General features: G+C 38.3%; 4 protein-coding genes across 4 annotated transcripts; 2 read left to right on the plus strand and 2 right to left on the minus strand.

Moving 5' to 3' along the window:
• The first annotated feature begins 37,748 nt into the window (after positions 1-37,748).
• LOC111887753 (DNA (cytosine-5)-methyltransferase CMT3) lies at positions 37,749-43,199 on the plus strand. Its single transcript, XM_023883912.3, has 20 exons — positions 37,749-38,132; positions 38,673-38,710; positions 38,810-38,912; positions 39,063-39,170; positions 39,266-39,385; positions 39,646-39,745; positions 39,850-40,046; positions 40,138-40,449; positions 40,557-40,615; positions 40,701-40,767; positions 40,931-41,260; positions 41,351-41,419; positions 41,520-41,606; positions 41,692-41,779; positions 41,885-42,003; positions 42,105-42,209; positions 42,286-42,329; positions 42,404-42,473; positions 42,575-42,678; positions 42,773-43,199. Exons 1-20 carry the CDS (start codon positions 37,833-37,835, stop codon positions 42,942-42,944), a joined length of 2,592 nt encoding a protein of 863 aa, XP_023739680.1. The 5' UTR covers positions 37,749-37,832; the 3' UTR covers positions 42,945-43,199.
• LOC111887754 (late embryogenesis abundant protein At1g64065) lies at positions 42,871-43,920 on the minus strand. The gene has a single exon (XM_052770406.1). The coding sequence runs from the start codon at positions 43,879-43,881 to the stop codon at positions 43,303-43,305; it is 579 nt and encodes a 192-aa protein (XP_052626366.1). The 5' UTR covers positions 43,882-43,920; the 3' UTR covers positions 42,871-43,302.
• Positions 43,921-53,564: 9,644 nt separating this feature from the next.
• LOC128133497 (DNA replication licensing factor MCM6-like) lies at positions 53,565-57,258 on the plus strand. The gene is made up of 7 exons (XM_052770964.1): positions 53,565-53,653; positions 54,645-54,706; positions 54,771-54,859; positions 55,006-55,234; positions 55,332-55,440; positions 56,882-56,973; positions 57,251-57,258. The coding sequence occupies exons 1-7, from the start codon at positions 53,565-53,567 to the stop codon at positions 57,256-57,258; spliced, it is 678 nt and encodes a 225-aa protein (XP_052626924.1).
• Positions 57,259-68,524: 11,266 nt separating this feature from the next.
• LOC111887765 (uncharacterized) lies at positions 68,525-69,851 on the minus strand. Its single transcript, XM_023883920.3, has one exon. The coding sequence runs from the start codon at positions 69,510-69,512 to the stop codon at positions 68,646-68,648; it is 867 nt and encodes a 288-aa protein (XP_023739688.1). The 5' UTR covers positions 69,513-69,851; the 3' UTR covers positions 68,525-68,645.
• Between the last annotated feature and the right edge of the window lie 2,238 nt (positions 69,852-72,089).

Raw genomic sequence — 72,089 nt, forward strand, 5'->3', positions numbered from 1 at the left:
GTTTCACTTATTACATAACGAAAAATATCCTGCATACTACCTTAAAGAATTGGTGACATAATGGTTGCTACATAGACTTTCCCTAAGTCTTGCTTCTTCCATGCTACACGCGCTAAATCTTCATCAAGCACTCTCTTGTTATTTTATGATCCTGGGAGATCATTTTTTAAAACTATGGTGCCCTGGCGGATTACCTGATTGGTCAGGGTAAAGGCCAGTCTCTTGGCACTATCGTAAGTAGTTGTCCTGGAACTCGTAACCAATCCTTGGATAGGCTGAACTAAACCCCATATGTAGCTCTATACTTTCTTGTATTATGGGGTAACAAAACTGGGATAGAAGATGGCAAGATCATTAAAACGACCGGTATAAGTTGCAATGTCCTGTATTTTTCATGGTAAGATTCTAAAGCTCCTGTTATGTTTTTTTTCATATCTTTTATGGGACAATACTCATTCAATCAGCAACTGCTTTAACTCGTCCCAAGAGATGGCATTAGATGTATTAAATCTATGGGCTTTACATGGTTGTTCCACTATGACAATGATGTGTCCTTGAAGGTGCATGCAAAAAACCTAACTTTGCAATCTTCAACACATAATCTGATCTCGAATTCTGACTCCATTTTCTCGATCCAGTTAGTCAGTCATACTACTTCTTCATTTCCTAAGAAGTGTTTGGGCTTGTAGTCCATGAAATACTTATAAGTACATGCTCTTAGGTGGCTTCCATTACCATCATGTGTATTGTCTCCTCCGGTTCCTCTACATTGTCTGAATTCGACATTCTTATTAGCTAGGGCTTTAACAACTCGTTGAGTGATCAACGCCTCGATGACTGATGCATCAAGGTTTGGTTGTGCCCTAGGGTTTCTTCTGGTGACTCTTCTCTGAGGCATGCTTGGATCCCCTATCATAGTTAATGAAATAGATAATGTTAGTCTATTACGCCTTTTACTGATGTAGGTAGTAACAACTAAGCATACGAGTTAGTGTAAAACAATATCACAAAAAATTATATGTTAGGAGGGGAAGGCTTCGATGTACTAAATGGCTATCTCTAGGAGGATAGTGACGATACGTCTATCTTGGATTACCGAACTTCTTATAATATGTAGACTTGGGGCATAACTTGGAAGCCTACCATACTAGGTTATGGAAGTATTTGCTAAGTGGATCGAGTTCTTATCTCTATCTCACATGCATTTGCCTTTGCAACAATGATGTTTGCTTTGTAGCTTGTGCATGGAGCTTCATTCCTTTTATCCAAAAATTTCTCCTCATCTAACCTTTGGGTCATATTAGACCGACTTGTGGCACTTCTTTTGATGATTCCCAACTCATCGTTGACTTGTGATACGTGTGGCTAGGTATGGCGAAACTAAATGACGTTTCGAAGGAAAGGGATAGGTAGTGAATCCTATGTTGATTTTTGGCCTCTTGATTCTCATAATGTGAGAAATAAATTTCTTACTTATGGGGATTTGTCTCATCCTCAACGATATTGTCCACCTCAAAGGACTTTGAAGGGTCCTCGGAGGGCTCTTATGACGATTCGGTCGACTCTCTAATTATTTATGAGGAATTGTCCTTCTTGTGGGGTTCCTCGTCAAGGTTAGGGAAAAGTATGCATATCCTTGGTATTAATAGGAGATTATATAACTTTATATTTCTTCATAAATGGTCTCGTTACCTTGTTTCTAAGATCTATCATTCTTACATGCCGACAATGCTATCTTCCCCATATAGTATTGGTTTATATCATTGGGTTTCTAAGCTCTATGGAATTATCGATAGTGTAGTCTATCAACTGTCATATTCAAGATTAGTTATATGTTGGTCTAACCAAAATTAAGCATAAGTGTACAGCTATGCCTAGTTGTGGTTCAGCCCACATTTCGTGCTAATCTCAGGTATCATATTTGACCTAAACTCTTGAGTTTAAGTTCATATATATTAGGTTGTATATATTTAAGTGTTTTCTCATCGAGGGGCCGAGTTTCTAAAACTCTTTATTTGAAGTTTTGTTTGTATTTTATTAATTCTTGTTTTGTACTTCAATACGAACAAATAAGGATCGACTAGGTAAGAAAAGTCGGAGGGCAGGAGTGTAACGCCCGCAGATTCGGGCTAGTCAATTTATAGATAATAAATGTAAAAATGACTTTTGATAGAAGTTTATTTAGGATAAATAACCTTAACCAAAGTTATATGTACGTGACAATGATTATGTACATATAAAGAACGTTGACATCCGACTTCGTATAAAGAAGTTATGCTTCTTCAGAGTTTCGCGATTAAACCGACACAACTTTGTGTATCGTAAAAAGTGAATTTTTGATAAATTGGTTTTTATCCTAATAAGTCTAAACGAAAGTCGTATTAATCACTAAATCGAGAGTGTGCATGTAAATAACGCCAAAATCTAACTTCGTAAGAGGAAGTTGTGATTTTTCTAAGTTTCAGCGCAGTAGTATACGACTCAGAAACCGAAGTAGATATTGGTTGATTGTTAGGAAAAATAATCTAAACGAGAGTTGAAGATCTTGTCCATATGGTTCCATCGATATAAAGACAGTCCAGAACTAATACCATATGAGAAAGTTACAAAATTTTAACGGACTTTAACAATCTAAGTCTGTTAAAAATATAGATTTACAAATAAAGTCAAAATTAGTCGACGAAGCCTAAATGAAAATTGTAGATCTTGTCGTTAGCTACACATGGATATAAAGAACATAAAAAACGAAGCTCATATGAAGAAGATATGGATTTTTGAAAAATCTGAAATTCACACGCATGCACGCGAGGGGCACGACGTTGAGTAGGCTGCCGAAAAAGGGACGCAGATAAATCCTGACACGTGTCGAAAAACGAGAGGATCGACATGGCTAGAGTGCATGACGCACATATGGGCTATAAATAAATGTGCTTAGCTTCATTCTCCTTCACACCACCCACCCACCCCCTACACACACAATCTCTCTCTCTCTCTCTCTCTCTCTCGATGTCCCTCAATTTTAGCCCCATTTTCCTTTAGTTTTAGGCTTCAGCGAAGCCTTGCGATCTCTGAAGTAGTAGTAGCTATCAAGTTGAAGCTCTGTAGTGTCAGGTAGCCGGTGAATAGAAGCTCCCAGATCAGAATTATGCCCGTATAATTCTCAACTTTTCGCTGAATCATTTGTAAGCTAAGCTACACTCTATCGTTTTCGGTGTAACTTATATTTATGGTCCTAAGTCATTATTATGAACCTGTAAATCGGATTTATGAGTAATTCCATGTCATTATACAAATTGATCTACTTACGGGAGTCTTGTCTAGACTAAATTTAGTAAGGTGTTTAAAGTAGGATTTTCCAAACAGTATACTCTGTATACCAAACGGACTCTACCTAGTTATTCATTATCTAGATCTTTAAGTTGACTTTAGGACTGTTGAGAAATCCAAACCCTTATCATAATAGTTCCATGATGTATAAAATTAGACTAAGACTCAACGCTATGTGATTTAAAATAAGTAAAAGTTAAGTTATCCTTTTTTATATATTTACTTGATGGGTGCAGTCAAATATTGTTGTTCATGACGAAAGAACGGGATGTTAAAGTTGAACTGGGGAACGGGGTGTTAAATTTGAATTAAAGAAAGAACTCTACCTGGGTGACATCATTTATGATCTTCCTCTTGTAAGTATATCTAATATTATTCCATGTTATTTTTAATGTTGTAAATTAACACATTAAACTTGATCTTGTTAGGTACCAAATGACGAGGCAAGATACGAATGCCATGCGGGGAAGAACCCAAAACGAAACTCCAAAATTTTATAAGTCTCAAAAAGACCGGTGAGTCAAACTTACTTTTATGTTTTCAATCTAAATGTTTATGTCTTAATATTTGTATACGACTTTTAGTTTAATTTATTGATTTTTGATTTATTTTTATTTCAAATTGTAATATAAATATGAATGGATTTGTGGCATCTGGTGAAGAAGCTCCAAATCACTAAAACTAAATGTTGATGATTATCGATGTGTTTGTCAAATCCCTAAGAAAAAGGTGTCATATATTTTACTAATCTCATTTTCTTATGTGACATGACAATTTCATTGTGATTTATTTTGTTATGTTTACCGGGTACGAAATTGTGGGATTTGAAATGTAACATCCTGTTTATTTAATAAATAAATAAATAAATAAATATATAGTGGCCCTAAAATCAATAATTATATAGCAAAGTGTAAGTTTATGGACTTATTTTGTAAAGATTTTTAAAAGGCAGGGGTGTTTGGTATCATTTATACCTAATTTGAAAAGGATTTGTAAAGGGAGGGGTTGTTTGGTAAATTTCGGACTTGATTTGCAAAGGGTTCAAGAGGCAGGGTTTAAAGGGTAAATTTTGGGCTAGGATTAAAAGAAAAGGGAAGAGGGGGACTAGACTTGCCATTATGGGGCGAAGTTTCAAAAGTTACGAGATATATAACCCGTCCATACCCTAACCCTAATGCAAACACCAGCCGCCACCCTTATGCCTCCCTCTTTGTCTTCGGCGTCGCCGCCACCATTCTCCATCCATTCCGATCAGCTAGCGGCTGCCACGTGAAGCTCTTTTCCGCCACCCGCTATTATGTCGCTAAAGCATCATCACTAGCCGAGCATCGTCGGGACAGCGGAGTTGTCGCTGTTCCATTGCCGGTGGTGACGAAGACCACCAACGGGTATCCGTCCCACTGTCGCTATTGCTGTCATTCATGGTTTTTCTCCGGTTGCGGCCAACGAACAACTACCGCGACCATCCTATCTGTCGACGAAGACGAGAACGCCGTCACCTGCCTCTAGTTCTTCTACTTTCTGTCGTCGTCGCCCTGTGCTAACAAGTGGGTGGCTGGTTTCGTTTTGCAAATAGAAAACACATGTGTGTGTGTCTATTGCAGTGAAGTGGTGTTGCGTGTTGTTGGCCGGAATTCTCGAAGAATAACCACCACCACCACGTTCCACCGCCAGCCACCACTAGGGTGGTTGTGTGTGTATCATAGTATGTGTGTTTATTTTAGGGTGTTGTATTGTAAAGGTGTAATTGGTGATGAATTAATGAAAAGAAAACCCATAACCACCACTGTAAGGTGGTAGCTGCCGCCTCCTGCCGCAACCAGCTGCCGTGTTGGGTGGCAGTGTGCTTGTTGTGTTTTGATTCATTTGGATGCTTGGACAAATGGACTAAAACCCTAATAGACCTAATGAACCCTAATTTATCAAAAGACCTGGCTGTTGGGCCTATTGGGTTGGGATTGGGTTGGAAACCCTAATTAGGGTTTAGAAAACCCTAATTTTGGATATAAGGGCCTTGGACATATTGGACCCACATTTGGGCCATTGGAATGGAATTATGAGTTATTACACCCAACCACACCATATGATTTATCTAGTAGATTGGTGGACTTAGTGGATTAAGTCTTTAATGGGCTAAGTGAGAAACACTTATCCCTAATCGTCATTTCATGTGAAAACCCTAATTTCACTTGGGCCTTGAGTTGGGACTTTCTATTGGACCTTGATGATTGGGTTATAGGTGGGCCATCCAAGAATAATAATATGAACTATAATATGTTGATGGGCTTTAAGGTAAGGCCCATATGAGGGTTTGGACCCAATTTTGAAAATTGGGCCATAGATGGACCATAGTTTGGGCCTTCATGATTATGAGATATTAGGCCATTAGAAATGCCAAATGTTTGGACTGGACTAAATGGTTGGGCCTTTGAATAAGACCATGTAAGGTTTGGGTCTAGTTTGGAAAATCCGGCCATATGTTGGGCTTTGATTCATAGTTTGACTTGTGGGCCTTTGGATTGGGCCTTAGGCTTTAATCAAGCCAATATGGGGTAATGTAGCATGTTACTCCAATAACTTATGGTTATGTGTTGGGACCCAATTATTAATTAGGAGATGTTTTGATATTGACAGTTTGGGAACCTTTCATCCAGCAGTTGGGGTTGTGTATGCGGGACTTCAACAGTGTGAGGTAAGTTACCTTCCAATAGAAGTGGGTCTAAGGCCCTAATGTCAACCCATTAGTAGGAGTTGTTTGTTAGATGACTGTCTCTGTGATAATTATCTGGTATGCCATTATCTATTATGTTTGTGTGCTAGGATGCTCTGTGATACATGTTATTAGTAGTAGGGGTGAAATAGTCCCCGAACACCAGTTGAAAGATACCGAAGGGGTCGTCAGTACCCATGCATGCCTAGCAGTGCGTTATGTTACGTTATTATGTGGTAGTGGTAGGGGTGAAATAGTCCCGGGTTACCGGTTGAAAGATATCGAAGGTGAGGTCAGATTCCAGATACCAGTTGAAAGATACTGAAGGGGTAGGTCGGGCACCCATATATGTCTGACAATATATTTATGTATGTTATGCTATGTTATTATGTGGTAGTGGTAGAGGTGAAATTGTAACAACCCGTTATTTCCGGGCATTATAAATCGAGTCTTGTAACCTCTTTGGAATGTAATAGGAATATCATCGATAAATGAATTATTCAAAAGCTCTGATTGGAGTACACTATGTAGTAGATATCGTCTTAAGGTTTCCAAATATATAAAGAACACTAAAATCCGAGTTATGACGAAGAAGTTATGACCATTCTAAGATTTCCGACAAAACCGACAACACCGATTAAACGGAAAACGCAAAGTTTCAATATGATAACATTTAGCCTTAGGTATCTAAATGAAAGTTATAGATAACATTAAACCGTGAGCGTACACAAAAAGAACGTCAAAATCTGACTTCGTATGAGGAAGTTATGATTTTTCCAAGATCCGAATATAGCAGTAGACAGCTAAAAACTCGAATCGGAGATCGAGCGACTTTTGGCCGGAATGACCTAAACGAGAATCGAAGGTCTCGACAATGGTATTTCAGCGGTAAAAAGTCTGGCAAAAACCGACATCAGATAAAGAAGTTATGAATTTTCAAAGAAATTCCTTAAACACGATGAGTTATAAAATAAATAATAAAAATAATTTCGGAATTTGCCAACGGAGTCTAAACGAAAGTTGTAGAGCATAGTCTCACCTACGCGTGGATATAAAGACCGTCGAAAACGGAGTTCGTATGAAGAAGATATGAATTTTTGAAGTTTATTAAATAAATTATATATTTATTTAAATCAAAATTTCAGACCTTATCCGAAGAGGAGTCAGCGTCCTCATCCGGGTACGCAGCCTGTACGCCCCGCGTACCCGAGAGACTTGGCCTCTGATCGTCCACGTCGCCCTATCCGAGCCATCCGACCCGTCCGAAGTACCCGACCCGTCCGACCCGCTGTCCCGTCCGACCCGCCGTCCCATCCGACCCGCGTACCCAGCAACCCGTCCCATCCGACCCGCGTACCCAGCAACCCGTCCCATCCGAAGCCGAGGCAGTCGAGGCTTCGGTCATGCATGACGTACGCGTACGCGCTGCGTACGGGCGTACGCCCCGCGTTCGGAGGCGGTTCAGCCTTCCTATAAATAGGATGCGAGGGCTTCCGAGAAAAATGCTCATTTCTCTCCTCTCTCTCACAATCTTGCCTCGTTTTCCGTGCCCGTTCAAACCCGAAGCTCTGGTCTTTTTGCTCAAGTCCCGAGGGTCGATTTTACTCCCGAGATTCCCGAGAATCCCGAGGAAAATCCGTTTCCCGAGACGAAACTCTGTCCGGTTTTCCATCTCGCTATCTTCAAACTATCAGGTGAGTTCATACCCCTGCAAGCACACTTTAAATGCGTTTTTTAATGCTTTTTATACTCTTTTAGGGGGGGAATACAAGTAAACACACGACTAAAATCGTGTGAAACATCGATCTTTTTATATACTTTTCATACTGTTGCTTTAACTGTCTTATGAAGTCATTATCATGCAAAACGCCTCACAACACAACTTTACCCTCTTGGGATACAATATGTTTATAAATAAAAATATGTTTTATTTATACGTTTGCATACAAATACATCATATCAAGGGTAACATTCTTTACTAAATCATTTTATGCATTCAAAGAACTTATGATTTATGCTTTGTCAAACATTGTGAAAAAGGATAAACTTTGCATACAAACTACTACTTTAATACAGACTTAGTTGAGAATCCATGAGACGTGTACATCTTCAAACACTGCCTTTTTGATAAAAGGTATCGCTACAAGTCCTGTCTATAACCAGAGTCTCCCGTTCGGAGAACGTGTCAAATGTGTATAGATCTATACGGGAAGTCATGATCCCGCGCCCTGACTGTTAGCTACAGTCCGTCTTTTGGGGTGACAGTTGTCATAACGCTACGACGCCTGAAGAACGTCGCTACAGGCATATTATGTTTAGTATGGTTATAAAACTCATCGGATATACAATTATTATGGTATTATGCTTTTATGAACGAGTAGCTATTAAAACTATTCTTCATCTATCAAGTGCGAATCTTCGTATAGCTTTACTATGTAAAACTATGACACAACTTACAAGCACGTCGTTTGCTTGCGAATTTCGGTCTTAGAGACTGCCAGTTATGTCAGGAAAATAAGGGTTTTTCCTGTATACAAACCAAACAACTAATAGGAAAATAAGGGATTTTCTCGGTACAATTAGTTGCAACTTATATCACGAACATTCATATGCATTTCATACTTTTATAAGAAAATAAAGGTTTTTCTTGGAAAACACAACAAATCTTATCTCAACTATTAGGGAAAATATGAGATTTTCTGGATCTAATACATTCATTTTCAACACACGAATCATAACTCATTACAATTGAAATACTACATTTTCTGGAAAACATACAAACACTTTCGAATGGCATACATTTTCTCAAAACACCACTTATGAACTCACCAACTTAAATGTTGACACTTTTTCTTTGAAATAACTTGTATTCTCAGGAAACCGCTAGACCAGGTAGCAACTACTTCTGAAGACTAACGCGCTGGCGTTAGTAACATATTTTGGATCACCATTTTGTATTTGATTTCTTTTGCAAACATGTAACATATACAATCATGTAAACTTTTCAAATATATTTATATTATGGTGGTGTGTACTTTCCTTTCTATGAACTGTTATGATACTGAATATGACGTCCTCCGCCCCCGAACGTTTCCGCCGTTCTGGTTTGGGGGTGTGACAGATTGGTATCAGAGCATCGTTTATAGTGAATTAAGTATATCAAAACCATTTTTGGTATACAACTATAAACTCAACTGGACAAAAACACTCTGAGAAGAGTCATACTTTTGAAATTAAATTTATTTAGTTTTTGTAAAGTAAGCATGCATTCATTTCGTACTAATAACAGTTTCACATCGGACTATCTTATAAGTATTATAAATAAGTTGTGCAGTGCAGGTACGCCTTGGGACACGTAATCGGAACTGGGAAGGATATAGCCTGATCAACTATATTTGTCCAAGAGCCGACTAACGTGTGCCGAGGGGTGTCTGCAGTGGACAACAAATTTTAAAACTTACCAAACCGTTACTAGAATCAAACACAAGAATTTAAATACTATAGGAGTATTTGCTATCTAAACTAATTTAACTTACATGTTTTGCATGTTTCGACTTTATTCAATTCTTATGACCCTATTTCTCGTACAGTCAAATGGCTGGATTTCACCACCCCAATGACCCCTACTTTCCCAACCAAGGCAATGGAGGATGGATCGAAGATGAACCCGAAGAGGATGAGGAACCCATAGAAGTGGGTGATGACTCCGGTACTGACTCAGAGCCGGAAGTGATCGATCCACCACCCATTCAACCTCCTTTCCATGTGAGGAACTTCCAAGGACCCACTCCCGTCTGGGGGAGTCACCTCCATCATTGGATCCAACAACAAGGCATACGCCCTCCCTACGGCATGTGTTGGGATTTCTATGATGTCCGCGGTGGAAGCTCGGCTGATCGAGCACTCCCAGTAATGGTGGGTAAGTTAGCCAATCAGTCCTATCAATCCGGAGTTCAAGCAAGCCGACTCCGGGATGTCAACGTGGAAGTGCAGGTTCACACTTCTGACATCCGTAGGCTGGACAAGATACAAGATTATGCTCAACTCCAGTCTGAGGCATTTCAGGCACAGATGATTGCAGCCCTAGCCGAATTAAGGGAGCAACAAGCCGCTTTTGATCGGCGCCTAATGGAATCGAAGCAATCAGATGCGGAGTCAAGCTCCAAGCGCAACCTACGTCGCAAATAGTGCCTGCCAGGATTTCAAATTTTGTTATAAATTAGGACTTCGGATAAGAGTATTCTTTTCTTTAAAACTTTCTATAATCGGAGACCTTTAGAAAGGTCAAAAAGTTTTGTCTAAACTCGGATGTAACACAACTATATGTTTAATATATATATAGGGCATATCTCTTTCTTGTTTTAATCATGTGTAGTCCGTTCAATTCATAAGTGCATCCATTCAAACGTTATTAATGAATCAAGCTCAAAACCCAGTGTTGGTCAAACCAAATTCTTAATCTATTTTAGGTAGTTAACTCAATAACATTCAACTCGCAACCACCGAAACTTATAATATCTCATTTTTTTTTCTTTTGGCAGTGCAATGCCTCCTCGTAGATCAGCACGTACCAACGCAACCCCACCACCACCTCCACCACTAACTTATGATCTGGCAATGGTCCAGGCCGCTATCACAGCAGCAGTAGCAGCAGCTCTCTCTCAAATAAACTCCAATGCAAATGGAGGTACAGGAAGCAGCACGAATCATCCCAATCGTGGCCCCGGCCAGGGTCATGTAAGGGAGTGTACTTACAAGGAGTTCTCCAACTCGAAGCCAAAGACTTTTAATGGCAGTGGCGGAGTCATTGCACTAATGCAATGGTTCGAAAAGACCGAAACGGTCTTCGAGATCTGCTCGTGCCAAGAAACAAGCAAGGTTAAGTTCGCTGCTTGCACCTTCATAGATCGAGCCCTCACTTGGTGGAAAAGCCATGTGAACTCAGTGACGCTCACTGTCGCTAACGCCATGAGCTGGGAAGAACTGAAGGTACTACTACTGGAAGAATACTGCCCGAGGGGTGAAGTGCAAAAGCTTGAGCAGGAGCTCTGGAATTTGAAAATGACTGGGTCTGATCTAGTCGCCTACACAGCTAGGTTCAACGATCTCGCTGCTTTGTGCCCTACCATGGTCAACCCAGAATCAAAGAAGGTCGAAAGGTACATTTGGGGGTTGTCACCCCAGATTCAAGGGCATGTCCTAGCTTCCAACCCTATCACCTACAACAGCGCTAAACGCCTGGCACAACAACTCATCGACCACGGAGCGAAACAGAGTACCATCACAGCAGCCGCAATTCCACCTAGGGAGGCTCAGGGCCAGAGTAAGCCTTGGAACAAGAGGAGGGACAAACCCTCCAGGAGAACCCCAAGAAACAACAAGTGATAGCGACCCACGCTATTACTGTACCTACCAATTCTGCCCCCACAAGCTCATACAATGGAAAGCTACCGAAATGTAACCAGTGCAACTTCCACCACCACAGTCCCTGCCGTGACCTTCAATGCACCAGGTGCAATAAGAAGGGTCATACAGCCCGCTATTGCAAGGAGCAAACCCAACAATTCGCCCCCACTGCTAATACCGGAGTAAGTCGCGCTTGCTTTGAGTGCGGGAGCACAGGGCACTACCGCAAGGACTGCCCGAAGGCAAACAACAGGAATACCGGCGGAAGAGGCTGAGTTTTCGCAATGGGACAAGATGAAGCCATTGCGGACCCTACTGTTGTTACGGGTACGTTTCTTCTCGATAACTCGTATGCATGCATTTTGGTTGATAGTGGAGCAGAAAGGAGTTTTGTGAGTCACGACTTTAAAAGCATGCTAAAACCAATACCACAATCATTAAGTGAACCGTTCATAGTAGAAATGGCCAACGGGAAAACCGAAGGCACTAAGGAGATATATTTAAACTGCACCCTAACTCTAAACGATAACCTCTTTCAAATCAACCTCATGCCAGTCTCGATTAGGAGTTTCGATGTCATCATTGGCATGGATTGGCTGAGTTCACATCGTGCCGACATCCTATGTTACGATAAGGCCGTTCTCCTTAATCTGCCAATCGGCGAAACCTTCCTTGTTTTGGGCGACAAACCTAGTACCTCTCTTAGTATCATCTCAAGTATCCAAGCTCAGAAGTACCTACGTAAGGAGTGTCACGCATTTTTAGCGCATGTTGTAGACGTGAAACGCGAAGTCCGGGACATCAAGGATGTGCCCGACGTATGCGATTTTCCCGACGTGTTTCCCGAGGACCTTCCAGGGATACCACCCGTAAGGCAAGTCGAATTCAGAATCGATCTGATTCCCGGAGCTACCCCAGTAGCCAAAGCGCCCTATCGATTAGCCCCGGCAGAGATGCAGGAGCTGTCCAGCCAACTGAATGAACTACTTGGAAAAGGATTCATCAGGCCGAGCTTCTCACCTTGGGGAGCACCCGTGTTGTTTGTGAAAAAGAAAGATGGATCGTTCAGGATGTGCATCGACTACCGAGAACTCAACAAACTTACCATCAAGAACCGATACCCCCTACCCCGAATCGACGACTTATTCGATCAACTCCAAGGAGCCAACTACTTTTCCAAGATCGATCTAAGGTCGGGATATCACCAACTGCGAGTCCTAGAGAGTGATGTTCCCAAGACGGCCTTCCGGACGAGGTACGGACATTACGAGTTCGTAGTGATGCCGTTCGGACTAACCAATGCCCCGGCCGTATTCATGGATCTAATGAATCGGGTATGTCGTCCATTCTTGGATAAATTTGTGATAGTATTCATAGAAGACATGATCATTTATTCAAGGAATAAAGAAGAACATAGTCAACACCTGAGACAAGTCTTAAAGACGTTACGGACTGAGAGACTTTATGCAAAATTCTCAAAATGTGAGTTTTGGATTAGAAAGGTGGACTTCCTCGGTCACGTGGTCAGCAAGGAAGGAATCCACGTGGACCCCTCGAAAATCAAGGCTATCGAAAACTGGTCTGCACCAACTACACCAACAGAAATTCGCCAATTTCTAGGTCTTATTGGTTATTACCGAAGGTTCATCCAAAATTTCTCCAGCATCGCAAAGCCTCTTACCGCTTTAACCCAGAAAGGTGTGACCTACAACTGGGGAGAAAAGCAAGATGTCGCGTTTCAAACCTTGAAACAAGCCCTTTGCAGTGCACCTATCCTTTCTCTTCCGGAAGGGACCGAAGATTTTGTGGTGTATTGCGACGCTTCAAAGCAAGGGCTGGGTTGTGTACTAATGCAGAGGGGAAAGGTGACTGCATATGCCTCACGACAACTGAAAGCGCATGAGGTCAATTACACCACTCATGACTTAGAACTTGGAGCAGTGGTCTTCGCTCTTAAAATCTGGAGGCACTACCTTTACGGTACCAAGTGCACAGTCTTTACGGACCACAAGAGCCTCCAACACATCTTCGACCAGAAGGAATTAAACACGAGACAACGACGTTGGGTCGAATTGCTCAACGACTACGAATGTGAGATTCGCTATCATCCGGGAAAGGCAAATGTCGTAGCCGATGCCCTTAGTCGAAAGGAGTACTCAGGCCGGAGAGTGAAGTCATTAGCTATGTCGATCCATTCGCACCTGTCAACGCAAGTCAAGGAAGCTCAAATAGAGGCCTTGAAACCCGAAAACGTGGCAGGTGAGGCCCTTAGGGGAATGGACAAGAACTTAGAAATCAAGAGTGATGGAGCACGCTACCTCATGAACCGGATCTGGACACCCAAGTTTGGTGGATTGAGAGAGGTACTTATGAGAGAGGCACACAGGACCCCATACTCCGTACACCCAGGGTCAGACAAGATGTATCTAGATCTCAAGCAACTCTACTGGTGGCCAAACATGAAAGCGGAGATCGCTACGTATGTGAGCAAGTGTTTAACTTGCGCCAAAATAAAAATAGAACACCAAAAACCCTCAGGTCTACTCCAACAACCTGAAATACCTGAGTGGAAATGGGAGCAGATTTCCATGGACTTCATAACCAAACTGCCCAAAACTCAGAGTGGCCAAGATACTATTTGGGTAATCGTCGACAGATTAACCAAGTCAGCCCATTTCTTACCGATCAAGGAAACCGATAGGATGGAAAAACTATCAAGAACCTACATCCGGGAGATCGTACGACTTCATGGAGTACCGATGTCCATCATCTCAGATAGAGACAGCAGGTTCACTTCCAGATTTTGGCAATCATTGCAAAAATCCATGGGAACAAGGTTGGACATGAGTACAGCATACCACCCTCAAACTGATGGATAGAGTGAGAGGACGATCCAAACCTTGGAAGACATGTTGCGAGCATGTGTAATCGACTTTGGCAAGGCATGGGATATTCACTTGCCTTTGGTCGAGTTTTCTTATAACAATAGTTACCATACTAGTATCAAGACCGCTCCATTCGAAGCCCTTTACGACCGTAAGTGCAGATCACCCCTGTGCTGGACGGAAGTGGGCGACACACAATTGGCAAAAGGTCTAGTCCCTAATAGCACCCTCACTGGTTCGGAGATCATCAGAGAAACTACCGAAAAGATCGTGAAAATACGAGAAAGACTGAAGTCCTCAAGGGATAGGCAAAAGAGCTATGCCAATACGAGAAAGATTATATAACTTTATATTTCTTCATAAATGGTCTCGTTACCTTGTTTCTAAGATCTGTCATTCTTACATGCCGACAATGCTATCTTCCCCATATAGTATTGGTTTATATCATTGGGTTTCTAAGCTCTATGGAATTATCGATAGTGTAGTCTATCAACTGTCATATTCAAGATTAGTTATATGTTGGTCTAACCAAAATTAAGCATAAGTGTACAGCTATGCCTAGTTGTGGTTCAGCCCACATTTCGTGCTAATCTCAGGTATCATATTTGACCTAAACTCTTGAGTTTAAGTTCATATATATTAGGTTGTATATATTTAAGTGTTTTCTCATCGAGGGGCCGAGTTTCTAAAACTCTTTATTTGAAGTTTTGTTTGTATTTTATTAATTCTTGTTTTGTACTTCAATACGAACAAATAAGGATCGACTAGGTAAGAAAAGTCGGAGGGCAGGAGTGTAACGCCCGCAGATTCGGGCTAGTCAATTTATAGATAATAAACGTAAAAATGACTTTTGATAGAAGTTTATTTAGGATAAATAACCTTAACCAAAGTTATATGTACGTGACAATGATTATGTACATATAAAGAACGTTGACATCCGACTTCGTATAAAGAAGTTATGCTTCTTCAGAGTTTCGCGATTAAACCGACACAACTTTGTGTATCGTAAAAAGTGAATTTTTGATAAATTGGTTTTTATCCTAATAAGTCTAAACGAAAGTCGTATTAATCACTAAATCGAGAGTGTGCATGTAAAGAACGCCAAAATCTAACTTCGTAAGAGGAAGTTGTGATTTTTCTAAGTTTCAGCGCAGTAGTATACGACTCAGAAACCGAAGTAGATATTGGTTGATTGTTAGGAAAAATAATCTAAACGAGAGTTGAAGATCTCGTCCATATGGTTCCATCGATATAAAGACAGTCCAGAACTAATACCATATGAGAAAGTTACAAAATTTTAACGGACTTTAACAATCTAAGTCTGTTAAAAATATAGATTTACAAATAAAGTCAAAATTAGTCGACGAAGCCTAAATGAAAATTATAGATCTCGTCGTTAGCTACACATGGATATAAAGAACATAAAAAACGAAGCTCATATGAAGAAGATATGGATTTTTGAAAAATCTGAAATTCACACGCATGCACGCGAGGGGCACGACGTTGAGTAGGCTGCCGAAAAAGGGACGCAGATAAATCCTGACACGTGTCGAAAAACGAGAGGATCGACATGGCTAGAGTGCATGACGCACATATGGGCTATAAATAAATGTGCTTAGCTTCATTCTCCTTCACACCACCCACCCACCCCCTACACACACAATCTCTCTCTCTCTCTCTCGATGTCCCTCAATTTTAGCCCCATTTTCCTTTAGTTTTAGGCTTCAGCGAAGCCTTGCGATCTCTGAAGTAGTAGTAGCTATCAAGTTGAAGCTCTGTAGTGTCAGGTAGCCGGTGAATAGAAGCTCCCAGATCAGAATTATGCCCGTATAATTCTCAACTTTTCGCTGAATCATTTGTAAGCTAAGCTACACTCTATCGTTTTCGGTGTAACTTATATTTATGGTCCTAAGTCATTATTATGAACCTGTAAATCGGATTTATGAGTAATTCCATGTCATTATACAAATTGATCTACTTACGGGAGTCTTGTCTAGACTAAATTTAGTAAGGTGTTTAAAGTAGGATTTTCCAAACAGTATACTCTGTATACCAAACGGACTCTACCTAGTTATTCATTATCTAGATCTTTAAGTTGACTTTAGGACTGTTGAGAAATCCAAACCCTTATCATAATAGTTCCATGATGTATAAAATTAGACTAAGACTCAACGCTATGTGATTTAAAATAAGTAAAAGTTAAGTTATCCTTTTTTATATATTTACTTGATGGGTGCAGTCAAATATTGTTGTTCATGACGAAAGAACGGGATGTTAAAGTTGAACTGGGGAACGGGGTGTTAAATTTGAATTAAAGAAAGAACTCTACCTGGGTGACATCATTTATGATCTTCCTCTTGTAAGTATATCTAATATTATTCCATGTTATTTTTAATGTTGTAAATTAACACATTAAACTTGATCTTGTTAGGTACCAAATGACGAGGCAAGATACGAATGCCATGCGGGGAAGAACCCAAAACGAAACTCCAAAATTTTATAAGTCTCAAAAAGACCGGTGAGTCAAACTTACTTTTATGTTTTCAATCTAAATGTTTATGTCTTAATATTTGTATACGACTTTTAGTTTAATTTATTGATTTTTGATTTATTTTTATTTCAAATTGTAATATAAATATGAATGGATTTGTGGCATCTGGTGAAGAAGATCCAAATCACTAAAACTAAATGTTGATGATTATCGATGTGTTTGTCAAATCCCTAAGAAAAAGGTGTCATATATTTTACTAATCTCATTTTCTTATGTGACATGACAATTTCATTGTGATTTATTTTGTTATGTTTACCGGGTACGAAATTGTGGGATTTGAAATGTAACATCCTGTTTATTTAATAAATAAATAAATAAATAAATATATAGTGGCCCTAAAATCAATAATTATATAGCAAAGTGTAAGTTTATGGACTTATTTTGTAAAGATTTTTAAAAGGCAGGGGTGTTTGGTATCATTTATACCTAATTTGAAAAGGATTTGTAAAGGGAGGGGTTGTTTGGTAAATTTCGGACTTGATTTGCAAAGGGTTCAAGAGGCAGGGTTTAAAGGGTAAATTTTGGGCTAGGATTAAAAGAAAAGGGAAGAGGGGGACTAGACTTGCCATTATGGGGCGAAGTTTCAAAAGTTACGAGATATATAACCCGTCCATACCCTAACCCTAATGCAAACACCAGCCGCCACCCTTATGCCTCCCTCTTTGTCTTCGGCGTCGCCGCCACCATTCTCCATCCATTCCGATCAGCTAGCGGCTGCCACGTGAAGCTCTTTTCCGCCACCCGCTATTATGTCGCTAAAGCATCATCACTAGCCGAGCATCGTCGGGACAGCGGAGTTGTCGCTGTTCCATTGCCGGTGGTGACGAAGACCACCAACGGGTATCCGTCCCACTGTCGCTATTGCTGTCATTCATGGTTTTTCTCCGGTTGCGGCCAACGAACAACTACCGCGACCATCCTATCTGTCGACGAAGACGAGAACGCCGTCACCTGCCTCTAGTTCTTCTACTTTCTGTCGTCGTCGCCCTGTGCTAACAAGTGGGTGGCTGGTTTCGTTTTGCAAATAGAAAACACATGTGTGTGTGTCTATTGCAGTGAAGTGGTGTTGCGTGTTGTTGGCCGGAATTCTCGAAGAATAACCACCACCACCACGTTCCACCGCCAGCCACCACTAGGGTGGTTGTGTGTGTATCATAGTATGTGTGTTTATTTTAGGGTGTTGTATTGTAAAGGTGTAATTGGTGATGAATTAATGAAAAGAAAACCCATAACCACCACTGTAAGGTGGTAGCTGCCGCCTCCTGCCGCAACCAGCTGCCGTGTTGGGTGGCAGTGTGCTTGTTGTGTTTTGATTCATTTGGATGCTTGGACAAATGGACTAAAACCCTAATAGACCTAATGAACCCTAATTTATCAAAAGACCTGGCTGTTGGGCCTATTGGGTTGGGATTGGGTTGGAAACCCTAATTAGGGTTTAGAAAACCCTAATTTTGGATATAAGGGCCTTGGACATATTGGACCCACATTTGGGCCATTGGAATGGAATTATGAGTTATTACACCCAACCACACCATATGATTTATCTAGTAGATTGGTGGACTTAGTGGATTAAGTCTTTAATGGGCTAAGTGAGAAACACTTATCCCTAATCGTCATTTCATGTGAAAACCCTAATTTCACTTGGGCCTTGAGTTGGGACTTTCTATTGGACCTTGATGATTGGGTTATAGGTGGGCCATCCAAGAATAATAATATGAACTATAATATGTTGATGGGCTTTAAGGTAAGGCCCATATGAGGGTTTGGACCCAATTTTGAAAATTGGGCCATAGATGGACCATAGTTTGGGCCTTCATGATTATGAGATATTAGGCCATTAGAAATGCCAAATGTTTGGACTGGACTAAATGGTTGGGCCTTTGAATAAGACCATGTAAGGTTTGGGTCTAGTTTGGAAAATTCGGCCATATGTTGGGCTTTGATTCATAGTTTGACTTGTGGGCCTTTGGATTGGGCCTTAGGCTTTAATCAAGCCAATATGGGGTAATGTAGCATGTTACTCCAATAACTTATGGTTATGTGTTGGGACCCAATTATTAATTAGGAGATGTTTTGATATTGACAGTTTGGGAACCTTTCATCCAGCAGTTGGGGTTGTGTATGCGGGACTTCAACAGTGTGAGGTAAGTTACCTTCCAATAGAAGTGGGTCTAAGGCCCTAATGTCAACCCATTAGTAGGAGTTGTTTGTTAGATGACTGTCTCTGTGATAATTATCTGGTATGCCATTATCTATTATGTTTGTGTGCTAGGATGCTCTGTGATACATGTTATTAGTAGTAGGGGTGAAATAGTCCCCGAACACCAGTTGAAAGATACCGAAGGGGTCGTCAGTACCCATGCATGCCTAGCAGTGCGTTATGTTACGTTATTATGTGGTAGTGGTAGGGGTGAAATAGTCCCGGGTTACCGGTTGAAAGATATCGAAGGTGAGGTCAGATTCCAGATACCAGTTGAAAGATACTGAAGGGGTAGGTCGGGCACCCATATATGTCTGACAATATATTTATGTATGTTATGCTATGTTATTATGTGGTAGTGGTAGAGGTGAAATTGTAACAACCCGTTATTTCCGGGCATTATAAATCGAGTCTTGTAACCTCTTTGGAATGTAATAGGAATATCATCGATAAATGAATTATTCAAAAGCTCTGATTGGAGTACACTATGTAGTAGATATCGTCTTAAGGTTTCCAAATATATAAAGAACACTAAAATCCGAGTTATGACGAAGAAGTTATGACCATTCTAAGATTTCCGACAAAACCGACAACACCGATTAAACGGAAAACGCAAAGTTTCAATATGATAACATTTAGCCTTAGGTATCTAAATGAAAGTTATAGATAACATTAAACCGTGAGCGTACACAAAAAGAACGTCAAAATCTGACTTCGTATGAGGAAGTTATGATTTTTCCAAGATCCGAATATAGCAGTAGACAGCTAAAAACTCGAATCGGAGATCGAGCGACTTTTGGCCGGAATGACCTAAACGAGAATCGAAGGTCTCGACAATGGTATTTCAGCGGTAAAAAGTCTGGCAAAAACCGACATCAGATAAAGAAGTTATGAATTTTCAAAGAAATTCCTTAAACACGATGAGTTATAAAATAAATAATAAAAATAATTTCGGAATTTGCCAACGGAGTCTAAACGAAAGTTGTAGAGCATAGTCTCACCTACGCGTGGATATAAAGACCGTCGAAAACGGAGTTCGTATGAAGAAGATATGAATTTTTGAAGTTTATTAAATAAATTATATATTTATTTAAATCAAAATTTCAGACCTTATCCGAAGAGGAGTCAGCGTCCTCATCCGGGTACGCAGCCTGTACGCCCCGCGTACCCGAGAGACTTGGCCTCTGATCGTCCACGTCGCCCTATCCGAGCCATCCGACCCGTCCGAAGTACCCGACCCGTCCGACCCGCTGTCCCGTCCGACCCGCCGTCCCATCCGACCCGCGTACCCAGCAACCCGTCCCATCCGACCCGCGTACCCAGCAACCCGTCCCATCCGAAGCCGAGGCAGTCGAGGCTTCGGTCATGCATGATGTACGCGTACGCGCTGCGTACGGGCGTACGCCCCGCGTTCGGAGGCGGTTCAGCCTTCCTATAAATAGGATGCGAGGGCTTCCGAGAAAAATGCTCATTTCTCTCCTCTCTCTCACAATCTTGCCTCGTTTTCCGTGCCCGTTCAAACCCGAAGCTCTGGTCTTTTTGCTCAAGTCCCGAGGGTCGATTTTACTCCCGAGATTCCCGAGAATCCCGAGGAAAATCCGTTTCCCGAGACGAAACTCTGTCCGGTTTTCCATCTCGCTATCTTCAAACTATCAGGTGAGTTCATACCCCTGCAAGCACACTTTAAATGCGTTTTTAAATGCTTTTTATACTCTTTTAGGGGGGGGGGGAATACAAGTAAACACACGACTAAAATCGTGTGAAACATCGATCTTTTTATATACTTTTCATACTGTTGCTTTAACTGTCTTATGAAGTCATTATCATGCAAAACGCCTCACAACACAACTTTACCCTCTTGGGATACAATATGTTTATAAATAAAAATATGTTTTATTTATACGTTTGCATACAAATACATCATATCAAGGGTAACATTCTTTACTAAATCATTTTATGCATTCAAAGAACTTATGATTTATGCTTTGTCAAACATTGTGAAAAAGGATAAACTTTGCATACAAACTACTACTTTAATACAGACTTAGTTGAGAATCCATGAGACGTGTACATCTTCAAACACTGCCTTTTTGATAAAAGGTATCGCTACAAGTCCTGTCTATAACCAGAGTCTCTCGTTCGGAGAACGTGTCAAATGTGTATAGATCTATACGGGAAGTCATGATCCCGCGCCCTGACTGTTAGCTACAGTCCGTCTTTTGGGGTGACAGTTGTCATAACGCTACGACGCCTGAAGAACGTCGCTACAGGCATATTATGTTTAGTATGGTTATAAAACTCATCGGATATACAATTATTATGGTATTATGCTTTTATGAACGAGTAGCTATTAAAACTATTCTTCATCTATCAAGTGCGAATCTTCGTATAGCTTTACTATGTAAAACTATGACACAACTTACAAGCACGTCGTTTGCTTGCGAATTTCGGTCTTAGAGACTGCCAGTTATGTCAGGAAAATAAGGGTTTTTCCTGTATACAAACCAAACAACTAATAGGAAAATAAGGGATTTTCTCGGTACAATTAGTTGCAACTTATATCACGAACATTCATATGCATTTCATACTTTTATAAGAAAATAAAGGTTTTTCTTGGAAAACACAACAAATCTTATCTCAACTATTAGGGAAAATATGGGATTTTCTGGATCTAATACATTCATTTTCAACACACGAATCATAACTCATTACAATTGAAATACTACATTTTCTGGAAAACATACAAACACTTTCGAATGGCATACATTTTCTCAAAACACCACTTATGAACTCACCAACTTAAATGTTGACACTTTTTCTTTGAAATAACTTGTATTCTCAGGAAACCGCTAGACCAGGTAGCAACTACTTCTGAAGACTAACGCGCTGGCGTTAGTAACATATTTTGGATCACCATTTTGTATTTGATTTCTTTTGCAAACATGTAACATATACAATCATGTAAACTTTTCAAATATATTTATATTATGGTGGTGTGTACTTTCCTTTATATGAACTGTTATGATACTGAATATGACGTCCTCCGCCCCCGAACGTTTCCGCCGTTCTGGTTTGGGGGTGTGACAGAAATAGTCCCCGTTATCCGGTTGAAACAGACCGAATGGGAGGCCAACACCCATATATGCTAGGCAATTATCCGGTTGAAAGAGACCGAAGGGGAGACCAACACCCAAATATGTTAGGCAGTTATCCGGTTGATATAGACCGAAGGGGAGGCCGACACCCAGATATGCTTGGCTATGTATGTTACCGTATGGTATGTGGTATGATGGGGGAACTTACTAAGCTTCATGCTTACGGTTTTCAGTTTTGGTTTCAGGTACTTTGTTTTCAAAGGAAAGGAGTCGACGATCGCAACGCATCACACTATGATTTTCCGCACATGAGATCTTTGGGATTACACTATGATATTATTTTATGATAACATGTTTTGATTACTAACACTTTGATATTGACATGTGATGTTATTATGAATGTTTTATATTGTTGGTTTTATAATAACTTAATTTAAAACGAAATTTTTGGTCTTAAACTTTGAGATGTTACATGAAAGGTGTGAGGTTTAAAGATGACAATCATGTTGAATGGGATCTTGATGTCGAAAGAGTTTACTTACCTTATGGGAAGCCATTGGTATGTGTCATTATTAGGTATGATGTAAACTATGCAAGAGGATTATGTAGTCAATATGAGATTTGTTCCTTTTATATGTTGAGAGCTAGACATGTAATGCACGTTACCCAAAGTTCAACATCAAATGAGATTGATTGTGATCCAAGTCTCACATTTGACATGATGTCTGTAACAAATAGATAATTGATAAACTTACCTAATACATCAATTGTAACTTTTATGCTTTTGGGAATTAGATGTTGAAGAATTACATTCTCTGTTGTATTTTATTGGGGATAGTGAAATGTTGTTAGACATTCTCCACGTCCATACATGATTCTAACGTTTTTTTTGTTTGTTTTTTTTCGATTTAATCCATTAACTAAAAGACTCTAAATCTTTAAGGTGTCTAAATGGATAAAGTTCCAAACTTCATCCATTAAAATGTCTCAAACAAGCAAGATATAAAACCTTAATCAATAAAATGTCTAAGAATGCAACTTTCTACATGTATGGAGCAAAGAGAGCACAAACATGCACTCAAAACTCCTTCAAAAGGTCATATATTGATGAGTTATAAATTAACTCTTTGATCGATTAGATCTTTGTAACAGGTATGCGAAGAACGTAAAAACAGTAAACAAAACACAAGTATGAATCAAGATGTGTCGAATGATTAGATTACTCGATCCTCAGCAGAGCTCGACTAAGAACTTCCACTATAGAGGATTCTAGGATTACAAAACAAGAACGATAAATCTGTTGAACAATAAAACTCTAATCGTTACTAATCGTCCTCTTTTTTTTTTACTAGAATGCATGCAAGCATCTATATATACTAAACCCTACAAAACTCACGGATGGACAGGTCCATACCGGAGATACATATTGGACTAGCTAACGAGCCCAATAGACACAACACAAAATACGACCCAATAATCTCCCCCTTTGCGTCAAATTGGAGCGAGACTACTTCTTCTTGCTTGGGCCAGCAGCGGGAGCTTTCTTTACTGTATCAAACAGACATGAGATAAGAGCAAGGATAGTCTGTCTGAACCGAATGTACCATTGAATCATATCATCAAAGTACTTGATATCATCCACTGTGTTCTGCTTGCATCGATGGATGATCCCCAAAACATGTTCCAAACATGCAGTAGTGTAGAGATGTTTGTCCGCCAAGGCGAAAAGGCATTTCTGTCCTTCGTTCCTGGTAAACATGACAGAGTTTCTCTTTGGGACATCTTCCCCATCTGCATCATGTTGAGACCACTGGCAGAGCCAACAGGAGATATTGTAGGCTTCTTCTTAAATACGCTCGCAATCTCCTAATCCATTAAAGCAACTTTCATGATATAGCAAACAAGCATCCTCTTAAAATGGTCGATGATCGGACCATATTCAGCTTTGTTTGTCAGAAGGATGTTGTGCAAGATAATCCAATCATGGGGATTAAGGTTGGGAAGATCTGCAAGTGAGATGGCATGTTCGGCTTTGGCAGATCCCCTTAGTACCTTGAACCGAACGTTGGTGAAGTTGTCTTCCCTGTACGGATTTAGGACCCGAACATTGACAATTTTCTAAGCGCTCCAAGTCTGGTATTGGGGTTGAGCGGCCTTCAGATAAAATTCGGTCAAGTCCCGATCAACCTGTGGATGAGGATGAGGGAACTCTGCAATGTTGTCAAAGGCATGAAAAACAAACGCCTTTCGGGTCAGTGACATGTCGAACTGTGAGTCGACAGTGTTAGAACGATCTAAAGAGATCACATGTTCTAGCCACAAGATACTTGGTGTGTCAATGGCTTCTTTAATCATCCTCTCAAGAGTCCACAGAGGAAAAAGAGTTTTCCTGCTCTCAAGAAGGTCGTGGGCTTCTTTCTGTCTTCTTTCGGATTCTTCAGCCTCTCTAGCCAAAGGAGCACTGATGTCAGCCTCTTTATCTCGACCTTGACGCTTCAGAAGGTCGGCAATTGTCTCTTTATCATCATCATCACACTCCTCAGCAATGTTTTTGCCTTTGTCTTTCATACCAGAACCTGAGGCTTGGCCTACTGGAGGAGGTTCGGTTGTGTGAGTTGCTGAAGTAGGAGGTGGTCGAGACACTTGTTCTTTTTCTCCCCCTTGTTTCGGAATGGACACGAAATCAAGGAGCCCCTCAATTTTGTTGAGTAGAGAAAGGGCGGGAGTGAGCTTCTCTGCAAGGGTACGGCGTACGGAATAATTGATGATATGATCATGTGCTTCAAGGATGTTGGAGATAGCAGAATGGACATCCGAAACACACGATTTAACCACCTCTCTTTCAGATCGAAGAGAGTCAATCTCATGTTGACAGTTGGAGAGTTGAGTACTTTTGACCTTCAGAGCGGTAGTCTTCCTTGCAAGAGCATCCATGAGAGAGTTCTCGGCAGCTAAGTCTTCTTGAAGCTTGGAGAGACGCTTCTTAATGGTGGTTCTGAAAGCTGAGTTGTCTTCAGAAATAGATTGTTTAAGTGAAGCGAACGACTTCAGCTCAGAAGTGACTGATGTAGCCAACTGGTTGATAATAGGTTCCAGCGTAGTCTTGGTGGCTTCAGCACTTTCCTGTAAAGATTTCAACAAGAAAGAAGCATCAATGAATAGTTTATCGACTTTTTCGGTCGCTGCCTCACAAGCTTTGGTTGAGGCATCTATGGCTGCAGTGGCGGAATCAATGGAAACTTGATGAGCTTTGGAAAAAGCGTCAACAATTTTCTGAATTGTAGCTTCAGATATGGAGGACTGAGATGTGGAAGATGAAGCGATGAGCGAATCAATTTTGTCATGTAGCTCCTTGAGATGCCTCTTTGTGACAGGAGCATTGTCATCATCGTCACTTTGAACTTGAAACGGACTATAATAGACCGAATCAAAAGTCATATTCTCCCCGCCAAGGAGTGGTTCTTCATCCTCTGAAGCATGAGCAGGAGAAGATGGTGGTGGTGAAACTGTAGGCTCGGTAGTAGTAGTAGTTTCGGGTTGGGTGGTGTGTTCGGTTGTTGGTGTGGGTTCGGTTGTTGGTGTGGGTTCGGGTACCGAGGTGAATTTGGGTGCGTCAGTATGAACCCCCGTATCAGATACGTTGGTTCTAACATCTGCAGTGGTGGTGGTTGTTGCTTCGGTAAAGATTGGTGGTGGTATGGGGATGGAAGTAGGTGGTATTTGAGTGGTGGAGGTTATGGGGGGATAGAAATAGGAATTGTAACGGGTGGAGAAGAGATAGGAGAAGTAGAAAGATGTATTTCTGGGGTAGGCGAACGTGGTGGAGTGTTGCCACGTCGAGATCCATCTGAATCAGAACCCTCGTCCTCAGATTCGCTTGAGGATGAAGCGATAATCAACTTTCGTCGCGGTTGGGTTTTTCTCCTCTTCTGTGGTGGAGACTAAACAACCTTAGTGGGTTTCCTTTTCTTGGGAGATGGGCCTTTTTCTCCCTTTGCCACCTGTTTTCCCTTATCAACCTTCTTGCCTCTAGGAGCAGGCTTGTCAGCGTCATGAATTGATTTCAGCATCTCTGGAGTAAGATCCCTCGGACCAGAACGTCTGAACTCCTTATACGTTTGAATGATCCGGCTGTCAGCAGGAGCGTTACCATACATCGTTTCCGGGATAGACCCGTTGAAGGAAAATTTTGAAGCATCCGACACAATGATATTCGTGGTATGGAAAGTACCAATCGAAGACATTGGAGCACCAGCGACAATGGGGACGTTGTACTTGTCCATCACCCATTTCGTGACAATAGTCCAGAACCGGGCATAAGAAATCTCTAAGTGTCGAGAAGTAGAAGAGAGACTCTGAATGAGTTGTTGCCATAGGACCGACCCATAGTCCATATTGATGCCATTGTAGATCTCGTACATGATGGAGAGAAATAAACGACTTGCCCCATCGGATCCAACACTTCGTTCAGATAAGCCCTTGAAAAGAACAGTGAACATCCCATTCCACTAAGGGGGGCAGACACGACTTCTTGAATTTCGTGACAGTAGTGAGCACCTCAGTATACCCCATGTTGTAGAAAATGTTGAACAGGTGACCCATTGGAATGGTTTCCGGATTAACCTTCGAAGAATCAGGGGCAAACCCTAACAGCGTACATAACCTTTGTTTGGAAATCGACGCCTTGTGCTCAAAGACATCGAAGAAAATCCTGTCGACGACCTTGTCGTAGTGAGCCATGGCAAAGATTTGTGACAGGAACTCCATTGGAACAGCTTCATCCTTGGTAAGAGTAGGAGCGATTGGCGAGAACTTTAGGCATTTGATGATGGGAAACATGAAAGCGTCGTACACCTGAGGAGTGAGATCAATGATTAAACTCTGCTGGGGACGAATGGGCAAGATGTGAGAGGTCGCGTGAACAGATGAAGAATCTGTCATTGTTAATATGAAAGTGGGAGAGATGATGAACAGTAGAGGTTTAGAGGAATTTCTTGCTCTTTGGGAACGTAGGTGCAGTAAAGAGGTAAAAGGCGGATCACATTGCCTTTTATATTGTGGGTAAAAAAAAGCTTTCCCAAATCTTCAATTGAAAAACGAAGGGTTTTTCGGAGATGACTGACGCGTGACAGTTGTGTTTGACGATGATCACGCAGGATAGAGAGTGTCAGTCCCTAATTACACGCATTCCCATCAGGCGCCGTTTGGAGATGAAACGGTTCCTATTCTCACACTTTTCCCTATTGCGCCGTTTGAAATTAAAGCGATCGGACTCCCGCCTGAGTCATCATTTCGTCATCTTATCCCTTTAGAGTGAAACGGCATCCTTAAAATAAAATCGCCACGTGGATCAATATTAACCACAACTTTTTATGACGGCCAACCCAATTAAAATTCCTTAGAATTAATGAAACCAAAATTTTGGAAAATCAAAAAGATTTTCGTGTTGAGTGTGTAAAAGAAAAAGAAATAAAGCAACACTTTTGAGGGATTATGTGATGTCAATAAAGACACGAAACAGTGGATCCCGGACACGAATCTCTTCCTTCAAAGTCAAGAGAGACTTTAAAGTGTTTGTGTGGTTTCCCGTTGAATAACGATCAGACACTTATTAAGAAGTGTTGAAAGGCTTCTTTTAATTAGGCTTATGAGGTGGCTTTCGCTTCGATTCATAATTCTTGATCTTGATATAAGATAGAAATCGAACGAAGTACTTGTGAGACCAGTGTAGTATGTTGAACAAGTAGGTTGGAGATAATTTAAGTGGCAAAGTAAACTAATGTATGTGAAATCTCAAAAAAAATTACAACTGGATCCCAAGGGAAGAAATGTTATTGAATTTAACAATTTCATAGGAATCACTCAAAAAGAAAAATAGAGATTTCATGTTGTACCCCCATGGATAAGTCCGTCAATTCATTAGTGAAATCTAGAGCAAGTTAATTGTTCACCGTCAATGCATAATAGGTATTGAATTGTGGGTTTCACTTAGCACGTAGTGATACGAGGCTAAGATCATGAACACATAAATTGTGCAACCATAAACCTCAGTGGTAATGTCTGAGAGTCTCAAGAGTTACGTTTGTGAAACGAATGAGATGGAGAAAAATGATGTAGATGGTGTAAAGAAACCCAAAGTACCTCTGCTATAAAAAATATGACTAAGCAGAAAACTCTTATCTCATGTGAGAAGAGAGTTAGGTAGCTCATGATTACAATAAATATGAGAGCCTAATCGGGAAGACAATGTTTGTTTGTACCAAGTCAGTAAGACTTTTATTCAGAATCATATGAGGCTTTGGTCACATACAGCAGCATGCTTCTAGGGACACTTAGCTAGTGAAATAAGTTACCCACAATGAAATAAAAAAATAAAAAAAAGCCAAAATAAAATAAAAAAATATTTTTGGAGTTTTTGAATTTACGAAAAAGAAAAAAATATTTTTGGAATTTTTGATCGAAATAAATAAGACATAAAAAAAATTTATACAAACAAAAATAAAATGTTGGAACCGAACCCGAGCGTTCGGTTTATTTCGATTGAGAAAACTTTGGAACCGAATCCGAGCATTCGGTTTATTTCGGGTGAGAATAATTTTGTAACCGAACCCGAGCGTTCGGTCTATTTCGGTTGCCAAAAAAAATAAGATTGAAAAAGAGAAGAGCTTTGACAATAAGAAAAATGAATTAGGAAAAATAATACAGAAGATTTACAACCAAAGAAACTACCTTTGAGTGATAGGCGAAGATCAGATGGTACAACCGAACCCGAACGTTCGGTCTATTTTGGTACACCAGATCAAGACCCGAACCCGAACGTTCGGTCTATTTCGCTTCTTACGACTGATCTTGAGAGGTAAATTTTGGTACTGACTCTGATTCCATCATTCCAAGCCTTTGTAGAATTTTGTTGAAAGAAGCTTTAGGAAGAGCTTTGGTGAAGATGTCAGCCAGTTGATCAGTGGTTCGAACAAAATGAATTTCGACGTTCCCATCTTCCACATGATCCTTAATGAAGTGATACCTCAGTGCTATGTGTCTGGTCTTGGAGTGTTGCACTGGGTTATGACAGATCCTAATTGCACTTCCAGAGTCGCAATATAGTGGAATCTTTTTCATATTGAGTCCATAGTCCCGGAGTTGGCTTTGGATCCAAATAACTTGAGATGTACAGGAGGCAGCTGCGATGTATTCTGCTTCAGCTGTAGACAAAGATACACAAGTCTGTTTCTTTGATTGCCAGCTAACCAACTCCCCGTCAAGGAATTGGCAGCCACCAGTGGTGCTTTTCTTGTCTAGTCCACAACCTCCAAGGTCTGCATCTGAATAGGCTTGAACGAAGAAACCTGAGTTTGATGGATACCATAAGCCGAGAGAGGTAGTTCGTTTCAGATACCGGAGAATGTTCTTCACTGCAAGCATATGAGGTTCACGAGGATTCGCCTGAAATCTAGCACAGTAGCAAACAGAAATATATCAGGCCTGCTAGCAGTAAGGTACATTAGAGAACCAATCATCTGGCGATATAGCATAATATCAACTGCTGGCTTGTCCAAGGATGGAGTGAGCTTGGTGCCGAACGCCATTGGAACTTTAACCTTTGAGTCTCCCATCATGCCGAATTTAGCAAGGAGAGTCTTGGTGTAGGCTTCCTGGTTAAATAAAGATGCCTTCGGGTCCCTGTCTAATATTTAAGCCAAGGAAAAAGTTAATAGGACCCATTGAGCTCATTTCAAATTTAGTCTCCATCAGCTTTCTGAATTCAGTCGTTAAGCTAGGATTCGTTGAGCCGAAGATGGTATCATCGACATAAATTTGAACAATCATAAGGTGGTTACCTTCCTTCTTACGAAAGAAGGTTGGGTCAACCGAACCTTGTTTGAATTTGGACATCTTTAAAAACTTAGTTAGCGTTTCATACCAGGCTCTAGGTTCTTGTTTCAGTCCATATACCGCTTTGTCCAGAATATAGCAGTGATTGGGGTACTTTTCATTCACGAATCCCGGAGGTTGCTCCACGTACACCGTTTCTTCCGGTTCTCCATTTAGAAATGCGCACTTCACGTCCATTTGGTACACCTCAAAGTTCTTGTGTGCAGCATAGGCAAGAAATATTCGAACAGATTCCAGCCTAGCTACAGGAGCAAATGTTTCCTCATAATCGATTCCTTCCTCCTGACAGTATCCTTTCACAACCAGACGAGCTTTGTTTCTTATTACATTGCCTTCCTTGTCCATTTTATTTCTAAAGACCCATTCGAGACCAACAACCGAGGCATTTTGAGGAGTTGGAATGAGGCGCCAAACTTTATTTCTTTCGAACTCATTAAGTTCGTCTTGCATAGCTTGAACCCAATCATAGTGATCAAGAGTAGTATTTACTGTCTTTGGTTCAACTTTTGAGACGAAAGAGTTAAACATGCAGAACTCTACTTTTGAGAACAGAGATGCTTGCTTTGCCTTCAGTTGAGATCGGGCCAGGACCTTTTCAGAGACATTACCCACTACCTGTGAAACAGGATGATCTCTGGTCCATTTGACAAGAGGAGGGTAATTTGGATCATAGGATGGATCCAATTCAGCGTTTACCATCTCTTCTAAGTCAGATTGACTGTCATCATCATAAAACATATCGGCATTCTCCTCCTCGACTGATGAGCTTTCAGGTGTGTCTTGACTTTCTGATGCTACAGGAGTTTCGGGAGCATTTGGGCTTTCGGTAGCAACAGTACCTTCGGGTGCAGTAGAGCTTTTGGGTGCAGCTGGAGAAGAGTTCTCCCCCTCAACTTGTGAACTCGACAGTTTTGATGAAGATGGATTCTCCCCCTCAACTGAAGCACCGTGCTGAGAAGGTTCATTTAGAACTGATTCTCCTTCACCCGGTCGTTTGGCAGCGTCATCGACGATTTGCTTCAGATTGTCAACTTTGTTATCTGTTGCATTGGCTTCTGAGAGAGTAGCCTTCTCCGGTTCATCGAATAACTCCACAAATTGCTCAAACAAATTTGCAATCGAGGCTGTCACTTGGCCTGTTTGAGAAAAGATTTCTCCAACTGATTCTTCCCTGGCCTTCAGCTTCTTGACATAGCTGTCATCGAAAGTCACATAATACGTTTCTTCAATATTCCTCGAATGCTTGTTTAAAACCCTGTATGCTTTCGAAGTAAGAGAGTATCCCAGAAAAATTCCTTCATCGGCTTTAACGTCGAACTTATTACGATGTTCTTTAGAATTGAAGATAAAGCATCGAGAGTCGAATACGTGGAAGAATTTGACGTTTGGCTTTCTGTTGTTGATGATCTCATAAGGAGTAAGAGTGAAACGCTTATTGAGATAGGACCTGTTCTGCGTAAAACATGCTGCAACAATAGCATCAGCCCAGAAATATAGAGGTAGAGAAGCGAAACTTAGCATGGTTCGGGCCGCCTCACACAAAGATCAGTTTCGTCTTTTGACAATTCCGTTTTGTTAAGGGGTGTAGGGAGCTGAGAAGTTGTGACTGGTTCCTTTTTCTGCTAAAAAGTCTTCAAATTCTTTATTCTTGAACTCCAGCCCATTGTCGCTTCTGATGTTGCGAACGACTTTCCTTAGTTGCACTTCAACCTGCTTGATAAACATCTTTAGCTTGAGAGTTGTCTCAGATTTGTGCTTCAGAAAGAACACCCATGTAAAACGTGAAAAGTCATCAACAATAACAAGAATATACTTGCTACCGCCAATGCTTTCGATAGAAGATGGACCACATAAGTCAATGTGAATTAACTCAAGTGATTCAACGACTTTAGTGTTGATTATGGATGGGTGACTTTGACGACTCTGCTTCCCCATTTCACATGCAGTGCACAAATGTTCTCGATCAAACTTGAGCAATGGAAGACCCCGAACATGACCTCCTGTGAAAAGTTTGTTGATATCCTTGAAATTAAGATGGGAGAGCCTTCGGTGCCACAACCAGCTTTCGTTAGAATGTGCTTTGGATAACAGACAGATAGCTGGATTTCCTTTGATAGGTTTGAGACTGGGAGGAAACATTTCGCCTTTGCGCTATGATTTGAGAATCACTCTTTTTGTTTTCTTCTCTATTATTTCCGAACCCTCATCATCAAATGAAACTTTAAGACCGGTACCTCCAACAAGCTAAGATACACTGATGAGGTTATGCTGTAGTCCTTCAACGTATGCAACTTTTCTAATCATGAAGTCTCCATTTGTTATCATCCCATAACCTTTGATCGTGCCGTATAAGTTGTTCCCGAACTTGAAATTTCCGCCGTTTGGAAGAGATCTGAATTCCCTCAGCTCTTCCTCCTTCCTGTCACGTGACGTGAGCAGCCACTGTCAATATACCATTCTTCGTCGAACTGCTCGTCACTGATAACCTGCAAAAATCAAGCAGATTTAGGAACCCAAAGTTTCTTGGGTCCACGTGAGCCTTTCACAGGAACATGAATAGTAAGAGAAATGTCAACAAGATATGTTCTTTTTATTAAAGTTGTTTCATCTTTCTTCTTAATGGTGAAAACTTTAATTTTGTTGGATTTGTTACAGTCGGTTTGGATTCAGGTTCAGGCGTTTGGGCCTTGGAATGCTTTTGATCATTCTTAACTGAGGAAACCTTCGATTTTCCTTTCAAATCTGTTGAAGATTTTGGATTTTGAGTTTAAACAGAATTGGATTTAGAATGGGGTTGAGAAGAATTAGAATGAGAGAATTTAGACTGAGAAGTTTTCTTGACTTGAGGTTCAAGGTAGCCCTTTTGTTTTTGGTCATTAGTGGGACCGAACCTTGAGCCTTGGCAGCCTTTGCTCTCGGAACCAAAACTATGCTTTCGGTAGCTGGTGTTCTCTGAACCGAACATTTCCCTTCGATTGTTATTCCTTCCTTGTGGTCTGACTGCTCTTTTCTCTGAATTTCTGTCATGATCAGAAAAATGGGCGTTTTGAGATCGCCAGAACTGTTTCCGCTCTGAGAGATTCTTTTTGTATCTCAGATTCCTTTGCTTCTTTTGATCCTTCACTTGCTTCGGCTGTTTGTGGATGTTGGCTTTTTGCTTTTGCTTCCTGTCAGCCAGTTCATTTTGAATTGATGATGTTTCGCTTGAAGGAGTGACTTCTTCTACAGGAACTTCTTTTGCACCACTGGTACTTGGCACATCGAAGTTGTCAGGCTTGTTTAGTGGCTCTGGCACATATCTGCCTTTGGTCTTCCAGGAAGTTCGCTCAGACAGACCAACGGTTTTGTCAGCATTATCTATAGGAGCAGACCAGAAAAATTCATCACAGCCATCTGCATTATCTTCGTTTACAATGGCGGTGAGTTCGGCTGTCTGATGTTCGGTTACTCCTTTGACCTTATACACCTGATTTGGTGTTGTTCTCACCTTTTGATACACAACAGCCTTTTCTTCTATAATCGGGGACTTATTTTGGGACAAACGAGCAAACTCCACAGAATTTTCAGAAATAAGATTTTTGTGGTTTTCTGGTTCGCTCTTGACAAACTCAGAACAGTCAACTTCATCCTCTACAGAAATTTCACTCATATCATCATCCTCATTGAGCTCAGATGCGTTTTCAACATCAATTTTATTTTCTGAGCTTAAGTTGGCATTCAATGAGTCAAACTTTTGTATGGTTTCGGTCTTTAGTTTCAGTTTATCGTTTTCATCCAAAAGGTTTTTCAACATGTCCTTATGGTCCTTGGACTTTATAAAAGATTCGATTTTGTCCAGACCATACATATACGTCGGATTCACATCATCAGACAAAACTACACTTTCACAATTGTATGCTTCAGCGTCGATTTCATCTTCCTTGAATTCAAGGAAGGGTAAAATCATACGATGAATTTTCTGCCCTATTTCACAGTTCAAGTGAAGTTGAGTGATGTTAACATAAAGACGTTTAGCAATTAAACAAAAGACATTTCTTTATTTCAAAAGTTTTAAATTGTCTCTTTGCAAATAAATGTTTTCATCTTTGGTTTTAATCAGCTCCGATTCCTTCAGCTCTCTATCCACATCCTCCGTTCCTCACTCTTGGAAGACACCCTGCTTATTTGGTCAGTTAGGTTAGAATTGGTGACCCGTGTTTGAGTTAAACTGCTATCTAGATTTGAGATTCTTGAGTTTAAGCTTTTTAATTCTTTTTCTTATGAATTTTGTGGGACTTTGAATGAAACAAAAACGGATTGTACCTTCTTGATCAATTCATCAAGCTCATTGAACTGCACGCTGAGAGGTTTTGTTGTGAAGCATAGGTCCTCTCGCTCTTTGGTGTCTTCATTCCCACCATCCGTATTGTATCCCCTCATTTCAAACACTTCCCACCGCTTTCTTCACCTCTTGCAACGTATGCCTTTCCATGAGTTGGCTTCCTGACCTCATCATCCTCCGAGTCGGTTGACCATACCTGCATGCCATCGAACTCATCATCCGCTGCCGAACCCTGCACAATTAAAGCATTCATTGAAGGGTTAGCAGTAGCTTTCTTTCTCTTGATCTCTTCCAGCTTTTTCATCAACAAGGCCTCTTCATCATTTTCCTCATCTTTCTCTGCCATTTTCTTTAGAACGCAGTCTTTGGCATGGTGGTTCTTTCCTCCACAATAGTAGCAGTTCACACCTGAATCTCCTTCAACTTTCGCCTCTTTCTTTGGTTCCTCTGTCTTCGGTTCCTCCCTGACCTTTTCAGAATTGTAGCTTCCCTGCCAATTTCGGTTCTTATTGGTAGGGAACATTTTCTTGATGAACCTTTTTGGATTCGACACCATCATTGCATAGTCTTCAGAAGTAAGATCATAGTCTTCTAAATTGAGATCTTCATCTTCTACTACACTTTTGCTTTTGGACAAGAGTGCCAAGGACCCTAAACTGGAGACAACATTTTTCTCTTGTAAAACAATATTTTCTTGGGATTTCAAAATCCCCACCAGCTTTGCCAACGAATAAGATTTAAATTGCTCATGAGCATTAACAGTGGACACAACCGCTCTCCACTCGGATCTAAGGCCATTCAAAAAGGTTACTTTTTGCTCAATCAGCTTCCTTTCTATATCGTGTTTGATCATCTTGTTGAGAAGATGATTGAAGCGATCGAACGTTTGAGTAACAGTTTCATCCGAATTTTGGTTAAATTTACCAAACTCAGACAAAAGCAGTAAAAACAGTAAACAAAACACAAGTATGAATCAAGATGTGTCGAATGATTAGATTACTCAATCCTCAGCAGAGCTCGACTAAGAACTTCCACTGTAGAGGATTATAGGGTTACAAAACAAGAACGATAAATCTGCTGAACAATAAAACTCTAATTGTTACTAATCGTCCTCTTTTTTTTTTTTTACTAGAATGCATGCAAGCATCTATATATACTAAACCCTACAAAACTCACGGATGGACAGGGCCATACCGGAGATACATATTGGACTAGCTAACAAGCCCAATAGACGCAACACAAAATACGACCCAACATATATGAAGTAAATCATGTTTATAAGAGGAGTTTTCCAAGCTCTAAAAACCAAGATATAAAGGGACCAAAACATCATTAAAATAGACCAAAACACTAATATATCTTAGATCTAAAGATGGAAAACAATAAATCTATAATCTTTATGACTTACAAAAGGCCTAAAAGATGAATAAAGGTTGTTCTCTTCAGTTGCAAATCTCCAATGACCAATCTTTCAAGAACACTTCACTTTAAAACTACCAATACACACCAAAAAATGGATGAGAGGAGAGAGGATGAACTCAAAATTCTAAAAGGGAGGCTAATGTTTTACAAGATTTGTTCAAAGGTTAATGAAGTCTAAGAATGACAAAACCATAGGCAAGGTTGTAGAACTCGTTACTCGGTACCTGTTCGGCCGACTACCGAGTAGCGAGTACTCGGGAGTACTCGGATTTGGAAATTTGTGTAGAAATATTTTTAGGGAAATTATATATGTCAAAATCATAAGATAAAATCATAAGTTGATTGAAATATATAACAAAATTGGATACATGTGAATACACAAAAAAATGAAAAACACATAATGGTCTCACTTCGTGAATAAATACTGAAAATTTAAGATATATATGTAGTAATAATCACATGTGTGTGTGTGTTAAATAATAAATCATTAAGTATATTATACATATTAATCATCGAGTTGACTGAATTTCACAACACCACTCAGTTCGTAAGGGGCCGATCGGGGAGTACTCGGAATTATGTAACTCGCCTCGGCAAGGGGGGGATTAGCGAGTACTCAGAGGAGTAATCGGCCAACTTGGCGAGTTTTACAAAATTGACCATAGGGTTAATGTCCATTAAATAACTCGCAAATCCTAAAAATGAACAAACTATGGGCCTGGGCGCGTTCCATACATTAAATGGGTGCCCTGAGCCCTCCGGACAAATTTCAGATTTTCAACGAATTAAACAAATTTAAAGGCATAACAAGATATGTACTGGAAACTCAAATGTTATATCACGGAAGGACCATTGGCCTGACAACTTTGGTTGAAATGGACCATCGATACAAAAAAAAGTTTCATAAGGACCATATAAGGAGAAAACTTTAATCCATAAGGACCATTTCAGGAGAAAACTTTATTCCATAAGGACCATTTGTGATTTATTGTCTTTTTTTATTTTATTTTATAAAAATAAAGGAAAACTATAAAAATGAAAATTTGTACACATACTCTATGCCATCCAACATTTTCATAGATGTCACCGTGGGCATATGCCAAAAAATTGATCATCTACTATAATCACAAAAACAACTTCGTTTTAATGACATTGCATATGACCAATCCTTACCATTCATAAAAGAGATAAAAGAGATGTCTATTTTAATGATCTCATAAAATTTTAATTATTTATTGAAAATTTAAAAACGACATTAGACATGTTGAACTTTTGTACTTCAAATCAAAATCAATGTTTTAAAAATCGGTTTTTTAATTGAACCGGTTGGGTGATGTTTTTCTGTTCAAACATATGGTCAAATCGGTTATATATTTTTATATGTTTTTAATTATACTTCATATATTAATTACAAAACTTGTCATCTTTTTAGTATTACAAATGAAAAATATAATGCAACATGTAAAAAAATCATTATAAAAGTCAAAATCAAACAAAGAAGCCCAAACAAATACAAAAATCTAAGACTATCCGGTTCAATTCAGTACAGTTCAATTCAGACGGTTGAATTGAATTTCTACAAAAACCGACCGGTTCAATCCGGTCAAGTAATCGTTATAAAACAGGTCCAAATCGAACCGTTGTCACCTCCGGTTCGAACCGGTTTTTAAAATACTGATCAAAATGGGTTAAGTCAATGTCAATTAATATCTTTATATATATATATATATATATATATATATATATATATATATAATCAGTTAATATAATTTATATGACTAGAAATCTCTATTATCAAGACTTATGATATAGTTTTATTTGCAACGTTCAGAATTTTCCCTCCAGATCTAAAATCACCATTCAAATCCAATTAAGCGACAGACGCGGAACACACTTTTTACTTCCCGCCCAAAATGCCCCTCTTATAAACCCTCGCGACCCTCTCTCTCTCTACACGCGCTCTAATTACATATTGTCTCCGCCGCACTCTTCCCTCGTTTTCTCTCTCATCGCCGTCTGAAAATGCCAAGGGCAAAGAGAAGGTCGTCATCTGCCTCCAAGGACGATGCATTGGTTTCTTCAGAGAAACGGCCAAAGATAGAAGAAAAGAAGGAAGAGGATGAGGAAGTTTCTGTGGTTCCCGATCTGGTATCTCCGGCGAAAAGCTCCGGTGGAAAGTCGGAGAAGCCAAAGGTGAGGTCGAAGGCGAAGGAGAAGGTGAAGGACGAGGTAGAGGATGCGGAGGAGAGTCGATTTGTTGGAGATCCGGTTCCTGCCGAAGAAGCTCGACAGCGATGGCCTCTTAGGTACCTGCAAAAAAATGTGAGGGTTTCTTTGACTCAGCTTGACTTTTAACTTGGCGTACCACAAATTTGGTTTTGGTTGTGTGGAGTGGAATGTAGATTAAATATTAGGGTACCTAATCAACTATTAACCGGTGGAATACCTTTAATTGACGTGAATAGGGTTTTAGCTGATGTTGCATACGTGCAAATCATCTAACAGAGGCTATAGTTGCTCACGAAAGTGTAGACATCTAGCATATTTTTTTTAGTAGACAAACTCATAATAATATATGACATTTACTTTAGGTATGCTTGTTATACATCTATAGCTGTAAACATTGCTAAAGTAGTTCTATGATGCCTCTCATGGATTTGAATGCTCACTAGTAACAAACTTGATTGCTGTAAAATCTGCTTAATCTGTTATCAACCATGCCAAGCTATGGATTATAGTCTTACTCTTCAAATGTTTAGATTATATCAATCTGTGGATCAAAGCTTCTTTCATATGTTTAAGTTTGGTAGATTACTACACATAGATTTAATCACATATTTAATTATTTTTCTGGAATTACAGAAGGCTGGAAAGACAGAGAGCTTGGAAACCCCAAAAGGGTAAGAACATTATTCTATTGATTAAAGTAGTAAAACTAAAAAGGCAATCATTAAGTCTTGTTTTTGTGAAGTGGATAAATAAATTGTGTCATATTATAGGGTGGAGCCACCAAAGGAGCTTATGCAAGCTAAAAGACACTTTACTGAAGCACTTGTTGATGGCCGTGTTCTGTTCAAGCTTGGAGACGATGGTTATGTCCAGGTACCTTTTTGTCTACTTTTAAGTTGTTTTTATGTGTGACACTTACTGTTTGTGTTCTCACTTAAAAAATTAAAAGTCAAAAATCCATGTTTTCTCCATATTTTAGTAACTAAAGTTTATCTAAGTAAGATTATTTGCTTTTTTATACAGGCTGGTGAGGGTGAAGACAGTTACATCTGTAGAGTTGTAGAGATGTTTGAAGGAGTGGATGGAACTTCATATTTTAGTGCTCAATGGTTCTACAGGGCTAAAGATACAGTAAGCTTTTCACTAAACTATGCTTCTTGACTTAATTATTTGATAGTTTAGTGTCTTTTCTTCCTAACACAGACCTTTCTTTTTGCCTTTTTCAGATTATTCAAGCTTGTTCAAACTTAATTGATGATAAGCGTGTCTTCCTTTCTGAAATCAGGGATGACAATCCTCTTGATTGCCTCTTGCAAAAGCTTCAAATAGTGCGGGTGCCTTTAGATGTAAGAAATGATGACATATTTTCATTTCTTATCATTATAGCATTGCAGTTTTCAGTTTTCTTATTATAGCATCACACTTAGAAAAAATCTACCCAATTATAACAGTTAAAATTCCTTTCTATATGGATGATGTTGCCGTAGTATTGGTTCTAATAAGTAAAAAAATGTGAGATTCTATAAGAAACAATGTAATAAAAGTAGTTAGCTCTTGCATTTAGTTATTTTATTTGATCTTTTGTGTAATTTTGGTTGTTTTTTAGGCTGATGTAAGTGAGAAGCAAGCAAAACTTGGTGATGGAGACTACTACTATGACATGTCATACTTGGTGCCTTATTCAACTTATCAGAACTTGCCACCTGGTACATTTTCCTATATCAAACTGAATGATGTATATATATTATTATTTAAACTATAATTTTAGCAAGTGATTAATCTTTGCATACGCTTTAACAACAAACTGCAGATGCTGAAGCAGATGGGAATGAGTCCGATTCAACCATTTCATCTGAGTCTGATGTTAATGGAGCTGTTAATGAAGAATCTCAAAGTCAAAACAACAAAAGATCAGAAATGAGAATGCTAGATCTTTACTCAGGTTGTGGGGCTATGTCTACAGGACTTTGTTTGGGTGCTAATATGGCTGATGTTAACCTTGTCACTGTATGTATCAATAAAATGGTGAAAATTTAAGTGCCTACCTTTTAGCTTCATGATCCATAACTCTTGATTTTATTTTATATTGTAAATGCAGAGGTGGGCTGTTGATTTGAATCAATATGCATGTCAAAGCTTGAAGCTGAACCATCCAGAGACAGAGGTGAGGAATGAATCAGCAGAAGATTTTCTGCAATTGCTGAAAGAGTGGGAGAAGCTTTGCCAGTCTTATTCCTTAGTTGGAGGTGGTGAATCTCAACAGAAAGAAGAACCTGCAGTCATTGAAGAAGATGAAGAAGAAGAGGATGATGTTGATGTAGATAATGTGGAAATTTTTGAGGTCGAGCAGATTTTGTCCATATGCTATGGTGATCCAAAGGAGTTAAAGAAGCCTGGGGTTTACCTTAAGGTATCTTAGCTATTCCCTGTTACAAGCATTATCATTTCCAGAAACAGATGTGACAAGGGTATTTTGGTAATTTCAGTTTTTGATATAATATTAATTTTTTTGACTAGATCCGGTGGAAGGGTTATGGGCCTGAAGAAGACACCTGGGAGCCAATAGAGGGCTTAAGGTATGGAAATATAGTTGATTATTTTTTCTCTTCACTTAATTTCGTAATTCCATAATTTGACTTACGTTTGATTTATTTGAATCAGTGATTGTCATGACAAGATAAAAGAGTTTGTTGTTAATGGTTTCAAATCAAAGCTTTTGCCTTTGCCTGTAAGTTCACATTACATGCTTCTTTTATCTGAAAATTACAACTTTCCATTTGACATATTAAGTCATTGATTAATGATAAAATACCTAAAGTACCTTTCACAACATGAAGACATAAAGTAAAAAGAGATCTCTGGGAATTTAACAAATTCATCAACTTTTGTAGGGGGATGTTGACGTCATCACGGGTGGCCCTCCATGTCAAGGGATAAGTGGATTCAACCGTTTTAGGAACAAAGACAAACCTTTAGAAGACGAAAAAAACAAACAACTTGTTGTCTACATGGACATTGTAGAGTATCTAAAGCCAAGATTTGCGTTAATGGAAAACGTGGTGGATATCGTCAAGTTCGCTAAAGGGTTTCTGGGCCGATATGCTTTGGGCCGGCTCGTGTCCATGAACTACCAAGCCCGGGTCGGTTTAATGGTTGCCGGTTCTTACGGACTTCCACAGTTCCGCAGACGTATGTTCATGTGGGGTGCCCGGCCTAGTGAGGTAATTAAACCCTAAATCCTATTCCTAAGCTTAAACCGGTCTAACTGTTCGAATGATAAATAAAAAAACAATTTGTTTTTGATTTTGCAGAAATTACCGCAGTACCCTTTACCCACGCATAACGTCGTCACGAGGGGAGTGTCTCCATTGGAATTTGAGGTATTGTTTCTCGTACCATAAAGGAATTTCAAATTTCAAATTAAATAAGAAATAAGTAAAAGTTAACCCTTTTTTGGGCTATTTTACTTGATGGATGCAGTCAAATACTGTTGTTCATGACGATGGTCTTAAAGTTGAATTAGAGAAAGAACTCTACCTGGGTGACGCCATTTCTGATCTTCCTCCTGTAAGTACAACATCCAATCTTTTTTTTTTTTTATTATTATTTATTTTAAGGATGAGAATTAACGTGTTGAATTTAAATTTGTTAGGTACCAAATGACGAGACAAGAGATGAAATGCCCTACGGGGGAAAACCCAAAACAGAATTCCAAAAGTTCATTAGTCTCAAAAAGACCGGTGAGTCTAACTTAATTTTCACTCTAATTGCTTCATATTTGTTTTAGATTTTTAGTTTAATTTCTCTATTTCTTTTTCTGATGTTTATTAAAAACTGTAATCTAGATATGCCTGGGTGTGTGGCATCTGGTAAAGAAGCTTCAGATCATCTTCTATATGATCATCGTCCACTGAAGCTAAACGACGATGATTACCAACGTGTCTGCCAAATCCCTAAGAAAAAGGTCTGCCATACATTTTCATTCTACTCTCCCTTATTTTTTTTATATGACGTGGCAGTGACATTGTAATTTTTAAAAGTTTAATTTGTGTTTAAACTTTGAAGGGTGCAAATTTCCGGGATTTGAAAGGTGTCAGGGTTAAAGCTGACAATCATGTTGAATGGGATCCTGATGTCGAAAGAGTCTACTTACCTTCTGGAAAGCCATTGGTAGGTGTCTTCATTCCCCATATACATGCTCTTTTTTCTTCACTAGATATTTATTTTTTGTTTTGTGTAATGACAGGTTCCCGATTATGCTATGACTTTTGTGGATGGTCGATCACAAAAGTAAGTGTTTTATATGCTAAGTTTTTAATTTTTTATATATGAATTTATTTATAATTTCATGAAAATACATACAGACCCTTTGGGCGACTATGGTGGGATGAAACTGTACCAACAGTTGTCACAAGAGCAGAGCCTCACAACCAGGTAAAAAACCATACAAACTAAAAATCATCTTCATTTTAAAAAGTTGAGGGACCAAATATGTCATTTACGTATAGCTGACTTGGATATGTTTTTTTTTCCAGGCAATTCTTCACCCTCTTCAAGATCGAGTGCTGACTATTCGTGAGAATGCTAGACTTCAAGGTTTCCCTGATTACTATAAACTTCTGGGCCCCATCAAAGAAAGGTAGGAAATAAACTCTGTTTTAATTTGTAAAGTATAAAAGAAAAAAGTAGATTGTTGTTTCCTGATAAACTTGTTTATATTTAACACTTAACAGGTACATTCAAGTTGGAAATGCGGTAGCTGTTCCAGTAGCAAGAGCCTTAGGGTACTCACTGGGAATGTCATGTAAGGGAAACGCAGGTGGTGAGCCTGTTTTCAGTTTGCCTCCAAAATTCCCAAACCTACAACCGGTGACATCTCCTTCTGTGGTTCAAGAAAATGAGTAATTATTTTAAAGCAGTTAATAATTAGTAACGAAGGAAGAGACCTTTTTTTCATCATCAATCCGCTTTAGCCACAAATTGGCTGTGGAATTACCCATCTTCATCATGTAGTAGCCTTTTAATTTATATGCAGTTTTGAGGTTCAAACATTGCCTTCTTCCTGTTGTAACTTTGCAATGATGCATGTGATACTGATAATGCCACAACTCTTATTGTCTTTCAATGTATTTTATCGATGCCACTTGTATCTTTTCTGAATTCTGATTTTACTCTATCAACTTAAAACAAAACAATATAATATACTCACTGAATACAAAGGAAATATATACATATATACATCAACAGAAATTTAAATCGATTCTTAGAATTCCACTTTGGAATGACATTTGGGATCAACTTCTAGCTTCAAAATGTCGACAGAGATATCACACAAATTATCAACTTTAGCTTTAACCCCAATTATCTTCAAAAGAGTAACCTTCCCATACATTGTTGAAGTCGAGGTAAAATTAAGCCAACCAGAACCTATATCACTGTAAAAATTAGGGTCTGTTGCCATTTTACCCCCTGTAATATTCGCAGATGTAGTCAAGGTAAAACTACCACGAGCTGGAACTTGTGCATGCTCAACAGGGACCTCAGCTATTAACATTCCTCGGTAATAAACATTTGCAATGGAGTCCTTGAACTTAAACCCTCCATAATTACGGTTATCAATCGTTAATGTTAAAACTAGGGTTGCATTTATGCTTACATTTGGTATGAGCTGGAATTGCACGTTTTCAAGTTTTGTCGGGTGGGCGGTGATCCGTGGGTCTTTCGGTTTAAAGACTGTGAAATACAAGATGATAGAAACAATGATGAAAATGACGATTAGTGCAACCATTAAGCCGCAACATATTTTGAGACATTTTCTCGATCTTTGTTTTGGTGTGTCCATTTTGTTTGTTTGAGTTGAGGATTGAAAATGAATGGGTTTTGTGTTTGTGGATTGTTTCATTTGTAAGGTGTTGGATTATATATGGGAGGAGATGAGATTAGGGTTGAATGTTGTTTTGTTTGTTTTGTGTGTAGATGGTAGTGAATTTGAGTTTGTATACTACGTACCTTCCACTCTATTCGGTTGAAGATGTTTTTGTTTTTGAAGTTTTGTATGCATATGGTGGTCATTTTCATAAAATTATATAATTATGGAGGTCATTTTCGTAAAGTATGTTGTTATGGTTGTCACTGTCATAAAACATGTAATTATGGGACAAAATAGTAACATGATTACATCATGGCAAATTTCAAGATAGAAATATAAATACATAATCAATATGATATGGGGTATGTTGAAGTTTAAATATGTCTTAGTTTCTTTGTATCTGAAGTGCTCCAACAAGATTTAATCGACTAAGCTATATATATGCATTGATTCAGTGGAGAGTCGGAAAACAAAGATTCTTCTTTATATGGTCTTTGATTATATAAATAAAAGAAAAAGAAGATAGAATATATAATCACATAAATGACCATCCCAACATCTCTTTATAACTGACTTTTTATATAGTTTCCAAAATACCATATTATCCGAAATGTATATACGTACTTGACTACTTTTGGATTTCGGACTTAGTTACCTTTATTAAATTGTAGTAATTTTTACCTTTCACCTACTTTATTTTGGGTTTATTTACCAACATACTTAACACATGAGTTAAGATTTTGGATTACAACTCTTTCTACTTTTGCTTAGGTTCCGTTTAATAGTTGTCCGAAAAAGTGCTGTCGGGTAAGTTTTCTGACTAAGAAACCATGCTGTTTGATTATACATATGATTGACTGTGCTGAATAATGAAAAATGACCATATTACCTGTTAGTCTATACTGTAATAGATGAAGTTGCTGAATAATTATAAAAACATATAAATTGTCATACACAATCAAAATTACACAATAACCATTTAAAAATCCAAATACAAATTGTCATAAAAATTAATTAAACATAATCAATTAAAATCCAAATAGAATGTTGATTAAGTTGTTTTTGGTTTATTGTTTTTCAGTTCTCCATCACCTTCAAAACGAGATGAACATAAACCATGCATGGATCCATTACTTCCCTTATGACTTTCTTAAGTAGTTACTTGTTATGTAATGATTATATTTTTAAAACTAAGCACCCATTTAATTTTATAAATGAAGCATCTAAATAGAGAACACCATTTTAAATAAATATTAAACCAAAATATAGATATTCATAATATCGAAAATCGAGCATGCTGAAAACAATTTCAAGCACCAAAAATGCAACATAAACAAATAAACAATTTATGTATAAACCAATTTCCACGAAGAAATGATCAATTTATGTAAAACTAAATTAACCAACATCAACCATAATGTTTTTAGATTATACTTATAGTCAATTATGACGGGGTTGATGTAGAAATTATGTTCGAGAAGGAAGACTTCTAAGAGTATCCATACAAGCAACCAAGAGACATAAAATATGTAAGTTCTTCAAGCAATCAATAAACAACATACTCTTCCTTGTTCTTGATCAAAACCGAAAACCAAAAAGAAGGAGGAGTTAGGGGTGGCTTAATATCGTCGAAAAATAAAGAGATGATGCAGGGGGATTGGGGGGGGGGGGGGGGGTTGAAAATGCTAACTGCTCAATCCTTTCCTTATAAGTTAGATTTTGAAGTGAGTTTTTAACAAGATAAGTGTTGGAGGATATTTGAGCAGGGTGATGGTGGAAAACCAGATTTCTCTTGGATCATATAAGTTCATTTTCTGAACTGATATTTCCACCCTATGCATAGGTTACAGGAAATTCAGTCTAGGATAATCCAAAAAGACAATTGTGTATCTAGGCATAACAACACAAGCCAAATCGCCAGAGGGTTCTGAGTTCGTATAGAAGAAGGAGAGCTAAGAGGGGTATATAGCGACTCAAATAAGGAGCCGAATTTATACAAGAAAGATTAGGGTTCCAGTATTTTATATTAGTTAGGAGAATAAAAAATTTAATGACATAATCAATGGTTACCAAAATTGATAAGATTTATCAGTTTTACCATAATCACCCATTAGAATTCGGTTTTTCCATAATGTAACTAATTCAAATTTCCAAAGACCATTTGGGGCGCTGCACCCTTGACCCCTCCTTTCTGTCGTACCGGCTTATAATTCCATATATATATATATATATATATATATACACACACACACACACACATTCATGTTGTGCAGTTTGAATTGACCCAAAACGCAGAGGAGTTTGCTGTATTGTTCCATGACAGATCTTGAATCAACCATTTTATAGTTATTAAAATCATTGACCAGAAACTTCTTGCTAGAAGCATCCTCAGCCATGTATTTTGATTCAAGAGTGTCCCACAACTCATTTTCACTTTTAGCCTCAGAATGGATATCAAATAAAGAATCAACCATACCATTTAGAATGTGTCCTCTGCAGATGTAGTTATCGTTGTCCCACTTTCTCCTCCTTCTGGTTTCTTCCAATGTCTCATTATTCATAACTTCTTTCCTTGGAGTACTCAGCACATACACAACCTTCAACGTGGTCAGCATGAATAACATCTTCTTCTACCAACACCTGAAATCATTGCCTTCCAACTTTTCTAGTTTCGTGAACTTGGTGGTCAAATCATGGATTGATTCTGCCATCTCCACTAGACGAGAATATCCGTTCGATTGTTGGAGGATATTTGAGTAGGGTGATGGTAGAGAACCAGATTTCTCTTGGATCGTGTAAGTTCACTTTCCGAACTGATATTTCCACCCTGCCTGGGTTACAGGAAATCCAGTCTAGGATAATCTAAAAGGACACTTGTGTATCTTGGCACAAAAACACAAGCCAAATCGTCAGAGGGTTCTGAACACGAATTTATACTAGAAATATTAGGGTTCCTGTCTTCTATATTAGTTAGGAGAATCACGAATTTAATGGAATAATCAATGGTACCAAAATTGATAAGATTTATCAGTTTTATCATAATCACCCATTAGAATTCGGTTTTTCCATATTATAACCAATTCAAATTTCCAAAGACATTTTGGGGCGCTGCCCTTCGAACCCTGCAAGGGGGCAGGATCCCCTTGACCCCCGCCTTTCTGTTGTACCGTCTTATAATTCGATCTTATATATGCATGCACTCCGCATCACCAAACATATAATATAAAGTACAAACGATAAGCCCCTTAGCTCACATGTCAGTTTTCAATTACACAAAATACCAAGTGACACTAAAATCACCAATAATAAGGCTTTCTATATGGTGTAACATCCATAAATTTTGAGCCAAATTTAAACCTTTTAAAACATTTCAAAATCAATAATTATTACAAAACTTGTTTTCAAAATAGTTTAGCGTCAAAGTATCCCAAAAAACAAAATCATAAAATGTGAGGACCTGTACGATCACGCCTTTGCCTTCCCGCGATCATCTCATGTACTTGAAACGAAAGCTGAAACTGTAAGCCAGAAGCTTAGTGAGTTCCCCTAAAATACCGATACATAACAAATAGCACACATAATAACAACATGTAATGGGTTAACAACTCTACATACTGGATTACCCCTGAGCCCACAGTATGAGCCTGGCTTGCCCTACAGGCCCACATCTCATATCTAGCTTGCTCCCTTAGTCCTTGGACTGTAACAAAATGACTAGCCCTTAGTGCGAGTATGGTATGCTCTCCTCGCCCTCAGCTCGTATCTGGAATGATTAGGAGTCCTCAGTATGAGTCTGGCATGCTCCCCTGGCCCTCAGCTCCTATCTGGCATACTCCAGGGTTTGTTGGTCACCACACGGAGCAGTGTAACCTCAACCTTACCCACATAATATGTCGACATATAATACTAACTATGCATACAGATAATCAGGCCATATCACAGGTAGTCCTACAGATCTACCAACTATTACAACAACTAGCATGCATAACCACTCTCAGACTATCATACCAACTAGCATGCAATACTAAATCATACCCGACATATCAACAACTACTAGGATATCAAATCCAATGGGCCGACCTTGGTGCCTTAGACCCCTTAGTATAGTGAAGAGAACTCATCTCACAAATGTCGACTGAAATGAAAAGCTCAAACTCTCGAATCATAGCCACGAACTCCACCACCTATATTCACCATATGACCACCTCCATAAATTTCCAATTTACTACAACACCCCCAGAAGTCAAACTGGTCAACCCTTGGTCAAAGTCAAAGTCAACGGTCAAGGTCAACAGTCCATGTTGACCCAACTCGTCGAGTGCAGCTTACTGACTCGTCCATGATGCCAAGATGAAGTAGAGTTAGATCCACAATCTCCTCTCTACCCCAAGCTTCTTATACTTCGCACCTCCTTCACAAAATGCACCAAAATCACTCTTTAAACCTCACAAACACTCAAGAACAAGGTAATATCAATTAGGGTTTCTCTCAGCCGTCAAGGGGGATGGTAAATAACTAACCCACCTTATTATTTGACTCACTTATCACGATCTATAAACAATAATTTTTTTTTATTATTTTGCTTACCAATAATAAACATTTTATTTATTTTATTTTTTTTGATTGAATAATATATACTGCATATATTATTTGGTTAGTATATTATTGCTCTTTCTGCGTTCCCCATATGTTCATATATAATTAGAAAGATAGTTATTTTACACATAAATCCAACATACCCGACTTGTGTATGGGACAAAAACAGTTAACTATGCTGACAATAGTAAGCGTCTAGTACTACACCGATTTCCTAACTACATATGAATGTTTGTTTATACAAAACACAAATTAACTTATAATGTTAAATGACTTGTCGTATAATATCCCTTTGTTATGATATCAATGAAACTTCAGACATTGTTCTAATCGTTCTCATATTAGTTCAATGATATGTTCTCCGTATGGAACTTGAATAAAATCGTCAAGCTAAATTGAACAACTTGTCAATATCGTTCAGGTATGACCATGAACTCATATCTTTTCCATTCATTGAGGGGTCCAATAGTATCACACTCTCAACCAATAGAAAGATAAATATTATATTGACTACATATGTTTACACGTGGTTCACATTATGGCTGATAATAACCTTATTTAGAGAGACGTTTGACTACTTTAAAACATAATGACCCACTCATCTAAAAACCAACATATATCCCACACAAAATGATATATAAGCACGATCATTTTTCTGAATTCACTAATGACATCGATCCTAAAGTGACATATTGAGCTTAGGTTAATCTACTTGTAATGTCCGTTTTACGGATAAGTTATTAATAGGAAATTTTATTGAAATAAGAAAATTGGTGTTGTGCGGGAAGTGAAAAACATGACGTATCTATGGAAAAATGCATACGTTACGTCACCCCTTATGAAAATTGCAATGCGTTTATGGAAAAGCGCGACGCATTGCCGAAACAACTCAAAACCCTAGATCTTGGCTTTTGGATGCTATTTAAAGGCTTTAACTTCTAGGGTTTGCTCTTATCACTGGCCTCCATCCTCTATAACCCTGACACTCGAAATCCTAACCACTCTCCTTTATTTTTGGTGTTCTTGATGCATTCAAGTGAATCTTGAAGAAGAAGCAAGTTGATTTGTTGCACAAGAAGCTAGATCAATTGAAGTTTCAACCTTCTTTTCACTTCATAAATCTATGTAAATTATAAAGTTTGGATCTTTACGGTTATATGCTTCTAGATCTAGGTTTCAAGCACCTTTGGTCCAATTTTGTCATGATTCTATGAAGTTTGGATAACTCTAGTTCCAAAGGTGGTTTTGGTTGTTTTTGGGACCCATTAAGGTGTATTGAGCGAATGTTTAACTTCTCTTTTGATCCATACATGAAGCTTGTGGAGCTTTGGACTCATTTTAGACCTAGGTTTAGAGTAGGTAATGTTTGAGATATGCAAATGGATAAAGTTGGAAACTTTATCCATTAAACCATATTTTGAGGGTTTCTGGAAGTCCCATTAGCGGAAAAAGAATGATAAATTCATTTTCATATATGGCATATGCGACAATGGTATTTATCAACAAAATACTTAGATAAGAAAAAACATTTTTTTTGCATATAACATATGTGAAAATGACGTTTTCTAACAAATAAATTAAGTGGGAAAATAAATTCGCATATGACATAAGTGAAAGTAATATTTCTCAGCAAAAACTTGGTTGAGATTTCTTTTTTGCAAATTACATATGCAAAACATGAAATTTGCCATTTTATTTGATGTATGATAATTAATATAAAATTTAATTGATTTTTTTTAAAAAAAAATTCGCAAATGGTCCATAGATGAAGTTTCATTAAAATTCACAAAGGGTTATTGACTTAAAAGTCCTTAAGTTTTTCAAATTTATGCGACATTGTCCCCGTGACAATTTTAGGTGTGGTAATGCCTAACATTTGTGCTCTTTTTGTCACATTAGCCATTTAGTAGGTAAAGAGTCGGTCATATGTAACACTCGCTCCCATCCAATAATACTATAAAACCCCTATCATATTTCTTCCTCATTTACACATCTCAAGCCCAAATCACCATGTCAACTTCGTCTACAAACTCAAGAGTTTCACATACCAAAGTCATATTGGTTGTTAAATGGTATTGTGGTGATGTCTGCTCAATATTAGTATCAAGAACACCATACAACCCAAATAAAATATTTTGGGGATGCCATAATTTTAAGGTAAATTGCAATTTGATCTGAAATTGAAATGAAATCTATTACCATGGTATTAAGATTGTGATTACTCAATCTTGTTACACATTCCTCTTCGTTAAATTTACAAGACACGTCAAGATGTTGTTTTTTCATATGGGTCAATGAAGGTGGGGAAAAAGCTATCGAGCAACAATATTAGTTGATGGGTTTGTTAAAGATAGTTGTGGGGTTGTTTATATATATATATATATATATATATATATATATATATATATATATATATATATATATATATATATGGCATTGTTGGTTGTAGTTCTTGTCATCAAAATATAATGTACTAGCGTTCTTATGAAATGAAGCCATTTTTTGAAATTATTTACGTTGTAATTTGGAAGGTGGGAAATGGTAATCCATTTATTTAGTCTGTTTCATATTTGTTTTAAAGGTGGGAAATGGTAATCCAGTTGTGTTTATCTATCATATTTATGGACAATTAATGGATCTATTGGTATGAACATTGACTAATATTACTGAAACATCCTACTTATAAGACCCAAAAACTTTTCATTAAATTACTAAAATAATACACCATCTCAATTTCATAAACCAAGGTAATCAAAGATTTATTAATACATTATCGTTATCAAAGTAAATCACAAAATAAGAAAACATGTGGTGTGTGCTCTGCAATCATCCCGAACTCTTCCATTTGAAAACCCAACCACCAGAAACATAAACTGAAAATCGTAAGCACAAAGCTTAGTGAGTTCCCCAAGATACCACATACCATACATACATAAATCACATAATGGCCGCCTGCCCCCCATCGGGCCCCGCCCATCATCGAGCCCCGCTCGGATTACAGATCTATCAATCACCAGGACCCGCACGATACACACATAATCATATAACCATATAATCATATAAACATACAATCTACTAGCACATGCAATAGTCACAAAGACCATAGCATACCATACAGTCATCAAGCCTTGCCCGAGAAACATAAAACACATACTATAACTAGCATACAATATACTCATCAGCCCCGCCTGGCATCGGGCCTTGCCCGGTAAGCATACCATCACATAACACATTCAAGAGTCATACAGACATCTAGCATCCTAACATATAAACCATGAGTCGACATTGGTGCCTTCGACCCGCTAAACTCAGTGAGGAGACTCACCTCGCACTGCCAAAACATACTGATAATCCTGGTTGCTATTCCGACAATCCCCGAGCTATGAATAACAAATAACATTTAATTAACAATTGGATTCCCATCCAAACCATCAGACCATAATTATGTAAATGACCAATTTACCCCTTACCTAGTTTGGACCAAGGATTAAGCCCAAACCTAATAATCCTAAAAGGTCCAAATACCAAATTCGCCATCCAAGGCCCAATTTTCCAAATTGGGACTATATCCCATTGTAGGCCTTCACAAATAATTATCAGCCCAAACCTGATGGCCTAACAGGACCCAAGACACTAAGCCCAAAATATGGTTCAAACCGAAGCCCAAAACATCGAAAACCCATCCTGCTGAGTACGCGAGGCGTACTCAGCTGTACGCTACGCGTACAAGCTAAATGGCTTGTACGTCGTGCGTACAGACTTGTACGCCCAACGCACTCACCCATTAAGCCAAAACCCTCTTTAAGCACTTAATGCTTAAGCCCAGAAGTCCAAACCACATATCTAAACCCTAATAAACATCTAGAACCATAAAGCCACTGACTTGGTGACTTTGCATGCCCCAAAAGGACCCAACCTCAAGATATAACACTTTACTTTCACTAAATGGACATAATATCATGCATAGGTGATTCTAAACCTTAAAGGTGCCAACTTTATGGACTTTGAACCTCAGAAACACCACGAGTGGCAACTCATAGCTCCTGGAGTGGTGCCCAACCACTTGATCTCATTAATGGGGCCAAAAAGGGTCCAAAACCCATAAAGACTATATCTAAGCTTATAATGATCAAAGTCATAGTTTTTTAACTCAAAGAAGCTAGAAATGAAGTAGAGAATTAGGATCCATAAGCTCTTCCTTGATCCACAACCTTACACCAAATTCCTTCTTCTTGAATATGAACCAAAACACACAAAGATGGACACAATAAGCTCAAATACATAACAATGGAGGCTAAGGGATTATTTTTAGGGTTTTGGGGGCTTGGAGGCTGGTAAAGAGGCCAACCATAAAGACTTAAAGTGCTTATATATGGTATAACACCCCAAATTAGGGTTTCAACTAACTCCTCGTACGCCATGCGTACTTCTCGTATGCCTAACGTACGAGGTCTCATATCCATGATCTACCCTTCACAATATGCTAAGCGTACTCCAATGTACACCTCGCATACCGACCATCACACCAGTACGCCCCGCATACTAGGGTTTCCCTCAAACCCTAATATACTCTGAAGGCCATAACTTCCTCATTATAAATCCGATTTCGACGATCCTTATATCCATGAAAAGGTAAAGAGAATATCTAAGCTTTAATCAACTCTTACTTGCCTTACAACACTACTAGAAAAACAGCCTTTTACGACGCGCAAATAATGACACACACTGATAGAAGACGTGCATTTGTGCGTACCCTAAAATCTAATGTCAGTTTTCCGAAATTTGAAGGATAGAGGACACGTATTTGTGCGTGCCTTGAAATTAGTGTCAAACAAAACAAAACTAAAAACACGGAGGGTGCTTATTTTAAGTGTGTGTCTTCTACAAATGTCGCTTTATATTTTTTAACTAACCGCGCGTTTTTAAAGAGGGATCTAAAATTCTAAAATTTTGAATACACCACTTCTCACTCTCTCCGCCTTATCTCTAGTAAAATCGCATAAGGCCATTCTCTCCCTCCTCTCTCTCTCTCTAACCCTAGACACAGCCACTGGCCATTCATGACGATGTCTTCTCCACCATCTTCTCTTGATCCATATAATAAAATCGGCGACCAAACAATGAGGCTCACTTCTTATTTTGCTTCTCTGTCTCCCACAAAAACCCTAGTTTCTATCACCACTTCTTGAATTAGTGAATTAGGGGTTAGGTTTTGGAGTGATTTGGGGAGAAGACGGGATTGGGTAGTCTTCTTCCTCCCACAGTTGGGCCACCGATAAAACTGCGTGTGGGGCTTCGGAGGATGCAAGCAGGTAGAGGTTCTTACAAGAGTAGTTAGAAGCAAGCAGCCGGTGACGGTGAATCGGCAGAGAGTCGGCCGCGCTTCATTCATCGCACATTACAACCACCTGCTCCAACGGTGACTCCTACTCTACCTCCCGTCTACCATAATTAGGAAATCCTAGAAATTAAAAAACCCTAATTTGGTCGATTTAGGGTTCGGACTTCGTTCCATCTCTCAGTCTCCGCCATTCTTGCCAACTGGTGTTGCAACACCGTTGTCACCATCTATCCCATCACCCACCACAGTCGAAGTTGATGAAACCCTACCTCCTCCTGCTTCCAACGCCTCAAAATGGATTGTACATGTCGACGTTGCTTGCGTTTATTATCCTATTTCTCTCAAAATCAAATCGACCCAAAACCCTAGTTCTTGTTGTTCAAATTAATTTCAATGTTGAACCTTCGAATTCATAGTTTGAAGAAAAGATATTAGAAACTATGTATCAGAATCCAGTAGTGGTGAGAACGGTTCATGGAAAAGAACTCAACCCCCGTAGATTTTACACAGAAATGGCTAGACGAAGACCAGAACCATCATAGTCACCCATCCCCACTGTGTCGCTGTCGTCTTTATTTCTAGGTATTCATATTGTCACAGATAGAATCAGACCTTAATTTTTACCTCTCATGTGGTTGTCAATTACGTTTAAATGGTTACTTCCCAACATTTTTTTTATTTACTAGTTCAGAAGGTTTTCTTAAAGTGTTGACAGCATTGGCAAATACTCTTCCCCTTATCCATCACAAAGGTATTTCTTCTTCGTTTTTTTTTTTTTTTTTTTTTTTTTTGATTTTAGCAGTGGGAAAAACATGGAGGAAGTAGCTGTGGTTGTTGAGTTGATTACAAAGCTTCATGAAGGTAACATCTTCTGCGGGAAAACATGAGTTTTCTTTGAATGTTAAAACTGTTATTGGGTTCCAAGGGTGTGAAGAGGATGTGAAAATCATTTCAACTGTAATTGGAATTGAGAGTGGATATATTAGTTTTCTAGCTAGACCTCAAAGAGAAAATGTGGCTCTAACAAGAGCAAGGTTATATATAATAAACTTTACAAAGAAAAAAAATTCAAATATTTATGCCTGAAGAAATGATTTAATCTGTTTATTCTCAGCTTCATCAGATTAATGACCATATTTTTATTTTTATTGTTTTTGTAGGCAGAGGAGCTAGCTGAGGTTAAACAAATGATAAAAACCCCTGATTTTTTCAACAAGCTTGTTGATAGTATGGACCCTACTGTTTTTGGTCATCAAGACATCAAGCGAGCAATTCTGCTTATGCTTTTGGGTGGAGTTCATAAGTTCACCCATGAAGGGATCAATATCCGGGGGGCATCAATGTTTGTATTGTTGGAGATCCAAATTGTGCTAAATCTTAGTTTCTCAAGTAAGCATATCTATTTAAATCTTGTTTTATATATAATATGTGCAGAGTTTGACAATTTTTTTTTTCTTTTTCTTTTGTGGGTACACAACAACCTTAGTTTCAAGATCTTTTTACACATCTGGGAAATCTTCCTATGTTGTTGGATTAGCAGCCACTGTTGCAAAAGAACCAGAAACCGGAGAGTTTTGTATCGAGATACTAGTTCTGTAAACTAAATACTAAAACTGATGATATATACATTATACAAAGGACTTGAATGTTTCCTTCCAATCACGCATATGATATATACATAAATCTTAAGGCGGTTGTTTATTATGATTTTTTGCATAATTTTTAGTTTTACCCTTTCTTAATTATATTTTTTGCATTTGCATGAGACATGACTTTCTCAGTAAAATAGACGGAAACTAACATCACATTTGCATGCCGATTTGATGTTTACATGGATTATCAACTTTTTGAGCATCAGGTGAACACTATAACTCATGTTTTCAGTTCCACTCATGAGGGTATAACCGTCTTTTTGCATCACTGCAGATTCATTAGTTTTCCACATTCAATTCATTTACGATGGTTATCTTCTTGACTGGATTGGTGTCGATGATTTTAATAAGCCCCCAAACATGCTAGTTTACAAAAGAAGGAAACACAGGGGTAAACTGGTCAAAAACCCAAAGGACATGGTAACATCTTGATAAATTTATCAAGTAAGTCTTCCTTAGGGTAGCTTAAAGCTAAAAAAAATTCCTTAAATATGTTAGTTTATAATATAATTTTAATTTCATGGGTGTGCTTTTAGGGCTTAAGGCTTTAAGAGTACTCAATTTGGGATTCAATGATATTGCAGATGCTGTTTTGGTACATCTGAACGGTGCTTCTTGTCCTTTGATTATTTTTTATTTATGTTTTATACTAAACATGTATAAAGTCGAAGTTTTTGATGTCTATTAAATTAGAAGATTATATGTTTTTGTGCCGCTTGATGCAAGTTTAAATAAACTGGAGAGCTTGAATCGGATTCATGTAGAATTCGGGATAATGGACTAATTAACTTGGCAGGTGATTCTTTTGTTACTTATCTTCGTATTATTATTTAAGTATTTTTTAAAGCTTTTTACCATTGCAAAAATGTCCTTTTTTTCCACCGACTACTTATTGTAGAATAAGGTTTTTAGATTTTACTATTATGAAATAATATTTTTCCCCCCTCCCTCCGAATCATATTCTAATCTTAAATGTATATTATTTCCTGACTACTTATCTATTTGATTTAACAAAATAAAAATGAATTTTTTTCTAGAAAACAATTACCATTGAAATGATTTTTGTAAGACCCAATATCAAGTATTCAAAAACATAGTTATCGGATAATATTTTTATAACTACATATACGATAATGTTATTATCTTTTTATACGTAAAATATAAAAAAAAAGTCCTGACATAGTTATTTTATAGAAATATGGCGTGTGGTTCAAAAACAACAAATTAGATAATCGTTAAAAAGAAGCTTTTGTATTGGAGAAGACATTTGAAAATATGTTTTTGATAATAAACGTAGCGGAATAGATACTCTTATTCATATTAAAGATTTTTTTTGCTAATTATCTGGCATGTAATTTTTTAGTGCATATACGTTTTTATATAGATGTAATTGGGCTACAAAAGGTGCTGGTGTTAGTGATGAAAGACAAGGTTCAGATTCAAAAAGTGTTGTAGAGCTAACAAATGGATCTTCAGGTATGCAATACTCTAGACATAATAACAGCCTTTTACGACGCGCAGTTTCTGACAGCTCTAGCAACCTCCTTCCATGCCTTGCAACCTTTCAAAGTTCCTGCATTCAGGTTATTCTTTTAGAAAGGAAATTGTCAAATGAGATTGTCAAAGGAGAATTTAGTCATGGGTTTCTTTTAAGGTTGTACATGTTTTGTTTTCTATAATAAATATTATGCAATATTAGCAACGTGTTACATTTACTTACTATTGAAATGATTATTTGTATTTGACATACTAGTGCAATGACTTATTTGTATGACATTAAAATTATGCAATGGATTCTATTTTTTGTATATGATATTTTATTTTATATTATGAAACATTAAATAAAAATTTAACTTGAAAATAAGTAAATCTATAAATAATATTTATTTTTAAACATTTAAAGTTATGATACGCAAAAATGTGCGTCATCTTCATTTATGACATGGGCTTTCTTGACAACGGATTTTTTGATATGCATTGCGTGTCAATAACATGTGCGTCGTTAGGTTATGACACGCGAATACGTGTCGTCTTCTTTTATGACAGGGCCTTCCTTGATACGCATTGCGTGTCGTAAACGCGCGTCGTAATTGAGCGTCGTAAATGCGCGTCGTCTCTCTTTATGACAGGGCCTTCCTTGACGCGCATTTGCGCGTCGTCTGAGCCTTTTACGACTCACAATGAGCGTCGTAAAAGGCTGTTTTTCTAGTAGTGCAATTTCCCGAACAAAAATCCAATTCCCATAAAAGCCCGAACTGACATTTTAGCAAAATACCCTTTGGCTCTAAAACCCAAACCGAACACCCGAATCATCTAAATTACATCATCGACCTCCAAATGAGTCCATATCTCAATTCCTCAAGGGTCCTAAGTCTGCTAATTCCCAATCCTTGATCACCACCCTGAAATGGAAAACGATTTGGATTAGGGCGTTACAACTCTCCCCTAATTAACTTAGATTTAGTCCTCGAAATCATTTCTTACCATCCTCGACATGCCAGAGAAACCGAGAAACAACCACAACCTCGAGAATGCCCAACCTTCCCAAGACAACTGAAACCAACCCTAGCTTAGCTCTCCAACCCGAAGATGAACAAATCCTTTCCTAACCTAAAACAATCCCATGAAAAAATAACCACGCTACTCAACCAGAAATCTGAAGTCTCGAGATGGTTTGACTCCCTAACAGACTACCCATGCAAAACCATTTCTAATTCCATTCCAATTAACCAGAGGGATTAGACGATCCTTCAAGAAAGACTCATCATGATAATAAAAACTCCATAAAAATAATGAACAACGCAAGACAACCTGGGAGATAAACCTTCTGGTGCTGAAAAAGACTCTGCTTCCTTGAATTGCCGAACCAAAATACCGCTGTTGAAATTCTGTAACTCCATCCTTACCTGACCCCCACACAGATAGAACCAAACCAAAACACAGCCATAAGAGTCTGATCTACCTTCGAATCTGAACCCATCCTTTAACCCTAAATTCTTCAACCGATACCCTTGACATGCATATTCCTTAATTCATATCCCATTAAAATGAAGACCTAGCTTGCACACAAATACTCGCGATCCCCAATGTGAGTTCCCACCAAGAACCAACTTGCTACATAACTTATAACTCGAGATCCAAGGATCTACACTTGCATTTCACCCGAAACCATCTGATTCACAACAATCCCCTTACTCAACCAGGATATAGAGATTCCCAACCATCGTTGAGACTACCAGTCTCGCATCTAGTCTAGCCACCAGGTTCCCAAGAGTCCAAAAGACAAGGCTAACTAGCCTAAACATCCCTCTATGCCATTTGTTGACCACACACTCAATCGTGCAACCCAAGATCCAATACCTCGGCCTAACGGTCTCTACCAGGTCCCACCTGTATTACCATAAACACACAAGGGGCTCGCCTATGGGTCCCACCCAAGCTATACCATGGAGCAGGCCTCGACCACGGGTCCCACCTAAACTAGAGCTACTCAGGTCTAACTTCGCCTCGGACCCCGATGGTCCTCAACCTAAAACAAAGAAATGCTCCTTGACAGTCCTGCCCGTTGTGCCCAAAGCATGAACTGGTTCCCTTTTACGCTCATGACCACCTCCAACGATAGTCTTCCTTAAATTGGTGAATGCTACGATCCCATCACTGTCTTATGATACTTCAAACCAACCATGGTTTCCACCCATGGTCTTACCACACCCAAACCATCACAACCCTACACATCTTGAGCCGAAACCTGCATCCAACTGCATCCAATCAGGTGTTCGGGTTATGCTTCGAACCCCAAAATCTTCATCATACAAGAACAGGCATCGAGACTCTAACACAACCCTCGACCTGGACCCATCCATAATTTTTCTATGCATAGAAAATAAGGCGCCGACCAACTGTTGGAAGTTTCCTGAACTTCCAGCTTACATAACTTCAATCCAGACGACCACTTGGGCTGTCTACCCTAGTTTCACACCCGATCCAACTACTGAAAATTCCTGATCAATACTCCCCAACTTGGACTCATCGAAGCTCTCCTATCCCAATTCCTTGAGTTCTTATACTGGCGACTAAAAACCATAACCCTTGCCCTGAACTGACGAATCTTCACCCCGACTTCCATTCTCAAAGAATCATTGGATTCTAACCGTCTACAACCCATGCAAATATAAAATTCCCTGACACTTCCATTGACCACTCAACTCATGCAATCGACACCACCATCTTCCTACTACTGATCCTCTCCTTGCAACAATAGTGTTTGAACCAAAAAGTTCTTCCATAGACAACCTCCAATCCCATCAGATCAAAAGATAAAACAACTGAATCCCTAACTTCAATTGAGAACTAACACACTAGTCCTGACCATAGACCCTTCAACATTACCCCATAATTGATCCCGATAAAGACCCGGAACAGCAATCGAACACGCTGAAACCCTCTCAGCAAGATACGACCCTTTACTGATTCATGGCATGCAAAATGGCATATAACAATACTAGATAATATAACCCAGACAATAGCAGAGAACCAAAACAGAGATAATGCTTACCCAAACCATAACAAAATTCCAAGCAATATAAATTCTGATAATGAACGAGAATAAATGAAAAGATAACATACCCGTAGAAGCATCTGCTGGAATGCTGACCTCCTCCTCCTGAGTTACCCCGACCACCCTATTAACCGTCTAAACAACCGAGGTCCGACCCTCAAACCTCGCGACCAATATATCAATGATGTTGGGTAACTCCTTGCGTGAAGCTCGTGAAACCTCCACGAAATCCAATCATGGAATCGACCCTCCTCCCGAGGACTTGGTGCATAACCCACCTCCGAACCCAAATGACGAGAACTAGCAATATGATCCTCCTTCCTGAAGGATTCAATGGATCCATAAGCTTTAGGCTCCAGATGTGACATCCCCAATTTCACGGCCAGAAAAGACCGATTTGTTTATGCTTTGTTTTAAAATCAGAGTTATCTTTTAAAAAAAGTAGTTGCGGAATTTGTTCCCAAAACAAAATATGATAAAAATTATCAAAGCATTTCTTTAAAGAAATGTATTTTCATTATATAACAAAATCTCGGGATGTCATGTTCAATACAGACCAAAAACATAAACAGAACAAAATAGACCTTACAACAGTTATTTATAACTATTGATCTATAATCCGAAATCTCTCGTCAAGTCCACCAACTTATACTCTTGTGCCATTACCTGTAATGCAAAGAAAACTGAGTGGGTCAGGCTTGGGAGCCTGGTGAGCATATAGGGTTTTCAACCCACAATAATATAATTATTATAATTAATTATCAAACAATCAACCCAATTTCCCATCCCCATTATCTTCCTTACTCTTAAGGGTTTACCCTAAGAGTTATCTATTCGTTTACTCCGTACTAGGCACTAAGACAATAGCTGCCAAGGTTCCTTCGTAAAGCACTAATTTCATAGCTGCTATGGTTCATTCATCGGGTACTAAATCCATAGCTACCAGCGTTCATCTCTACGGTACTAAATCCATAGCTACTAAGGTTTGTCTACACGGTACTAAATCCATAGCTACCAAGGTTTGTCTATATGGTACTAAATCCATAGCTACCAAGGTTTGTCCATATGGTACTAAATCCATAGCTACCAAGGTTTGTCTTTCGTCTCATCCTCAAACTCATTCGTCATCACACACCAACTAATTCGTCTACCCACGTTCTACCCAACATATTTGTAGATATAACATACATATATAGTTTAGATCATTTAAAAACCTGTATAAAACAATCATTCAACCACCATCTCAAGTAAATCAACAACATATAAACACATAGCACGTATTTCATAGCAAATACTCCATATCTATGTGGTAGAAGAAAGTTACCACACACTCACACATATAAACAACAATATAATTAATATATTCAAACAATACTTGTATTATTATCGTGTTTATGAAAGGGACTATACACTCACTTGATCAGAAGATGATCGGACAACACTACGGCTTGCAATGATAGTATTCTTCGGTGAAACCGGGATCACTTCACACACCGGGTTTCTCGCGGGCAGAGTTTTGGCTCGGAAACTCTTTTATTCTCGGGATCTTCGGTGCTTCGGGACTTGCTTCGGGTCTCGGGGTTGATATCGGGGCTTCGGGGGGTTAAAATAGGGCTTAGAGGGTGTATCGGGAGTGGGAGAGAAGGGATGGAGCAACCATAGTCGGCTGGCCCTTCAAATCTATTTATAGGGCAAATTTGGCCCTTGCCACGTCGTGGGATCCTTTTTCCACGTCGTGGGCTTGGTCGTCATTGCATACGTCATTGCAAGTTGCATCTAGGGGACTCCTGGAGGTGTCAGGAGACTTGCCACGTCGTGTCACTGCTTGCCATGTCGTGGTCTCTGACAGTTTTGGGGTTTCGCGCCCTGAACTTTAGAAATTCATAACTTTCGCATACGAACTCCGTTTTCGACGTTCTTTATATCGACGCGAAGGTGAGATTATGTTCTACAACTCTCATTTAGACTCCATTGGCTAATTTTGAATTTATTTTTAATATATTATAATTATATTACTTATATATTATTTTTAGTAGGCCGGGACAGGAAAACTCCGTTATAAACTCATAACTCCTTCATCTGAACTCTGTTTTCGTCTGTCTTTTTATCGTTGGACTACTATCGATGAGATCTTCAATTATCTTTTAGATTGTTTTGGATAAATATCGCTCTAACGTAAATTCACTATTTACGTCACGTTGTGTCATGCCGGTTCTGTCGCGAAACTTTGACAGGTCATAACTTCTTCGTTATAACTCGGATTTTGGCGTTCTTTATATGCACAGAAACCTTGTGACATATACTAAAACTTGGTTAATATTAATCCTTCTAAATAATCTTCCATCAAAAAGTCATTTTTGATGCTTATCGTCTCTAATTTGACTAGCCCGGATCTACGGGCGTTACACCAGATGAGCCCCCAACTACCCAACTACAATCTCGGCCTAAAAGGACCCAAGACGACCATCCAAGAGCTCAAAAATCCCATCCCTGACCGAACTAAAGATCACCGAGGTCCATTCCAAAATACCACGAGTAATCTACGATGAGATGAACTCCCGCATCCGCGCATCGATCGACTCAATACCTGCACCTGATCCGGAACCAGAACCTGAACCCCATTCCTGAGTGCTCAACACCATACCGAAAACAACATGTAAAAGATCCGAATATACCCAAGAGTCCTCATCTCACAGGCTTCCTAGATTCTCCAAGACTCTCCCTGATTCGAGTATGGATCCTGTGTGTTCAGTAGTATGGGCCCAATACTACATTCCACACCTATCCATACTTTCCTCAAGAATCGTCCCAAATCCTCTAAGTCACCTTCTCAATCCTTACACCAAACACTCGCTAACCAGCGCAACGAAACCCATTGAAGCAATTCCCTAGGATTTCCTAGGTTCCTAACCTCACCCTGCCATCAGCTACTGAAGAACTCCCCATAATGCCAGTCACCCATCTCATAAATACAATCACATGCAACAAAGCTTAGATAATCCTTCGAGTAACAGACTCATTCCTACAACGGTTAGACTCAAACAAGAGCTCCGCAATGGGTTCAAGTCCATCACTATGATATTATTCAACCTTTGTCACATATGACTTAAAATATACACCTATGAGTTCCACAAAGCACAAAGCAAGCATCATTTGTGAAGTAGCACTCTAATCCATATAATAATCACGAGCATCCAATACCACATACTACAACTCATACTAGGAGCTCCCATTCCCGATACTGATTGCCTTACGCATACAAATTATACCTAATCTAGCATCCCATGTTTCCTAGGCTACAAGACATCACATATAAGACCAACCTATCACTGACTAATCAGAACTAGCATGCAAGTCTACAAGATCATACAATAGGCATACAAGGCATCTCTCCTAGCATTCTATCATGCAAAAACTGAGCAGATCCTTAGCCCTAACTAGCATGCGATTCACAGATTCATAAATCAAATAATACCAGATAACATGTATGGATATTTTCGGAGAAACTTACTTGAGCTCGGTCGATTGCATGCACCAGACCCTTTATTGTATTAGAAAACTTGTTTTTCCCCTTTTTACATCATTTTTCTTTCATTTTTGAAAAACTTTACCAAACCCTCAGTTTGAGACACGCCCGAGAGTGTGTTCGAATCCCTCAAACAAAGGCTCTGATACCAACTTGAAACGTCCCACTTATAAGACCCAAAAGCTTTTCATTTTTAAATTACTAAAATAATACATCATGTCAATTTCATAAACCAAGGTAATCAAAGATTTATTAATACATTATCGTTATTAGAGTAAATCACAGAATACGAAAACATGTGGTGCGTGCTCTACAATCATACCGAACTCTTCCATTTGAAAAGCGAAGTACCAGAAACATAAACTGAAATCTGTAAGTACAAATCTTAGTGAGTTCCCCAAGATACTACATACCATACATACATAAAACACATATTGGGCCCCCCACCCTCCATCGGGCCTCACCTGGTCTCGAGTCCTATTCGGCCTCGGGCCCCGCCCGACATCGAGCCCCACTCGGATTACAGATCTGTCAATCACCATGCCCTGCCTGACATTGGGCCCCACCCGATACACACAATCATCTAACCATATAATCATATAAAAATACAATCTACTAGCACATGTAATAGTCACAAAGAAAATAGCATACAATAAAGTCATCGAGCCTCGCTCGGTAAACATAAAACCATATACTGATAACTAGCATACAATATACTCATCAGGTCCCACCTGGCATCGGGCTTGACCGATAAGCATACCATCACATAACACATGCAAGAGTCACACATATATCTAGCATCCTAACATATAAACCATGGGCCGACATTGCCGAAACACACCGATAATCCTGGTTGCTGGTCCGCTAAACTCAATGAGGAGACTCACCTCGCATTGCCGAAAGACACTGATAGTCGTGGTTGCTGGTCCGAAATCCTCGAGCTACTAATAACAAATAACTTTCAATTAACAATTGGATTCCCATCCAAACCATCAGACAACAATTAGGTAAATGACCAATTTACCCCTTACCTAGTTTGGACCAAGGCTTAAGCCTAAACCTAATAATCCTAAAAGGCCCAATTACCAAATTAGCCATCCAAGGCCTAATTCATGGCCCAATTTTACAAAATGGGCCTAAATCCCATTGTAGGCCTTCATAAATAATTATCAGCCTAAAACCTGATGGCCCAACAAGACCCAAGTCAACTAAGCCCAAAATATGATCCAAAACAAAGCCCAAACATCGAAAACCCATCCTGTTGAGTACGCGGGGCGTACTCAGCTGTAAACTAAGCATACAAGCTAAATGACTTGTATGTCATGCGTACAGACTTGTACGCCCAACGTACTCACCCATTAAGCCAAAACCCTCTTTAAACACTTAATGCTTAAGACCAAAAGTCTAAACCAAAGATCTAAACCCCAATAAACGTCTAGAACCATAAAGTCACTGACTTGGTGACTTTGCATGCCCCAAAAGGACCCATCCTCAAGATATAACACTTTACTTTCACTAAATGGACATAATCTCATGCATGAGTGATTCTAAACCTCAAAGGTGCTAACTTTATGGACTTTGAACCTCATAAAAGCCAAGAGTGGCAACTTATAGCTCATGGAGTGGTGCCTAACCACTAGACCTCATTAATGGGGCCAAAAAGGGTCCAAAACCCATAAAGACTAAATCTAAGCTTATAATGAGCAAGGTCATAGTTTTTTTTTACCTCAAACAAGCTGGAAATGAAGTAGAGAATCAGGATCCACAAGCTCTTCCTTGATCCACAACCTTACACCAAACTCCTTCTTCTTGAATATGAACCAAAACACACCAAGATGCACACAATGAGCTCTAATACACAACAATGGAGGCTAAGGAACGATTTCTAGGGTTTTGGGGGCTTGGAGGCTGGTAAAGAGGCCAACCCTAAAGATTTAAAGTGCTTATATAGGGTGGAACACCCTAAATTAGGGTTTCCACTAACTCCTCGTATGCCCCACATACTCCTCGTACACCCAACGTACGAAGTCTCGCATCCACGATCCACCCTTCGTAGTACGCTAAGCATACTCCAATGTACGCCTCACGTACCGAACCTCGCACCAGTACACCCTGCATACACCCCAGGTACTCCTCGCGTACTAGGGTTTCCCTCAAACCCTAATATACTCTGAAGGCCATAACCTCCTCATTATATATTCGATTTCGATGATCCTTATATCCATGAAAAGGTAACGAGAAGCTCTACGCTTTAATCAAATCATACTTTCCTTACAATTTCCCAAACAAAAATCTAATTTCCATAAAAGCCCGAGCTGACATTTTACCAAAATACCCTTTGGCTCCAAAACCCAAATTGAACACCCGAATCATTTAAATTACATCATCGACCTCCAAATGAGTCCATATCTTAATTCCTCATGGGTCCTAAGCATGCTAATTCCCAATCCTTGATCACCACCTCGAAATGGAAAATGATTTGGAACAAGGCGTTACAACTACCTTGGCATCAAACTGCACTTGGCCTTTAACTACACTTGACCAATACCCACAAAACCATATAAACCAAAGTGGGATGATATAAATGGTATATATCAAAGTAAGATGTTATAAACCATATAAACCAGAGTAAGATGTTATAAATGGTATATACCAAAGTGATATGATATGAACCATATAAAACATATAAACCAAAGCAAGATTCTATGAACGGTATATACCAAAGTAAGATTCTATTAACCATATAAACCAAAAAAGATGTTATAAACTATTTGGACACCGAAGTACGATGCTATAAAACAAACATGTCAATATTAGACATAAAATATATTTCACATAATAGGGGTGTGCATTACATAATGTTTCATGTATCAGCCATCCTTCTGTGCAAAAAATGCTTATTAACATATATGACAACATATGACAATCCGATGTTTAATGCAATTAGTGGAAAAACAAAAAAATGAACAAAAATAAGGCAACCAAAAAATATGTCAATGTTAAACATATCACTTCACCTTTTTTCCTAATCCCTACCCAACTACTCCAAAGACATATGTTTCGTAGCACTAGAACCACTACCATCTTTGTCGTACACATGGTTCTTCAACTTAATTTTCAATATCCAATAAATCGTATGATCCAAAATTTATGATCTTAAGTCTAATGGTCGAAAATGAGTTAAAAAAAACAAAAACTAGCATGATTTTAAAAAAAATGTTATGATCCAAAATTATGTTAAAAATGATACGATCCAAATTGAAATAATTCAAAGTACTTATCCAAAATATTATGATACAATATATTTATAATTTTTAATTTTTTATGATTCAAAATATTTATTATGCTGCAAAAAAAACATTCAAAAATATTATGTCTTTCAAATCTATACCAGAAAAGATAATAAAAATACAAAGAAAATGTGTTTTGAAAAAATTAGTCGACCAAAACATCACTGTTTTAACTTTCCGTCAAAATCAAACAAAACATGTAGTCACGCTGACTTTTTTTGACTTAGTACGAAAACAAAATATTTTCTATTTCTATAATTTTAGAATAGTGTAAAACAGAAACAAATTACAACATATATTTATTTCTTATGAAGAAAACCATTTACCCATAATAATAATAATCTGGGCCCACCATGTAAATATTCATTAAAGTAGTTCAACACAAATAGATTCAATGAAAACGACGACGCAACTAATTGTTAAAGTTAGTCCAGTTCCCTGAACTTGGGGCGCACCAAGCCCAATTTCTTTTGTCGTAACCGAATTTTGAGTCCTCATTGTGCAACCTTGATCTTTTTTGAGCTACTTCAGTCTACTACTTCTTTACTCATGACGAAGACATATTTTGACTGAGATCGAGAATCATCTTTATCAATTTGGAAGCTCGCATCAAAATAACACTTATTAGTGAGCTCGTCATCCATACCGACGTAAATTTAGAGCATATCTTTAGTCCACCACTTACATTATTTGAGTTTATTTTCAACACATTTTCATCTTTGTTTACATTGTCCTTTTGTTAAGCATTGCTAGAACTTTCTCCGGGATAGGCACTCTCAACACAATCCCATAGATCTTTCGACTTCAAGAGGGTCTTAATCTTTATGCTTGAGAACTCATAAGACTTACTTGTGAAGAATTTGAGGTTAAGACACATTCAATGCTATGTTGTGTGCTGCCATTTTATTGGAGAGGCGTAGGTTGCAATTCAAATTTGGTGCTCTAATTGAGAATGTTGGGAATTTTGGAAGACAATGAAAACTGACACGGTTGATGATTTTTTTGAGAAGCTAACGCCTTTAATTTTAGGCTTCAAGAGAACGCAAAATTCAAAGTAAAAGAGAAAGTACTGCCTAGAAAATATTTAGGAAGAAACAAATGCTAAAGATTATAATAATTTTGAATTGGTTTTAGTCAAGTGCTTCGAATCAGTCCTTCACTCGTCAATCCAATCATGCTATCTCTTAATAAGAAGTGAATTTTAGTTGTTTTAGATTTTATTTCTGATTTCAAATTCACGATCGAATTTGTCAAAAACAAAAGTTTCCTTAATTAAACAACGAATCCTTTTGTAAACTTTGAAAAATGTTTGTAGGCTTGTGTTCTTTTTTTTTTGAACGGCTTGTATGCTTGTGTTCTCTTTCGCTTTGCATCACATTCAAAGATACCTCACATGAAGAAGACCCGATATGTCGCATGGAGTTTGGTTTGATAACAAGTCATCGAAATTCTAGCTAAATTGTATCAGTTTGGGCTTGATTTCAATCTTTCCTTAATGAACATCATGTGAAATTTAGATTTTCTATCAGTTATGTAATGCCTCTGGAATATAGTTAATGTGCATGGTTTCGTCCTATTGTCACATTTCATTATCCATCTACTCACAATTGTTGCATACTTGCATATTATATTCTCAGGTAACAACTAGCAAACCATAATCACATATTATATGCTTCATATAGCCCTTTGCTTCATCGAGAACAAATGTACATATCTCAATTCTCATGTCGATTTTCCAATCTATATATATACTTGTATATATGTACCTACTTGATCAGTCAATCATCCAAGCGTAAAGAATAAGACATAATCGTAATTTTGTCGAACTATTTGAACTAACATTGCATTCGTTGTCTTTGTCTCCAGTACTTTGCTTATCATCTTCTCGGTGATCATTATCCGACTCTTGTTGATCATGCTTGAATACAAACAATCCATGACCCGATCCACGACTGGAAAAAAGCCAAGCGTGCACATCCCAAAAGACCTCAATTGGTTGTTTGTTGATCAAGACAGTCTGGTTTCCACGAAACTTCCACTGCAAGTTTTTAACGTGGATCACCACGATCCCATCAACTCTGATCCACATCTCAGGGTCTTTACATCCTACAGGCGACCTCTCCACCACAATCTCACAATATTCTTTCTCATTCGGGTCGAATTTTGCCCGTGTCATAAAGCTTTTCTTCCCGAACATATGCTCTTTCTTGAAAACCAAGGCAGCTTCCACTTCTGCAGGGCGTGTTTGCGTCTTCCTGTATACCTTCTCTTTCATGTCACCTATCAACAACACAACTTCTTCTTCATGAATCAATGCCACATAAAAGTCCGAGCATGGCTCCGGCGACGCAAGATAGTTTGCTGACCGGACATCCCAATAAAGCTCAATCTGATACGAGTCAACTTCTATTGTTTTGCAACCCTTTTTCGCCCAAAAACACCATGGTTTGAGGTCGATCTTGTGATTCGGATGAACCTCAGATGACACACTATCTATGGAGATATCCAGAGAATGATTCATGGTGTTTTTCTCCCAAACAACCGTTACATTCCTGCTAGAGCCACCAACTTGTGTTTGATACACACACGTAGCGGTGTTTTGTGATGTTTTGTGGTCATCAGTTAGGGATTGAGAAGACATCCTCAATCATGGGCCAATCTTGATTCAATCTAAAGATCACAAATTTTCCAAAGATTTTGATCAGGAAAATGAAAGTTGGTGATCTTGAAAAATCTCTCACAATCCCTTCTAACTCTTCCTCTTTAGAATTGCTAATGGACGAAAAGGTTATGAACTCACAACGTACGTTTTTGATGTTGATTCAACGGTTGATATAAAGATCATATGCATGCATATAGTTTGGGTGAATCTGAAAAAAGAATCTTGAAACCTTTACATGTATGTGAGTTTTGGGAGGTTCATCAATGGAGAGAGAGAGAGAGGGAGAGAGATAGAGAGGTCCAAAGAGGAAGACAAACCTCTTCGGAAATGGGTGAACGAACATTTGCAAATTGTCTTGTAGATTTTTCTATATTCTTGCAATGCAAAACAAATGGAGAGATTTTCGGAGGCATAAATAAACATAAATAAATAGATAATATCATTTCCATGAAGGATTATATCATCTATACGAATCTTTGGATATTTCCATGTCTTATTATTAGTAAATATTTATATTTATTTATTTTGGGAGAGAAAGAGAGATCTTTGGAAATGGGTGAACAAACATTTGCATTGGAAATGGGTGAACAAACATTTGCAAATTGTATTCTAGATTTTTCTATATATTTTGCAATGCAAAACAAATGGTGAGATTTTCTTAGGCTTTACAGTGGGTGAACAAACATTTGCAAATTGTATTCTAGATTTTTCTATATATTTTGCAATGCAAAACAAATGGTGAGATTTTCTTAGGCTTTACAGTGGGCAACTAGTCGTAACATATTCTGGAGTTATTTGCAAAAATGGGGTTGTTCCCATTTTGCTTTGTAAAAATAGGGTTGTTTACTATCCATTAGGTGTAAGACCTATGTATTACATGAGTTTATTTAAAAAAAATTAAATTTAAAATTTTAACAATTTGAAAATTTTGAATTTATAAGAAAAATGAGAAAATTTTGGAATTATTAAAATTAATGAGACTTTAATGTATTGAATATATTACATATATAAACTCTTTCTAATAAATACCTTACATAAATATTACCTTATATATTAAATGTGGAACTTTAATTTAATAAAATGAAAAAGACTTAAAAAAATTTTGTAGAAAAATTATTTAACTCCACATATTCACACATTTTATCATATTTTTATAACAGTTTTATAATATTATGATTTTTTTTAAATATAACAATCGTGCTTCAAAAATAGTTATAAAAAAAAGAATTTGTGAAAATGATTTTTTAAAAGATATTTAAAAATGAGTTCGTAAAAAAACAAAAAATTAAGACAAGCTTGGATTTAAATTTATAAATAAAAAAAATTGATTAAATCATGGATGCTATATAAAATCATAATAACCTATTTTAAACAGCATTAATTGTTTTTGATTTCATATCCTTTCATAGATAAACAAAAAATGATTAAAGGCATAATATTATTTTTGCTTTAAGTGGTAATCCCTAAAATCATCTATTTGTTTATCATTTATACACTTATAGTAATATATAGTAATATGAAGTATCAATATTGAATTAAAGACACTAATGAACAAAGTAAACATTTTAAAGAAATAGGTTTATAGATAAAATATTAAAGAATAATAAAGATAAAATATGAATAAAATATAACAAAGAATATAAATATAATCTATTAATAATAATATAGTTTAAGGGTCTCACATATAAATTTAAAATATGAAAAAAATATCAATAAAAGCTAAAAAGTATTAAAAATAAAAGGATATCCATTTAATATAGTATGATAATTTAAGGGCCTTAAGCGTAAATATTTGAAATGATAAACATAAATGTTGGTGATTGAGTGGGACCATAGGCCTAGATTTGCAAATGGATTGTAAAGTGCCCTATTTTTACAAAGCAAAATCAAAATAACCCCATTTTTGCAACAAACTCTCTCATTTTGGTGTCACCTCACATGCCACATCACCAATGGTGTTATTACACCAAATGAGGAAATGGTCACCATGTTACATCTTGTTATAACACAAACTTTTTTCCACTTTATATTTTTTTTTGAAATTTTTTTGAATTTTTTTTAATTTAAACAAATATATTTTAAATATAACATAATAAATAAAACATAATGTTTACAAATTATAAATAACATAGAATAAAATTAATTTTAAAAAATTAAAAATAACATAGAAGTTAAATTACACATAACATCCAAATTAAAAAAATACAACGCTATTCGTTAAAAAATGCATTTAAAAAAAAAACTAAACGCTAATCGTTATCGTTATTGTTACCATAGAAGATACAATCCGCCAAGTCCTTTCGAAGTTGTCTGTGTTTATTTGCGTCCTGAATGTCAACGACTCGATGCAAATACTCTGCTGTTCCCAGCTGAAATTGACCGTGTCTGGGCTCCGTTGGGATATGGTGTGCAATATTTCGTCATTTATCTTCTACTACCATGTTATACATTATGATACATGCATACATGATATATCGTAGAGTTTCTAAGTCCAATGTCCGTGCTGCATGTTCAACTATATGCCACTTCGCCCTCAGCACTCCAAAAGCACGTTCC

Source organism: Lactuca sativa, chromosome 4 (genome assembly GCF_002870075.4).
Source record: "Lactuca sativa cultivar Salinas chromosome 4, Lsat_Salinas_v11, whole genome shotgun sequence".
Taxonomy (NCBI): Eukaryota; Viridiplantae; Streptophyta; class Magnoliopsida; order Asterales; family Asteraceae; genus Lactuca; species Lactuca sativa.

Coding starts and splice junctions, on each gene's coding strand:
- LOC111887754 (XM_052770406.1), bottom strand. CDS start 43,881: ATGGACACACCAAAACAAAGATCGAGAAAATGTCTCAAAATATGTTGC.
- LOC111887753 (XM_023883912.3), top strand. CDS start 37,833: ATGCCAAGGGCAAAGAGAAGGTCGTCATCTGCCTCCAAGGACGATGCA. Junction 40,047..40,137: donor CTGATGTTAACCTTGTCACT/GTATGTATCAAT, acceptor TTGTAAATGCAG/AGGTGGGCTGTTGATTTGAA. Junction 42,004..42,104: donor GCCAAATCCCTAAGAAAAAG/GTCTGCCATACA, acceptor TAAACTTTGAAG/GGTGCAAATTTCCGGGATTT.
- LOC111887765 (XM_023883920.3), bottom strand. CDS start 69,512: ATGTCTTCTCAATCCCTAACTGATGACCACAAAACATCACAAAACACC.
- LOC128133497 (XM_052770964.1), top strand. CDS start 53,565: ATGACGATGTCTTCTCCACCATCTTCTCTTGATCCATATAATAAAATC. Junction 54,707..54,770: donor GATTACAAAGCTTCATGAAG/GTAACATCTTCT, acceptor TTGGGTTCCAAG/GGTGTGAAGAGGATGTGAAA. Junction 54,860..55,005: donor CTAGACCTCAAAGAGAAAAT/GTGGCTCTAACA, acceptor TTGTTTTTGTAG/GCAGAGGAGCTAGCTGAGGT.